The following is a 70,536-nucleotide window of genomic DNA, read 5'->3' as shown; positions in this document are numbered from 1 at the left end:
CTCTTTGAAAAATCCATCAAAATTCCTCATTTCTCCTCAATATCCCACAAAATTCCAGAAACATCCCTCAAAATCTTGACAACTTTCCACACAATCTAGGAAAAATCCATCAAGATGCCTTAAAATTCCACAGAAGTCCCACAAAATTCCAGAAACATCCCACAAAATCTTGACAACTTTCCACACAATCTAGGGAAAATCCCTAAAAATTCTTCATGTCTCCTCAAAATTCAACAAAAATCCCACAAAATTCCAGAAATATCCCAAAAAATTCTATGAATCTTCTCAAAACCCTACCAAATTCCAGAAATATGCAACAAAATCGTGTCAAGTTTACCCACAATCTCAGAAAAATCTCACAAAATTCTTCAAGTAAATTCAATATCCCACAAAATTCCAGAAACATCAAACAAAATTCTTGAAATCTTTTCAAAACCCTTCCAAATTCCGGAAACATCCCACAAAATCTTGACAACTTTCCACACAATATCGGAAAAATCCATCAAAATTCTTCAAGTCCCCTCAATATCACACAAAATTCCACAAAATCACACAAAATTCCAGAAACATCCCACAAAATTACAGAAATCTTCTCCAAACCCTTCCAAATTCCAGAAACATCCCACAAAATCTTGACAACTTTCCACATTATCTCGGAAAAATCCCTCAAAATTTTTCATGTCTCCTCAAAATCCCTCAAAATTCCACAAAATTACATGAAATTCCAGAATGATCCCACAAAATTCCCAAAATTTTCTCAAAACGCTACCAAATTCAAGAAACATCCCACAAAATCTTAACAACTTTCCCCACAATCTAGGAAAAATCCATCAAAATTCTTCATGTCTACTGACAATCCCACAAAATTCCACAAAAATCCCTCAAAATTCCGGAAACATTGCACAAAATTCCCAAAATCTTCTCAAAACCCTACCAAATTCCAGAAACATTGCACAAAATTCCCCAAATCTTCTCAAAACCCTACCAAATTCCAGAAACATCCCACAAAATTCGAGAAATCTTCTCAAAACCCTACCAAATTCCAGAAACGTCCCCAAAAAAATCTCGACAACTTTCCACACTCTCTTTGAAAAATCCATCAAAATTCCTCATTTCTCCTCAATATCCCACAAAATTCCAGAAACATCCCTCAAAATCTTGACAACTTTCCACACAATCTAGGAAAAATCCATCAAGATGCCTTAAAATTCCACAAAGATCCCACAAAATTCCAGAAACATCCCACAAAATCTTGACAATTTTCCACACAATCTAGGGAAAATCCCTAAAAATTCTTCATGTCTCCTCAAAATTCAACAAAAATCCCACAAAATTCCAGAAATATCCCAAAAAATTCTATGAATCTTCTCAAAACCCTACCAAATTCCAGAAATATGCAACAAAATCGTGTCAAGTTTACCCACAATCTCAGAAAAATCCATCAAAATACTTCAAGTAAATTCAATATCCCACAAAATTCCAGAAACATCAAACAAAATTCTTGAAATCTTTTCAAAACCCTAACAAATTCCAGAAACATCCCACAAAATCTTGACAACTTTCCACACAATATCGGAAAAATCCATCAAAATTCTTCAAGTCCCCTCAATATCACACAAAATTCCACAAAATCACACAAAATTCCAGAAACATCCCACAAAATTACAGAAATCTTCTCCAAACCCTTCCAAATTCCAGAAACATCCCACAAAATCTTGACAACTTTCCACATTATCTCGGAAAAATCCCTCAAAATTTTTCATGTCTCCTCAAAATCCCACAAAATTCCACAAAATTACATGAAATTCCAGAAAGATCCCACAAAATTCCCAAAATTTTCTCAAAACGCTACCAAATTCAAGAAACATCCCACAAAATCTTAACAACTTTCCCCACAATCTAGGAAAAATCCATCAAAATTCTTCATGTCTACTGACAATCCCACAAAATTCCACAAAAATCCCTCAAAATTCCAGAAACATTGCACAAAATTCCCAAAATCTTCTCAAAACCCTACCAAATTCCAGAAACATCCCACAAAATTCCCCAAATCTTCTCAAAACCCTACCAAATTCCAGAAACATTGCACAAAATTCCCCAAATCTTCTCAAAACCCTACCAAATTCCAGAAACATCCCACAAAATTCCTGAAATCTTCTCAAAACTTTTCGAAATTCCAGAAACATCCTACAAAATCTTGAGAACTTTCCACAAAATATCGGAAAAAACCCTCAAAATTCTTCATGTCTCCTCAATATCCCACAAAATTCCAAAAACCTTCTCAAAACTTTACCAAATTCCAGAAACATCCCCCAAAAAAATCTTGATAACTTTCCATACTCTCTTTGAAAAATCCATCAAAATTCCTCATTTCTCCTCAATATCCCACAAAATTCCAGAAACGTCCCACAAAATCTTGACAACTTTCCACACAATCTAGGAAAAATCTCACAAAATTCATTATGTCTACTCCATATCCAAAAAAAGTCCACAAAATTCCCGAAACATCCCACAAAATTCCCAAAATTTTCTCAAAACCCTTCGAAATTCCAGTAACATCTTGCAAAACCATGACAACTCTCCACACAGTCTAGGAAAAATCCATCAAAATTCTTCATGTCTCATCATTATCCCTCAAAACTCCACAAAATTCCCACAAAATTCCAGAAAAATCCCGCAAAATTCCTGAAATCATCTCAAAACCCTAACAAATTCCAGAAACATCCCACAAAATCTTGACAACTTTCCACATAATCTCAGAAAAATCCCTCAAAATTCTTCAGGTCGCCTCAAAATTCCTCAAAATTCCACAAAAATCCCTCCAAATTTCAGATACATCCCACAAAATCTTGACAACTTCCCCCACAAATTAAAAAAAATGCATTAAAATTCATCAAGTCATGTCAATATTTCACAAAATTCTACAGAAATCCCACCGAATTCCAGAAACATCCCACAAAATCTCCACAAATTGACACAAAAGAAGAAAAATCCCTCAAAATTGTTCAAGTCTCCTCAGTATCCCAGAACATTGCAAAGAAATGCCACTAAATTCCAGGAAAATCTTGCAAAATTATTAAAATTTTTTCAAATACCCACAAAAATCCCACAAAATTTCTCAAACATCCCACAAATTGCGATAAACCTTGTGAAAATGCAACAAAATTCCAGAAACATCACACAAAATTCCCCAAATCTTCTCAAAACCCTAACAAATTCCAGAAACATCCCTCAAAATTCCCCAAATCTTCTCAAAACCCTACCAAATTCCAGAAACATCCCACAAAATTCGAGAAATCTTCTCAAAACTTTTCGAAATTCCAGAAACATCCTACAATATCTTGAGAACTTTCCACAAAATATCGGAAAAAACCCTCAAAATTCTTCATGTCTCCTCAATATCCCACAAAATTCCAAAAACCTTCTCAAAACTTTACCAAATTCCAGAAACATCCCCAAAAAAAATCTTGATAACTTTCCATACTCTCTTTGAAAAATCCATCAAAATTCCTCATTTCTCCTCAATATCCCACAAAATTCCAGAAACGTCCCACAAAATCTTGACAACTTTCCACACAATCTAGGAAAAATCTCACAAAATTCATTATGTCTGCTCCATATCCAAAAAAAGTCCACAAAATTCCCGAAACATCCCACAAAATTCCCAAAATTTTCTCAAAACCCTTCGAAATTCCAGTAACATCCCGCAAAACCATGACAACTTTCCACACAGTCTAGGAAAAATCAATCAAAATTCTTCATGTCTCATCATTATCCCTCAAAACTCCACAAAATTCCCACAAAATTCCAGAAAAATCCCGCAAAATTCCTGAAATCATCTCAAAACCCTAACAAATTCCAGAAACATCCCACAAAATCTTGACAACTTTCCACATAATCTCAGAAAAATCCCTCAAAATTCTTCAGGTCGCCTCAAAATTCCTCAAAATTCCACAAAAATCCCTCCAAATTTCAGATACATCCCACAAAATCTTGACAACTTCCCCCACAAAATAAAAAAAATGCATCAAAATTCATCAAGTCATGTCAATATTTCACAAAATTCTACAGAAATCCCACCGAATTCCAGAAACATCCCACAAAATCTCCACAAATTGACACAAAATAAGAAAAATCCCTCAAAATTGTTCAAGTCTCCTCAGTATCCCAGAACATTGCAAAGAAATGCCACTAAATTCCAGGAAAATCTTGCAAAATTATTAAAATTTTTTCAAATACCCACAAAAATCCCACAAAATTTCTCAAACATCCCACAAATTGCGATAAACCTTGTGAAAATGCAACAAAATTCCAGAAACATCACACAAAATTCCCAAAATCTTCTCAAAACCCTAACAAATTCCAGAAACATCCCTCAAAATTCCCAAAATCTTCTCAAAACTCTTCGAAATTCCAGTAACATCCTACAAATTCTTGACAATTTTCCACACAATCTCAGAAAAATCCATCAAAATTCTTAATGTCTCCTCAAAATCCCTCAAAATTCCACAGAGTTCCCACAAAATTCCAGAAACATCCCACAAAATTCTATGAATCGTCTCAACGCCCTACCAAATTCTAGAAACATCCCACAAAATCTCTACAACTTTCCACACAATCTAGGGAAAATCTCACAAAATTCATTATGTCTACTCCATATCCAAAAAAATTCCTCAAAATTCCCGAAACCTCCCACATAATTCACAAAATCCTCTGGAAACCCTAACAAATTCCAGAAACATCCCACAACATCTCGACAACTTTCCACACAATCTAGTAAAAATCCGTCAAAATTCTTCATGTCTCCTCAATATCCCACAAAATTCCTAAAATATCCCCCTAAATTCTCAAAATCTTCTCAAAACCCTACCAAATTCGAGAACCATCAAACAAAATCTTGACAACTTTCCACACAATCTAGGAAAAATCTCACAAAATTCTTCATGTCTTCTCAAAATTCCCAAATAATTCCAGAAATATCCGACAAAATTCCCGAAATCTTCTCAAAACCCTACCAGCTTCCAGAAACATCCCACAAAATCTTGACAACTTTCCACACAATCTTGTAAAAATCCATCAAAATTCTTCATGTCTCCACAATATCTAAAAAAATTCCAAAAACACCCCATAAAATCCCCGAAATCTTCTCAAACCCCTACCAAATTCCAGAAACATCCCACAAAATTCCCCAAATCTTCTCAAAACCCTACCAAATTTTAGAAACATCCCACAAAATTCTCTAAATCTTCTCAAAACCCTTCGAAGTTCCCATAATAGCGCACAAAATCTTGAGAACTTTCCACACAATCTAGGAAAAATCCATCAAAATTCTTCTTGTCTCCTCAAAATCCCACAAAATCCACAAAAATCACACAAAATTCCCAAAATCTTCTCAAAACCCTACCAAACTCCAGAAACATCCAACAAAATTCCAAAACTCTTCTCAAAACCCTTTGAAATTCTAGTAACATCCCACAAAATCTCTATAACTGTCCTCACAATCTCGGAAAAATCCCTCAAAATTCTTCATGTCTCCTCAATATCTCAAAAAATTCCAGAAACATCCCACAAAATCCCCGAAATCTTCTGAAAATCTTTCCAAATTCCAGAAACATCCCACAAAATTCTCTAAATCTTCTCTAAACTCTACCAAATTCCAGAAACATCTAACAAAATCTTGAGAACTTTTCACACTCTCTTGGAAATATCCCTCAAAATTCTTCATGTGTCCTCAATATCCCTCAAAATTCCCAAAAATTCCCACAAAATTCTTGAAACTTCCCACAAAACTCCCGAAATCTTCTCAAAACCCTATCAAATTCCAAAAACATACCACAAAATCTTGACAACATTCCACACAATCTAGCAAAAATCCATCATAATTCATGTCTCCTCAATATCCCAAAAAATTCTAGAAAATTCCCACAAAATTCCCAAAATCTTCTCAGAATCCTAACAAATTCCAAAAACATTCCACAAAATTTGGACATCTTTCCACACAATTTAGGAAAAATCCCTCAAAATTCTTCATATCTCTTCAATATACCCAAAGAATATTCCACAAAATTCCCGCAAAATTCCTGAAATATCCCATAAAACTCGCGAAATCTTCTCAAAACTCTTCGAAATTTCAGTAACATCCCACAAAATCTTGACAACTTTCCACACAATCTACGAAAAATCCGTCAAAACTCTTCATGTCTCCTTAAAAATCCCTCAAAATTCTAAAAAAACCCAAAGAAATTCTGGAAAAATCCCTTAAATATTCCCAAAATCTTCTCAAAACCCTACCAAATTCCAAAACATCCCACAAAATCTTGACAATTTTCCACACAGTCTAGGAAAAAGCCATCAAAATTCTTCATGTCTCCTCAAAATCCCACAAAATTCCACAAAATCACACGAAATTCCAGAAACGTCCCACAAAATTACAGAAATCTTCTCCAAACCCTTCCAAATTCCAGAAACATCCCGCAAAATCTTGACAACTTTCCACACAATCTCAGAAAAATCCATCAAGACTCCAATTTCACAGGCCTATTTAACATTTGATCCATCAAAATCAGTCCTTTGCTTTGTATTTTGGGAACTTGTTCATCTTGGGGAATTTGCCATCTTCTCAGGGTATTGAAGGTCCATCAAATGCTGCAGGTTTCATTCTTCCTTTAATACGGTCTATGTGCTGGAGTTTGACTCTTAAGCAGAGCTAATTGTTTATTTTGCAGCCTAGCAGTTCTACTGTGCGGCTGTGGGCAGGTGAATTCACTTGAGAACGATGGGTAAATCAGCTCCTGGGAAGCTGTGCACTGCCTGGCCCCGATGCTTCAGCATGCTTGAGGTCAGCTTGGCTGTCTCCGACTGTCTAATAATAATGCAGAATAATGGAATTAAGTATTCATTTTAATTGCTGATCAATAAGATTTGTTTTCAGCTAAGTCTGCGTGCTAATTTCTAAACCACTACAGTCTGTTTCATCAATGACCTTCCTGATTTTTGCTTTCTAGTTTCTGCCGATCTCATTTTCTCGCCTGTCCCTGGGAGAGGAAGGGATGATGGCTGGAGGTTTGGCAGTCAGCGAGGGCCTGACCACCACTACAGTTCTGGACACTCAGCCTTGGAGATGTGATCAGGAATCTGCTCTTAGTTCCCAGTTTTGTATTGCAAAGACTGACCATGCTGCCAGCACTGTGTTTTATGAGTGAATTTCCATTTGGTCAAACTCCAAAGCAGCCTTAATTTTAAGGTGGAATTCATTGTGGATGAGGCTGTGAAGAATATGGTGTTTATACTCCCATCCTACCGGCAGTACAGTAGAACAACTCCTAACTGATTTGGTAATAAAGACCTAGTTTTTCTTCACTAAACCTGCCCTAGCAAAATTCATAAGCTGGTGATAGCTATCTCTGGCGTGGAAAATCTTTATTGAGTTTATTGACAATTTAATATATGTTGTCAAGCTTTGTTGTTTAGTTTCTGTTTATCCAGAGACACCTGGGGCTACTTTTGCTTCCTAAGGGATTAAACTAGCAAGCACTTAGAATTAGATTTTGGGAAGATGGGTGCAGGAGACTTGGTAATTCACTTCAGGAAAACATAATAATGATGAACATTTCAGATGGAAATGATAGTACTTGACATACTATGTGAAATGCTTTTAAGTTATTTTTTAGTTTTTCTTTAATTTTTAATCCTGGATAAATTAAATGAGGCTTTTGGGGAAAGCATGAGCTGGAATTTATATTGTATTTATATTGCCCCGCCGTCACCGAGGACAGGGCTGTCCAAAGAAGTTGATGCAGCTGCTGAGGCAGAACCGTGACCTGATGCGGCTGCACCTTCGTTACTGCTCTCAGCCGAGGCCAAGAACCAAGTCAGCGGCAAAAGTGGGCATTGGGAGGAGACTCCGCATCTCCCCTCAGTTCTGACCTCCAGAGCGTCAAATCAGCTCTTTGACTCACAGCTCACCACAGACCTCGAAACAGGAGGCAAAGATCTACACCAGTTGGCCTTTCATAACTTCTCACCCATCTATTACCTTTCTGTGGCTAGCTTCAGAAAATGGGGGGAAGCCATTCCAAAGAACACGACCAAGGAAATCACACAGCACTCGGGACTTTTTCCAGGCATCAAATTTTTAATGGATGATGTGAAGTAACACAGAAGCAATTCCTGTCCACAGAAAAAAAATTTCAAATGTTTTTGTCTCAAAGACAATCACTGGATGTTGAAAATTTCTGCTGCTGAAAGTTACATTAGGTCCTCAACGCTGAACAATCAATATCCCCACAATCTAAACTGTGAAATTACCACCTCGGCAAGGAGAAAATTTTCAGGATTTGCAACTCATCTCAAAACCTCAGTAGAACTGAACCAGCAGAATTTCCCTGAGATGCCATTGTGTTCTGGAACCCCTCAAATACTCACTAAAACAGACTTTACTTTCAGTAGGACAGCTGTTGATGAAAATCTGCGGTAAAACCTATGGGAAGTGGCCATGTGCACGCATCTTCCTTCCCACAGCAGGCACAATCAAATCCTCCTTTGAATGGCCTCAAAGTTGAGCAGCACTCATTGGCACAGCCTCTTCTCCCACAGACAGGCCAGTGAGCAACACGGCAGCGCCAGCCAGATGGGCAAGGACAAGAGAGAGCAGATGCCAACAAGGCTTTGAAGCTGTGCCAAGGGAGGTTTACGCTGGGCGTTGGCAAGAACTTGTGCCCAGAAAGGGCCATTAGATCCTGCAATGGCCTGACAGGGGGCTGCTGGAGTCATCCTTGTGGCAGGTGGGCAAGGCAAGCCAGGCCGCAGCGCTCGGGCCCCGCTCTGCTGGCCATGCTTGCCGCCATGGCTCACAGGTTGGACTCAACATTCTCTCAGGGCTCTCTGAGGCCAGGGCGTTCTGTGCTTCTGTGACATCACAGCCTCTGGCGACGGCACGGTGCCTGGCAACTGTCGCCAGCTGTTGCTGCGCCCCAGAGCCCAGGCAGACCTGCTTGCAGAGAGACGCCCAGAGCCTCTGTGCTGCCGGCAGAGCTCTATGGCTGCTCACGGCTCTTCCTCGCTGCTGCAGCTTTACGTGCTGCTGCTCTTGGCCCATCCCCTCGACCCTTCCAGCAAACTTGAGCAGAGCACGGATGCCTCTCCTATGCTTCCGGAGGATTTCTACCCGGAGGAGACGGACCCTGAGCAGATCCTGTGGGTGTCCTGGGCAGTCCTGCTGGTTGGCGTGCTCATCATAGGCATGGCCATGGGATGGGCCCTTGAGAGAAGATTTCAGAGATGCTGGGGAGAGGTGAGGCGGGGCTGGGGGGGTCAGGGAGGCGGGATGGGGCAGACCTTGAGGGCCTCTTGGGCACCCTTTGGCCAATGCCCTGCGGCAGAAGGGGCCTGAGCTCCTGGCTGGGGAATCCGGCCCAGGGGCTGAGCCCCATGGACAGCACCAAGCAGAGGCGGCCAGAGCTCTGCCTCCTGCAGCCTCTTCCCCGGGGCAGCCCAGCCCAACTGAGCCCGAGTCTCTGTCTCCGAGGCCAAAGGCAGCCCCACTTTGTGGGTGCCGGCCCCGCTCTGCCCCTCTGCCTCTTCCATGGGGATCCCTGCGCTTTGCCTTGCAGCGGAATCTCCAGAGCCCTTCAGGCTGCACAGAGCCCCGCCGCCATCGAAGACACGGCTGTCCAAAGAAGTTGATGCAGCTGCTGAGGCACAACCGTGACTTGATGCGGTTGTGCCTTCGCTCTCAGCCGAGACCAACAACCAAGACGGCGGCAAAAGTGGGCATTGGCAGGAGACTCCGCACCTCCCCGCAGCTCTGACCTCCAGTGCGGCACTCTGTCTTTAGAACATTACGGGGAATGTGTGACCAGTGCCCAGCCCAGGCACTGCGACGTTCCCCATCTTAGAAGTTAGCCACACCCCTATTGTTAGTTGTAGGATTCCCCACCACGTTTCCCCCAAGAAGTTGACCTTTCCCTTAGTGTTCAGTTCTAAACAGTTGAAGTATTGAAGTATTTTAGGCTTAAGATTCTTACCCCATAGTCTTCAAGTAACGTTGTAGTGTAGATTTTAGAAGTAGTCAAGTGAATAAAGTTCACGTTTTCTACATGTTGCTGTGTCATTTTCTTGATGTTGCACCTGAGACCTGGGGACTCCTTGAGAGATGGGTTTGCATGGCAGCTCCAGACTGCCTGCAATGGAGAGCCCGAGTGCCCCAGCAGGGTTTGCAAGAGTATGGAGGGCAGCGGGAAAGAAGAAGATGGTGGAAAATGTGGAGGGAGCTGGATAAATAAATGCTTGCCATTGCCTTAGCAGAAAAAAACCCCATCAAAAACAACCCACCCTCAAAACAAAGCAATGAAAATAGTTTGCCTCTGAATGAAAAGAACTTCAATTAACTATATGATGTCTGCTTTTGGTTCAGCATTCATCAATCTGAATTTGAATATGCATAGGGTAATTCAAGGTAACTGAAGCTTAAAGATCATGTCTATTTACTTGTGCATAGCCTATACTGAAGCACATTAGAAAGCCGTGTTTTGCTTCAAATCTGCGCAGTATTAACTTCATTCCCTCTTATACTCACTGGGTAATTAAATACATGAAGAAACTGATTTTTTTTTTTTTTTATTAAGAATGCATTATAAATTAGGAAGGCATGGCTTTAGCAGAGTCTGCTGATACCAACATTACTCAGCTAAGTTGAAAGTATTAACACAAGAACTTGATGACAGAAGCAATGTTCATCAGAGCCTCAACAATAAAGTTGCAGTTCCAAGTTTTTCAGATGTCCTACACTTGCTAAGGCATCTCCAGAAAGAAGAGTCACCAGAAAATAGCAGAGGAAATTTGAAACCCATTTCTCTTTTGTTTTTTTTTTTTCCTGAACTTTCTTGTGGGCAACAGAAAACTCCTAATATGTGGAATGAAACGTAGTTTTTTTGCCAGAGTCATGAGTCATCCCCTCAGTTCCAACCTGATCCAATGGTCACTTGAATCTTGGAAAGGGTCAAATCAGCAATATGAAATTTCAATTGTATTCATGAAAGTAGCTTTTTTTTCTCCATTCCCCTCCCTCTCCCAAATATATCAACACCAAGTGAGAAAGGCTCGATTTGAAAGATAATTATTACAGAATTAAACATGGACGTAGCTAGTTTGCTACAAGTTCCAGCAGATAGAGAAACGAGAGCAGAATCAGAGGTTATCAAACTCAATATAAAATCCAGCTCATGCTTTCCCTAAAAGCCTCGTTTAATTTATCCAGGATTAAAAATTAAAGAAAAATGAAAAAATCATATAAAAGCATTTCACATAGTATGTCAAATACTATCATTTCCATCTGAAATGTTCATCATTATTATGTTTTCCCATAGTAAATTACAAGGTCTCCTGCACCCATCTTCCCAATATCTGATTCTAAGTGCTTGCTAGTTTAATCCCTTAGGAAGCAAAAGTAGCCCCAGGTGTCTCTGGACAAACAGAAACTAAACAACAAAGCTTGACAACGTATATTAAATTGTCAATAAACTCAATAAAGATTTTCCACGCCAGAGATAGCTATCACCAGCTTATGAATTTTGCTAGGGCAGGTTTAGTGAAGAAAAACTAGGTCTTTATTACCAAATCAGTTAGGAGTTGTTCTACTGTACTGCCGGTAGGATGGGAGTATAAACACCATATTCTTCACAGCCTCATCCACAAAGAATTCCACCTTAAAATTAAGGCTGCTTTGGAGTTTGACCAAATGGAAATTCACTCATAAAACACAGTGCTGGCAGCATGGTCAGTCTTTGCAATACAAAACTGGGAACTAAGAGCAGATTCCTGATCACATCTCCAAGGCTGAGTGTCCAGAACTGTAGTGGTGGCCAGGCCCTCGCTGACTGCCAAACCTCCAGCCATCATCCCTTCCTCTCCCAGGGACAGGCGAGAAAATGAGATCGGCAGAAACTAGAAAGCTTAAGCTAAAATCAAGAAGGTCATTGATGAAACAGACTGTAGTGGTTTAGAAACTAGCACGCAGACTTAGCTGAAAACAAATCTTATTGATCAGCAATTAAAATGAATACTTAATTCCATTATTCTGCATTAGTATTAGACAGTCGGAGACAGCCAAGCTGACCTCAAGCATGCTGAAGCATCGGGGCCAGGCAGTACACATCTTCCCAGGAACTGATTTACCCATCGTTCTCAAGTGAATTGACCTGCCCAGAGCCCCACAGTAGAACTGCTAGGCTGTAAAATAAACAATTAGCTCTGCTTAAGAGTCAAACTCCAGCACATAGACCGTATTAAAAGAAGAATGAAACCTGCAGCATTTGATGGACCTTCAATACCCTGAGAAGATGGCAAATTCCCCAAGATGAACAAGTTCCCAAAATACAAAGCAAAGGACGGATTTTGATGGATAAAATGTTAAATAGGCCTGTGAAGCTGGAGTTGTTAGGTTGCACATGAAAGAAGGGAAAAAAACCACACCCCAACCCTCAAATGCAATTTTAGATCCCTCTTGGAAAATTTGCTTTAAAAAGAGAGGAATAGATACAATCTTCCCCTCACCTGGAGATTTTAATGAATTCAAGCCATTTCAAATCTGTCAAGAAAGCCCTACCACAGTCCCCATCAAACAACATTTTCTTTCATTTTTTTCTTCTCATTACTACTTCAGAGCAGTCTAAACAACAGCAAATAAGGAAATTCAAGTTGCAATTCAAACACTGAGCTCTGGAGTCCTACATTGCCTTCAAACACCTGTATGAAACACTAACTTCATGCTTAATGCTCTCCAATACATAGAAGCCATTTATTTGCATATCCTTTGGATGCTAAAGCTGTAACTTGCATTTCTATCAGCAGATGGGCCTGATTCTCACCTTCCCCTGATACACATGAGCAGTGTGGGCCCTAACTTTCTGGGCAGCTCACACTTCCTTGATTCAAACTCTTGACTTTGCTCTGTGTAACACGGCCCTTCCTGAATCCAGCCTAAGGTACGAAGCAGCCACACACCTTCTGAAGTTTCCATTATTGATATCTGCCTCTCCCCATTAGAATGCTTTGCAAAAACAATTAAGATCCAATGTTGCCCGTGTCTGCTGCAAGGAGGGGCTCTCTGGCTTTTTTACTCCTATTTTTAGAACATTCTCTTTCTAAGGTCATGACAGCTGGGTACAAATCCAGAGCAACACCTTGAAGCATTAACAAACAGAAGCAACAGAAAACAGAAGCTGCTGCATTTCCTGCGGCCATTGGAGGGTGCAATTGCAAGTGTGAAAATATTGCAGTTCTGTCATTCAGTAAGAAGTACATGTTCCGAAGGAAATCCATGCAAAGCAGATTATACAGCATAGATTTGTTATCCATTTTAAATTGTTACTGGAAGCCAAAGAAAGATTTCTTTGGGAGCCTCACAGGTTTGTCTTCACCATTTATAATGGAACAGTTACTCTGCTTTAAATTTAAGTGGTTTTTTTCCCCAACAGTTTCATCTACCTCCTCACCAAGCTGATACAGAATAGAGGAGCACAGATAGTGGAACAGATTTGGAATTCCATAAATGGACTTCTCATGTGGCTAGAACTGATATTTCCAGCTCTGTGGGCTTAGAGCATCCATCCAATGTCCTGCCAGTCCAGCACTTCCTGATGGTATTTGCAGCCACTGGCTCCACAGAAGTTAGATCAATGCGCTTCTCCTTGGATGTCATGTGGCTGCTGCAAGTGCAACAATGGAGCCACCAATTTCTAGTTGGAAGGTCAGGATTACAAATTTAAAACCTTACTGTTACAAGATGTAAAGGCTCTCCAATCCTGCTGTAAAGAAGAGCTTTTAAGACACTTAACTCTTCCAACTTCAGCTTGCTTCCAAGTTTATGGTATTAGCTTTTTTAGATAATAAAGGATTGTCTGTAGATTACTGTGGATTAAAATTATAACTGCAGACCTGAGTATTAGTCTCAAGTTTGATGGCATGAGGAAGTTGATGGTCTTCTTATCCATCCCTGGAATCACCCTGATGCACTGTCTCAGCTATCGCCCAGAGGTATTTATTTTTTTCAACATGGATTATCTATTTTATGAAGTTTGGAACAGGGAGAATGGCTGCCTTCCATACAAATCAAACAGGTTGGATTTTCAAGTGATTCGAATTGTATCAAAGTCTTCAGACCCAAATAGGTGTAGCCTCTGTGAAATACAGAAGCCCTTATGAAAGGCTCACTCAGAAGGTGTCAATAGAATAAATAAGAAATTCATCATAAAAAAATGAAGAAGGAAAAAGCCTTCATTCCCTAACTCTGCAGAATCCCACCCGAGTAAAATCTCACTCAGTTTACAATGAAAGGAAAATAGTTTAGTGGTGGTGGCAGGGACAAGGCGAGGATATACGGTGCCAGGGAGGATTCTACACTTAGAGATGCTGAGTATCCAGCCAAGAGACAGAAATTCATAGCAGAATAAGCTTCTACAAACTGAAAATATGCTTGGCTCAGGTAGATTTCAGGCCACAACTTTGATTCTCCAGAGGCAAAAGTAAAGAACAGTTCAGTCCTTTTTCCTCCCCAACTCATTCCTAGGTCCGCTCCTGCACAGTTTGTAAAAGAAAAAAAGAGTCTCATTCAGAACAAGGACGTAGGACCTTTTCCCCCTGTTGCAATTAATGTGAAAAAAAAATAAAGAAAAATACCTGCTCTGCATCTTGTGTTTATCTGCCATTTTAAACCACATTCTGAGCTCATCTCTTCTCAGAGGTACGTCCTTTCTAAATTTTACTTTTATTTTTTGGGTCCAAAAAGTATTACTACAAGTAAACTTCCCCTTGAACAGCCTGCCAGAGAAGAAGAAACAGCAGTGTTTGCTATCTGCCACCAAATTTTACATCCTGTCCTATAATCTTATTTTCATAAGCTCAAAGTCATTGGGGAAGGCAGAGAGAGATCTACATTTGTGCATCCTAGCAGGATGCTGTGCTGGAAAATATCTCTACCGAGTGTTCTTGGGTTAGTGGATCCAAATGACTTGATAGTACTGAGGGTCTGCACTCATTTGTACTAAATGGATGTAGGGACATTGCCATTGGAAATACAAATTTACAAAGGGACTGCCCCATAGGCTTGTAGGAGTAGTTTTAGTTTAGGGGCATTATCCGATGATATGACTGACGATATCATATGGTCTCTGTGTTACCAACACAGCCCTACAGCCTTGGAATAAAGTTTCTAACAATAAAATATTTGGCATGCAATATGGAATGGTGGCCAAAAAGAAAATTAATGTCATCAAAGTTAAGGACCCTAGCAACATTTTAAGAGAAGTCTTATGAAGATGAAATTCTCTATTTCAGCTCATTATGTGTTGATCTATTTTATATATTAGTAAGGGCCTGTCTGCACAAACCAGTCTTTGAAATACGTCGTGATATTAAAGGCTAAAGTCCTTGAAACCTTCCTGCAGGAGAGAGAGTAAAGCAAAACAATATCCGTGTGTACAGGACAAAAAATGTAAACCTGCGTGCATTAGCCAATAGTAGCTTGCTTAGCCCGCAGACCCTGTAAAACCCCATATAAGTGTGCAAAAGGTAGAAATAAAAGGCGTTCACGTTTACTTCTGTGAAGGCTGGTGAATAGCTGGTGGTCTCGCAATAATTTTGTGGCATTTTGAGAAAATTTTAATAATTTTGTGGGATTTTCCTTGAATTTTATAGGATTTTTTTGGAATGTTGTGGAATTTTATAAGATTTTGTGGAATTTTGAGAACACTTGAGTAATTTTGAAAGATTTTTCATATATTGTGTGGAAATTTGTACAGATTTTGTGGGATATTTCTAGAATTTGGAAGGGTTTTGAGAAGATTTCAGGAATTTTTTTCTTGAAATTTTTGGATTATTGTGGAATTTTTTGGAATATTGAGGAGACATGAAGAATTTTGATGGATTTTTCCTAGATTGTGTGGGAAGTTTTCTTTTTTTTGTAAGATGTCTTAGGAATGTCGTAGGGTTTTCATAAGGTTTTGGGGATTTTGTGGGATGTTTCTGGAATTTTGTTGGATTTTGAGGAGACATGAATAATTTTGATGAATTTTTTCAAGATTGTGTGGAAAGTTGTCAAGATTTTGTGGGATGTTTCGGAAATTTGGTAGGGTTTTGAGAGGTTTTTGGGAATTTTGTGGGATGTTTCTGGTATTTGGTAGGGTTTTGATAAGGTTTTGGGGATTTTTGTGGGATGTTTCTGGAATTTTGTGGGATTTTTGTGGAATTTTGTGGGATTTTGAAGAGACATGAAGAATTTTGAGGGATAATTCCCTGATTGTGTGGAAAGTTGTCAAGATTTTGTGGGATGTTTCTGGAATTTGTTAGGGTTTTGAGATGATTTTGGGGATTTTGTGGGATGTTTCTGGAATTTGGTAGGGTTTTGAGAAGATTTCGGGAATTTTGTGGGATGTTTCTGGAATTTTGTGGGATTTTTTGTGTAATTCTGTGGGATTTTGAGAAAATTTTAATAATTTTGCAAGATTTTTCTGGAATTTTGTGGCATTTCTTTGTAATGTTCTGGGATGTTGAGGACACTTGAACAATTTTGAGGGACTTTTCTTAGTTTGTGTGGAAATTTGTGGGGATTTTGTAGGATGTTTCTGGAATTTTGTGGCATTTTTTTGGAAATTTGAGGGATTTTGAAGAGACATGAAGAATTTTGATGGATTTTTCCTAGATTGTGTGGATAGTTGTCAAGATTTTGTGAGATGTTTCTGGAATTTGGCAGGGTTTTGAGAAGATTTCGAGAATTTTGTGGGATCTTTCTGGAATTTCATGTGATTTTGTGGAATTTTGAAGGATTTTGAGGAGACATGAAGAATTTTGTGAGATTTTTCCTAGATTGTGTGGAAAGTTGTCAAGATTTTGTGGGATGTCTCTGTAATTTGGAAGGGTTTTGAGAAAATTTTGGGAATTTTGTGGGATGTTTCCTGAAATTTTTGGGATGCTTTTGGACTTTTGAGGGATATTGAGTTGACTTGAAGTAGTTTGAGATATTTTTCTGAGATTGTGTGGAAAGTTGTGAAGATTTTGTGGGATGTTTCTGGGATTTGGTAGGTGTAAGAGATGGTCTGAAGATTCCCTCATCTGTCTCACAACCGTCTCAAGGACCGAGACTGAGACCCTGAATATCACAAGGGACTTGGTTTGGGGCTTTGGGCCTAGCTGAGATGGATGTTTGCTCAGTGATTGTTTGCAGGAGGTTGCACGGTACACTGCCCTCGTTCCTGCTGGTGAACAGAGGCTTGGTAACCTGCGCAACGAGTTCTCCAGGACTCATGGCTCTCGTTCCTGCTGGTGAGCAGAGGCTTGTGCGTGGTACCCTGTGCAATGGGTTTTCCACGACACCTTGCCCTCGTTCCTGCTGGTGAGCAAAGACTTGCAAGACATGGATCGCTCTGTACCCTACACCTGCTCCCCGCGCAATGGAATTCATCACAATGATCATCAATCTCCTCTGGCTTTGGCCCTGCGCCCCTCGCTTTGCAGAAGACCATAAAATTATACCCCAAACTTACCTTCCTTTGAGATCTCCCCAACGGACAGAAGACTCTGCATCGTTGGACGGCTGAGTGGACTTTGACGTTGGTAGCTCTAATCCCCTTACTCTCTTTTCCTTATGCTTTGCTTTCTCCTTTCTCTCCCTCTATCGCATATTAGTGCTGATGAGCACTCCATAAAGTGTGTTTTGCTGTTTAAGTCCTTGCTTTGCTGATAATCTTTTGTACTCTAAGACCGACTAAAAGAACCACATCACGAATCCCACCTTGCGGATCGTGACAGGGAGCTGCATCCAGATTATTTCATGTGAATCCCCTGAGTTGTCCAGCTGCCTCTGTGCCCCGTCCTCGGGAGTTTGTGGCCCAGGCACGACGTGCAAGAGCTGTGGCACACCATGGGTAAATGAAATTAAGTGGTAAGGCTGACATGCCAAAGCAGCATTTTCTAGGCACAGTTCCTAGGAAACTTCACAGGGAATTGCATACAATATTTGTGGCATTAGAAAGTGTTATAATTCACTGCTCTTATATGACCACCAGCTGCTAGCTCAAACCTACTACAATTTCTGCTCTAGAACAACCAAGCTGAAAGGTAGAATTAAACTCCTTGTGATGGTAATCCCCTTTTTCATATATTTGCACAATATCTAGTGCAGTGGGGCACTAATAACAATAGGAAGTTTTAGCTTTTAATTTTAACCTTCAGTCTGTCTGGGTTAGCATTTGCCTTTAAGGTGACTTAACATTTTGCATGTAATTACAGTCTCTGGATCTTTGAAAAGAGCTGTTTCTCTTGAGTTTTCTGAGTGGAATAAAATACATTTATTAGCCTGTAACCTTTTTTAAATCCCTCTCCCATATGGTATTCATGTGGCATCACATATAACAATGTAGGATAATAACCTGCATAAGATGGGCTATCATGAATATTGATGAACAGGGTAATGAAGATCTCTGTGTATGGTGCATGACTACATATGGGCAACCTATTGATGCAATTTCTTAAGATTAAATCAAAATAATAGACGATAAACATAAGAGTTCTACCGGCTTATCTGATATTTCAATCCATTTCATGTTTGGGGAGAACTGAAATATTAATAAGCAGAAAGATCTGTTATTCAAATTAATTCTAGCAGGAAAGAAAACAATTTCGCCCTTTTTTTCTTTACCTGTTGACTTGTGGGACGGATGACAAGCTGATATGTTTCCCTGGAGGCTAACATCTCATGTTCCAGAATACAGGCTTTCATTAAAAAATGATGACTTGTGAGGAGATGTTCATATTCATGTGAACACAGTGCAGGTGCTCATCTTCTCTAGTGCCTACAGAGAGCCTGAAACAACCAGTGTGACAAACAAAGCACAGCTGAAACAGCCGACAGCAACTCCAGCATCAGTGATGAGGATTTATTCGTGTTCTTGTTGGGTTTGATCTGCCAGCACTATAAAAACTCTGGGGTCACTGATGGATAGATGCTCTGAATCCTCCATCAAGGCCGGTCCAGCACCGTGATGAGCAATGTGTGATGGTCACTCAAGCTCCATCTCCAGGTTAACCACACTTTTTGCCCTCACTGCTCACAGGACGCGTCTGCTTCACTCTGGTGATTTAAGGGCTTCTTCTAATTTCCATCCTAACTTTCTGCACCAATTTTACCCAATTGTTATTATGCCAAAAATCTCTTTTTCTTAAATAGTTGTGAGCTACCACTGCATATTAATGTCTCCCCCTTGAGTGCTGCAGCTATATCAGCTCTCAACCTTCACCTCGGCTATCATGCTGTGTATTCACCTGATCATGGGGACAGCTCTTCTCTCCACCTCTTCCGCTTGGAATCACTTTCCCCAAACTTTAACCAGCCTTCCAAGTGAGGGTGTACCTCAGCCATATGAACAAGCATCAACACTTCCATACATCCACCTCTTCTTTTCCTGTCTGAAAACTGCTTGCAGTATTTTCCAGACAACTCACTTTGGTTGCTGACAGACAATCCCTAACTTTGACTGGTCCCTACGTCCTTTCTCACCTCAGTGATTGCCAGCTGATGAGCTCTCAGTTTGGAGCAGACAGTGCTATCATTGATCCTGCAGCGTTACCTTGCATGCTGAGTAGCCTCCCTCTGCAAACTCCTCTGGTTCTTGCTCTTTGTTTGTTGCCACAGGGAAGCGGGGCTGTGCTTTAGGTGCTGCGTGTTCAGGAGCACACAAGGCAGGGGGGATTTTTTATACAGGAGAAAGTGAAGGGTGTGAGGAAGTTGAAGGCAGTGCTAAAGCATTCGGGTTTTTTTTTAAAAAAAAAAATCATCTAAATTACCCATTTTCTCCAGAGTTACTTCTGCCAAGGGAAAGGAAAGATGAAACTGTGATGATTTTTCCAGCTGACTGTGAATGACATTCTGCTTTGGGAAGTGCTTGGATTACTGCTTACCTGAAGTGCTGGATATGGCAGCATGTTTTCCCTCTTTGCAATGTACAAGACTATTTTAGAACTTCTCTTTTGTTATTGGTGTGGAAAACAAATGGATTTTAGGGTAATAATACAGATTCTTAACTCTATTTTATTACATATTCTAAAATCAATTTTTAACAGAAGTTTTAATTATACATTACTTTCTTTAAAAGGGCAGAGGTACTTCAGATTGTTGATTGTGCTTGCAGAGACTTGGTTTCTTTTTCATTTTCATTTTCTATCCCCATTATCCCTTTCCTGTAACCAATTTCAGTATTGCTAAGGAGCTTTCACTCAAATTGACAAACATTCGTAAAAACTCACTAAAATTAATACATTCTGAATCAATGCTGCTATTTTTTTTTTTTTTGTATATTTATTAACTTGGAACCTCTGACCCTGATATAATGGGAAGGAAGAGTCTTTTCTCTCTTTTCATAAGCAAATTTCTTGGTAAATTGCAGCAGAAAATGCTCAGTCCTCCTCATTAATGGATCTGTCTTACACTTCACATGGCATGACTTGAGCAGTAAAGGGTGGGTTTGCAGCTTACACCACACACACCTAATGAATTCCTGAGCTGCTTGAATTGCAGAGCTGCCCATTTGATCATCGTGCAAAGATGACAGTGGTCTCGATACCCTGATTAACGTGGAACAAAATATATTTATAACAATAGTTTATTCTAAGCCTGGAGATAAAACTGCCTTTCTGCTGCCAAGCAGTCAGCACCCACGGCATGCAATTAGCAACTTCTTCCACTGCTTTGAAAGACATCACTATCATGTATGCAGATAGTGGGATTTTTTAGGCTAAGTTATTGAAAATTAAATAGAAAGTTGTGAAAAGGAACAATAAATGGGTTTTCCATCTGAAAGCCAGTGGCTTTATAGGGAAAATCCGTAAGTGTGGCTGGTTTCCTGTATTGTTTGTTACAGAATAGTCATGACACACTTCACAAGTGAAGGGTATTGTAATCACAGTAACGGAAAAATGTAGCTCAGTTGTTAACTTGAACAGTGTTGGGGTTTTTTCGTTTCTGAGATAGCCTCTTAGCTGATTACATTTTTGACCACAAGCATTTCTTAAATGTTAGGCCACATTTTTCTCCTCATTATATAGATGAAACTTGTAAAGAAAACCTTTTCCAGTTTCACAAGTTTCTGATTAATCCAAAGAGCATTATAAATCTACAATAAGTTTGCCTTTTGACTAGCAGCATTTGTAATAGCTTTAAAAAAGTAATCATTAAATGACTAATAACAAGCAATTGCCTTGATGCTCCTTGTTTTCAAATACCTATCTCAATTTAATGTCTTCCTGCAAGAAATTGTCAACAAAAATAATACAAATAAAAATGAGTGTTTGGTTAAAAGATGTCTCTAAACTTTGAAGTGGCAGGACTGGAAGAAGTATTTCTTTATTAATGGAAAAGTGTTGCTATTACAAGTAACGCTCCAAACGATGACGACCCTTCTGACGTGTAGTGTAATCAGTCTGTACATGGTATGAGCAATCTGTGCTGGGAGTTGGAGTAATGATCACCGTACCAAAAATAACCAAAATTTTGCACAGGTTTCAGCAGGACCAGGCGTTCATTTGCAGATGTAGAGCCATGCAGGGCTTAGAACCATTTCTTGCAGCAATTGCCTGAAAGTGCTAAGACCCTGAGACAGAGTGGGATTCAGTTCATTTGAGGAAGAGAGATTGCTGATGGTGCAGAAGGATGTGGAACAGGTGAAGACTTGAGCTGGAAGCAAAACATGAATGGGAAAGGGAGCATTTGTGTGTAGAGGCCGGCAGTGAGAAAGGCAGAAAGCTGAGTCCTTAGTTCACGGTGGAGTCTAGCAGTTGTCTAGATGTGCCTCTGGTTTGCCTGCACTTCAGTAGGTTTTCCTCCTCCCTAATTTCTTGTCTGGATTTACTACTCATTTTCCAATTTTTTTGGTCAAGTACTGTGTGCCAGGCAGAAATGCTGGCCAGAAGCGCAGTCAGCGGTGTCCTAAGATGTATTGCTCAAAGAACGGCTAAGACATCACTCCCAGTTCACACTGCATTGACAGCTCAAGAGCAAAGAGCCTGAAAAGTAGAACCAAGGATGATGAAAGCTGTTCATATTCCTGCCAGAAGCGCATGGCGCTGTAGCTGGTGACGCTCTGTGCCACAGCCCTCAGCTGTGAGGTGTCTAGGACATCTCAGTGAGCAACCAAGTGCTTCCGAGGACAAGCGCTCTCCCACACGTTTCTGTCCAGGCTGGCCAGCGATAGCTTAAAAACAGCTGCTCAGAGAGAAGGGTAGGAGAGAAACTGTGAGTTTGAGCTCACAGCTGAGAATTTTAGTCACTTGACTTCCACCCCATGCTTTCTAGCCTGTTCTAAGAAAAGTAGAGTCCCCAGAACAAGACTCTGTCAGGATATTCTCCCAGTGGAGAAGCTTATGTACAGTTAACGTTCTTATCCCCTTTGTAAACTTGTACCCCTTGTTTACTCCGATGGTTATTAGTAAGGTTAATTACTTACCAGTTTCTGAAGTGTTTTAAAGGTTCTTATGAGACATTCCTGTACCCTTTCCCTCACTTCCTTGCTATTATATAACAAAGCAGCTCCCATAGAAGCTGTGCCACACTAGAACAAAGAAACTCCCAGGAAGCTGTGCAACTGAGTAGTGTGCAAACTAAGGCATGCAAGGCACCAAAACAACGAGCTAAGAGAGGAATAAAAGGACAAGGAAACATATTCTAGCAAGCTATGATGAAAGATCATCTCCCTGCATCACCTATACCCCCTTAGAAACCATCTTCCTGCATCACCATGACCTAAAGAGGACAGGAATGGCCTGACACCCCTAGACAGTGAACCTGAACAAGAGGCCTCCTGGCTACTTTCCTGAGGACGGAAGCCCCAGCTCTGCAGTGTGTGCTGCAAAGCTGAATTGTGTCTCCTCCTTGGAGCTGACAGTGTGGGAATGGCTGTGGTGCAAGCAACCCCTTGGCCCCCCCCCCCACCCCAAGAGCCAAATCCTAAGAAAGGCATCAAACAGGAGTCTTGCCTCCTGGCCAATTTGTTTCAATTACCGTGTGCCGCACGGGCCGCGGCCGAGGGGGCCTGGACCCAGCCGGAGCTCCTCCCGGAGCCCAGCGGACTCCAGCTCAGCGGGGGCCGCAGGGGGGCACAGCTTAGGCTTGGCAAGGTGTGAGCAGCCGTGGTCCGGCCCAGCCTCAACCGGGGTCCCGCAGCCTCCCGTCCCCACCCGGTCACTGCCAAGGCTGGCCCGGCCCCACCAGGCCGAGCCTGTGTGACTCAGCCCTTCTGGGACACAGGGCCAGAAAGACTTCAGCCCTGAAGCAGCAGGCTTTGAGTTCAAGCCTTGGGAAGCGCTTGCCAAAGGCTTAATGGCAATTCATACGTTCATCAAGTCACCCCACTGAAAGTTATGTTTCTAGAATCTTCCCGTATCTCTCCCCAGATTGATTGCAATTCATCACAGTATTTTGCAGCTTTCTAACCCCAGCCTGTGTCTGGACCCATGCCCTCAGACTGCGCCCTCACACCTCCCCTAGATATTGTTCTGTCTGCCCCTAGTCCTGGTCTTTGCACTTTGTTCCTGTGCTGCACAGGCTTTATGGGCCTCATCCCTACTTGATTTTCCTATTCCAGTTGGTTTTGGGGACTCCACGGCACTCGCTCCTTTAATTTTCTCCTCGGTTGTCTGGGTGTCAGGGGACCCTGAAGTTTTAAGGATTGTTGCGGCCACTGTCAGCACGACTGTAAGGGCCGCAGTGCAGCGGGGCCTGGCCCGACCGGCAGCCGAATACCTCCTCAAAGGTGGAAGCAAGAGAGAGATTTCCCGGGCTTGCTTGTCTGCAAAATGTCAATCTCACAGAGGTGGATCCAGCTTTTTAAATGCTTTAATAGGTAGTCAGTTCCCACAGCCAGCCAGCTCTTGGATTTTGTTTGGCACAGAGGCAGCTCTCGCTTAGCAGCTCCTCTCAGTAACATCATTTCCATGGGGGGCTTCTTCCCTGCTCACCAAACAGCAATTCATGCAAAAGCAGCACAAACTGTTCTTCCTGTCCTCCTGTCTTTGCTAGAGAGTGCCTTTCAAAGGGATAATAATTGGGAGCGAGGGGGTTTACATTTTCCATTGCAAAGGAGCCTCCTGCCTCCCTTAGCAGGCCCCTGTCTTTCAAACAAAGACACACACGGTCTCCTTTTGCACCTTCACTTGGCCCCAGCCACTCCTGATCATTTGAAGGAGCGACTCAGAAAAGGGGCGGCAATCCCCCAAGGCCAGAGCTGCTCCCGGCTGCTCCTGGTGCCTTGGGCTTTTGAAGGGGTGCCGCGGTGGCCTTTGTGACACAGGCACGGGGTGCCGCGGTGGCCTTTGTGACACAGGCACGGGGTGCCGGGGTGGCCTTTGTGACACAGGCACGATGGGTCAGGGGCTGTGGTGACGCGGGACCTTGCGGTGCCCAAAGTCCATTGTGACATGGCAGAGCCCCTCCCCAGCTGGGGAGTATATAAAGGGCTTGCGGGGCCCGGGTCTGTCCCAGGACAGTGGCTGTGTCCAGGTACCTGTGTGCGCCAGAGGACTGCAGGCATGCAGGAGGAGAAGGCAAAGCCCAAGTCCCAGCCCCACAGGCCCTGGCCCGGCTCACAGAGAGCCCAAGCCTTGAGGGAGCAGCAGGAGGAGGCTGAGAGGGCAAGCAGAGGGAGGAGAGGAGCCGTGGAGCCCTGCGCTGAGGAAGAGGCAGAGGTCTGCCAAGGAGAAATGAACAAGTTCCAGCAAGGGACTCCAGGGGAAGCCTGCACTCAGCCACAGCTGTGCCCAGGAGAAGCCCATAGCTGCCAGGAGCTCTCTGAGTGGGAAGAAGGCCTTGAGCAAGAGCTGGTCCAAGTATGGGGGAGCTCCTGGCATTTCTGGGACTGGGATGAGGGCAAGGAGCAAGAGCCCTCCCCAGTTGTCTCCGAGTGGGACGAGTGCAGGGAGCAGGAGCTGTGGCAGGCAGACAGCGATCACTGTCAGGAATTTTCAGATTGGGAAGAATCTCCTGAGCAGCGGCTGTCCCCAGGAGAAGGCACGAGCTGCCGGGCACTCTTGGACTGGGAAGCTTGCCACAAGCAAGAGCTGTCCCTGGATGGCCAGGAGGTGACTGGAGGCAAAGCAAAGAGAAAATCCTCCAGGTCCAGCTGGGATGATGACACTGATGGAGAACTGGCTCAGGACAGCAGGGAATACTGTGACATCCTGTGCAGCCAGCTCAAGCCCTGGCAGCGGGAGGACGATGACTGGGATGAGGTGAGCGTCCTGGAGCTGCACGAGGAAGGAGAAGAGGCCAGGCAGCAGAGACTGGCAGATTTAGCCCAAGAGGGAAGCCTGCTGCCTGTCCCTCGAGAAGCTTGGGTGGAGAGCCAGGAACCCGAGCTGTGCCCACAAGAGCAACTCTGTGCCGGGCCTGGCCCTCTGGCAGCCCAAGCCACAGTGGAAGATGTCTCTTCTCCTGGGCAGCCACTTCCCCACAGGAAAGGCCGCTCGCTCTTGAGGCGGGGGCTGCGGGCGCTGCGGGGGCTGTTCCGCTGCCCCTGCCTGGCGGCACAGCCACAGGATTAGCGCCCGCTGGCAGCAGCACCAGGCTGCAGATGGCGGCTGCCCCGCAGCCTGCCCGGTGCCCCGAGGTAGCCGCACGGGCTGCCCCGGCCTGCGCTGGCCCTGCGGCCGCTCTGCGGCACCCCCGGGGCGGCTCCCCGAGGGCACACGGCAGCCCAAAGCGGCACCCAAAGGGGGACCCTCACTGCCGGGGCTCAGCGCCGCATCCCGGCCCATCATCCGGCCAGGAAGGCACCTGGAAAGTCATCGGCTCCCAGCGGCAGCCTGGCACTGCCAGTGGCACCCCTGCACCGGGTCCCCAAGGGCCACAGCCACACGGCTCTTGGCCCTTTGCAGGGACACTGGCTCCAGCTCCTCCCTGCTGGACTCCAAGGCCATTTCCTCTCCTTCGGAAAGGACTTTGCTGATCCTGTGGCACTTTGGCCATGAGGAATGGACACAGGCAGGAGGTGTTGCTCCCAGGACATGACGGCGGCCTGCTGGACTGCAACACACACAATTCTAACAAAAGAAAAGAAAGTTGTATTTAGGAAGTAGTAGTAGGAAAGAAAAAAACCCAGCCCCCGCCCCCCCCCCCCCCCCACTAAAACCTGCATAAGACCCTCCAGAAACCAAAAAATGATAAAGAATAAGAATAGGAATATTAGGAACAAGAGGTGGAAGCTGAAGTAGATCAAGACATAGTAGTACTTAAAACATGGAAAATTAAGAATAAGAATAAAATGTTGGAGTCTGGAATACAGAGTGTGTGCCCTTGTTTCTGATACTTAGTTATAAGATCCAGTTATAAGTTCCCCCAGGCAGGGCAGGTCCCTGGGTGCTGCCCCTGGCCCAGATAGTTTTCAGATGGGAAACACTATCAGAAGTAAGGTTTTAGAAGACAAAATGTCTTCCCTGCTGACAGCACCGTAAGGAATAGCTGCAGGGCAGTTTTAAAAACAGAGGTTGTCTTGACCTCTCTACAGCCTTGCATGGTTCTCAGCATGATAGATCAGGGGAAAAAATATTATAGTGGGTCGGACACATCACATTGCAACAGAGATGCAACAGCACCCCTGATTTTTCCATGGTTCTGGATGACAAGAACTAGGATACTGTTACTGCTGAAGATGAATAGATCATGCGGACACAGGTGGAGGTGTGCTGAAAAGAAGAGCAGAGTTTATAGTTTATTTCCTCCCAGGATTTATAGGCTTCTGACCACAGCCAGGGATTGGATGGTCAGGATAACATTTTTCTCACTGCACTGGCCATGAGAGATGCCCATCACAAGACGTGTAACAGAAAGAATGTACACATATCTATGTTTACAGCTACTCTCCTGGGAAAGTCCTTAGAAAACCATGTCAGCAAGCTCAGAAGCTGAGTTTTCAGGGCTACATCTCCCCCTTTTTGGTTTAACAAAAAGAAAAGAAAAAAGAAAAATGAACAAAGAAACTAGCAACATTATAAACAATCAAAAAGATAAATAATAGGAAAATACAATACTCCATACAATCAGAAGGCTGTAATTTCAGGGTGATAGCTCACCCTTTCATTATTACAAAAAAAAACTTTTTTTTTTTTTTGAAAAAAAAGCAGAAAACCAACAAAACTCAAAAATAAATGAAACAATTGTCCAACATCAACACCTGCTTGTGGATGGCTCTCAATTTGGTCACAGAGGCAGAATCCATGGCCAGATTGAAAGGCGCCTGGGAAAACTTATGAAATGCTCTGACAGCAGCCTGTAATTCCATCAATTGGGCTGATCTAAACTCATGACTCTCCAAAAAAATAAAACAAAAACCACCAACCTAAAAACAAAACAGCGACATCAATGGAAAGATTAATCTAATAAACTTGAGGAGCAGAAACTGCTTGCAGAACCTCCTCCAGCATCTACAGTGCCTCTGGGGTCAGTGTCAGAGGTGACTTTAAATCAGAGTCCCCCTTTAATAGACCAAACAAGGGAGACAGTTTAGTCGTGGTCAGTCCCATATGAGGACACAACCATGTAAAACTCCATTAATATTTGGACATCATTCATGCAGTGTCTGCACTGAATGCAAAAAAAAAGAATTGCACCTCCAGATGCGGGACTGTTCGTCCCAAAAATTATTTTGACCCTCAAATAATTTCAAGGAGGTTGTTTCTGGAGTCACTTGCAGCTCCATATCATTGGCAAATGCCAGCCAATTTTGCAGGCCTTATGGCAAAATCTCCATTGATATCTCTGTGTGGGCTCAGCATTAATGATAGCTGGCACCAGAAAGGCAAATTTGGGTCTGTTCTTTGTTTTGCAAAGGAATTGCAAAGAACAATCCTTCAGATCCACAATGAGGACTAGCCAATCAGCAGGAAGCATGGCAGGTGAAGGCATGCTAGCCTGCAACATCCCCATGCTTTCCATCATAGCATGAACTTTCTGGAGGTCTTGCAATAACTTCCATTTCCCAGACTTGTTCTTGACACAGAAAACAGGAATGTGCCAGGGACTGGTTGAAACTCCAGATCACTGTGATCCAACTGTTCTTGCATCAAGTCACGGAGGGTGACTAGTCTATCATGGGAAAGGACAACAGAATCTGCTGAACAAAGAGTCAGTCTCAAGTTCTTCTTTGCATAGAATCTGTCAGCATCGGCTCCAAGGGTCACTCTGGGGCCCATCAGCAAACCTGACAATCGTGATGTCCATGCCAGTGTCAAAAACCCGCAGAAGCTAATCTCTGACAGCACCTCACCAAGGATGGACAGGAGATGGATGGTGTAGACCCATTCAGGATGATCCCTGGCTGTCAGAACAGCAGTCCAGTGACCCAGGGAGGTCCAGGGAACCCGAAGCCACCATCTCCCCGCAGCTGGTTCTCAGCTCTGCGAACATAAAACTCAAAAGGCACAAGGTGAGCAAATCCAGGTCCTGCAGGGATAGGAACAGGAGGGGTGAGTGTGGAACCCATGGCAGAAATGCACCCCAGGAATTCCGAATCAACATCCCCTGGGTGAGCAATAGTGCCTTGAGCATGAACACAGTATTCATCCACGCCACAAGAAGAGCACTCATGCCTTCACCCACCGGACCAAAGCATTCGGAAACACATGGAATGCCTGATACGCTCAGCTGCACAGTCATCTGACAAGAGGACAAGGTCCACAGGCCAGCTGAAGAAGCTCCAGCAGCCTGGGACCCCTGGCCCGTCAAGGCCACTGACTTCGCCCCTGCGGCAGCACCACCCGAGCCAGTGGTAACTAGCGCAGGACATTGGTCTGCCGCGGCCGCAGGAGGTGGCGGGGGAGGGCCGGCTCCAGCCACAGGCTCGGGTGATGCCCGGGAACCCGAGGCGGGGGGGGCTGGAGGCAGTTCAGCACAGCCCGCCTCCAGCGCCGGGAAGGACCGAGGTGCCGGTAGAGGCACAGCCTGTGAAGCCGCAGCACCGTCCTGCTCTGCTGCAAGGGGACAATCCAGGCTCGCAGGATGGGAATCCGGAAGCATGGGGCTGGCAGAACACGGCCTGGCATCGGCACCACTCGCAGAACCCGCCCCCACCCCCCACGAATCCGGCGCGGGGCGGGCAGCGCTCAGAACTGCCCCTAACAGCGTTTCTTCGGGGCGAAAGGTCCAAGAAGCGGTGCCAGCTGCTCCTCTGCTGGAAAAGCGTGCGCGGCCACCGGCGTGGAGCCCGGGCCCTGCCCGTCCCCCACCGCGGGGCAGGGCATGGCCCAGCCGCAGCAGGGACACGGGACCGGCCCTGAGGCATCCCCCAGGGTGGGTGCCGCCCCCCGTTCAAGCACCCCCCCATCGGTCTGTGCCAGGAGGGCACACGGAGGAGGCGAGTCCGCCCCGGGCTTCCACCGCCGGGGCATGGGCCGAGGCGGCGTTACACCCCCTGGGTCCGCAGCGCTCCCAACGGCCTGCTGGCAGGGATCCAACCCCGCCCCGGGCCTACACCGCCGGGGCGCCGGTCGAGGCGGGGTCACACCCACCGGTCCCGCGGCGGCCCCGTTCAACCCGTCGCACCTTCGCCAGATCCCGAGCAGCCGGAGCAGCCGGGGCTCATAACCGACCAGCAGAGCCTCAATCAGGGAATCGCCTAAAGGGTCCCAAGCTGACTGTGAAAAAATCGCTTCAACCACAGGGAAAAACCCCTCAATTCTCCCATACTCACACAATCGCTGAAAGTCAGCATATGAAACATCAATCCCTCTCTGATCAGACACCGCATGCCATATTTCCAGAACCAGGCCTTCGCTGAGAGAAAGCCCAAAACCATCCATAGCCACAGGCTAGACAGTACCCTGTAACACACGTGCAAGACACGTCGGGGTTCCCCAGATGTTACCGCTGAAGATGAATAGATCACACGGACACAGGTTGAGGTGTGGTGAAAGAAAGTGCAGAATTTATTTTTCCTCCCAGGATTTATAGGCTTCTGACCATGGCCAGGGATTGGATGGTCAGGATAACACTTTCTCACTGCACTGGCCATGAGAGATGCCCATCACAAGACGTGTAACAGAAAGAATGTACACATATCTATGTTTACAGTTACTCTCCTGGGAAAGTCCTTAGAAAACTATGTCAGCAAGCTCAGAAGCTGAGTTTTCAGGGCGACAGTCTATCTCAAGGCCATTTTCATCTTGGGACATCACTTATCTTCCAGACTACATCCTGTACCTCAATTTTAACATGTAACATCTGTAAAGCGCTGCATCTGCCTTGTAACACTGATTCTTTTGATTGATTCGAATAATAACTTCAATAACAGTTACTATTTAGTTAGGACAAATCAATTCCTTTTACTGCAATCCCGCATTTCTCTTTTTGACCACATTGATTCATGCTTTTAAAAAAAAACAACTTGAATCTTAGTATTTTTTCTATATTCTCAATAATCTCATTTTTTGCATTCACTTTATTTCCATTTCTAATTTCTTTAACATTTCTTGTGCTGCATCAAGTTTTTTCCACTCTCTCTCAAATTTGGTTAACATTTTTTTGAGCTATTATAGTTACTTTCTGTTCAGTATTCCTTGAATTACTGAATGGATTATGGAATCATACAAGGTAGAAACAATAATCTTAAGGTAAAACACAATATCAAAAATTTTAACTTTTTCCACTATGTACTTTATAAAGGTTATCTCACCTTTGAAATGAATATTGTAGCTCACAGAACTGGGAGCAGGAGTCTCCTGTGGCCCACGGTGTGTCCATTCAGCCATTGTTAGATCGTCCAGTTGGAGCTCAGCCCGGTGCAGCCCAGGCACAGGCACCAGGCTGGTCCATTTCAGCATCCCAAAGTCTTTGTGGCTCCCTGTGCACCCATTGCTTCCTGAATCCATTCTTGAATTCCCAGTTACTGCTGTGCAGGACATGAGAACACAGGAATAGCTTGTTTGGCTCATTCTTGTGTTTGCTGCTCCTGCCTAAAGGAATCATCAGGACTATATGCTGATGTCATGGCATAGCCCAACAGCAAAGACTTCTTCTGTAGTGTCTAAAACTCAAACCTTGTGTGACTGTTCAGACACTCTAAAATCCAGGGTGAAGATGACAGCTTTGGTATGGAAGAATCCTAGAAATTTTGACATGTGATTTTTCTAGTCAAGGATTTGAATGCCAATGTGGAAACTACAAAAATCTTCAAACTGGTTTTCATTGGCAACCCCTTTGAAATGGCATCAGCACACCTACAGGGGACAGGGTATGACAGCGGGGACAGTACTTGGCAATTCATGGCTTCAAGTGTGGGAGATAAATATTTTGCCCGGGTTCAACCTGAAGTTCAAGTTTTCCCAGGATTTTGATTGATTGGTCATTGCAGGTCAATTTAATAAATGCAAAAGGATGGAAAAGCACAATTTCTGGAGATTGTGCACTAGGGAGAAAATAGGAAGAAAACCTTGAAAACAGTCGGCAGGCTTTGGAAAAATTCTAAAAAGATGTGGGCTTTGGCTGCCCTCTGGCACAGAAGCCCCCCAGGGGTACAGGTCTCTGGGGCAGGAGACGAGTGCCAGCACTGCCAGGGCTCGGGTGGGGTGGCAGGTCTGCCTTGGCGGGGACTCTGCCACACCTGCTGATTTCAGTGCTGGCCGGGCCCCAGGGCTCAGAGCAGCATTCGTGCCCTGGCCCACACGTTCCTTGTCTGTGTCACACCTGCAGGTTTAGAATGGCCACCAGCTGGGACGTGTCCCAAGGAGGCCGTGCCAGCTTCTGTGCAAGGCCCCGTGCCCTTCCTGCTGCGGCTGCGTCGGCAGCCCTGGGGGCTCCTTCTGCTGCCCTGAGCCTGCAGAGCAGGGCAGCGTTGGCTGATGGTTTGAGGCATTCCTAAAGATCCTGTTGGGCTGTCTTAGACCCTTTGGGCAAGAGATTCCTCCCAACCTGGGCCATTTTTGGGGGGATGGGGGCAGGGGGAACCAGGGCAGCTGGCAGGGTGCGTGAGGGCCCTTTGTGACATATGGTCACCATGGGATGGAAAGGGACAGGGTGTCAGAGGGCCCTTTGTGACATGTGGTGGCATAGGAGCTGGCGGTGACAGGACCACGCCACAGTGCTCGGTGCACGCGACGGGACAGGACGCGTCAGAGCGGTGCTGTGAGGAGCCCCCGCACAGCACACTCGTTTGTGTCGGACCCGGAGCTTTTCCGAAGCGTTATTCCAACAGGTGACCTCGAGGCCAGACCACAGGGCTTGCTGACCTGTGGCCTTGCCGAGGCTTCTTTCTTAAGGTTCTGTCAAGGGCAGACCGTGGGACTTGGTGACCCGGGGCTTTTCCGAGGTGTCGCCCATCCCTGCAAGTCACTGCCCTTGAGACCAGACCTCAAATCTTGACGAGGAGCCTCCTGTCCTTGTGGCAGGAGCCCTCAAGACACAAGTGCACGACTTGCTGTCCTGCCGTCTTGCCAGGACTTGAGTCTTGCAGGTGCCTTCCAGGCACGACTGCAGCACTTGCTGACCTGTGGCCTTGCCGAGGCTTCTCAAGGTTCTCTCAAGGCAGACCGTGGGATTTGGTGACCCGGAGCTTTTCTGAGGTGTCGCCCATCCCTGCAGTCACTGCCCTTGAGACCAGACCTCAAACCTTGACGAGGAGCCTCCTGTCCTTGTGGCAGGAGCCCTCAAGACACAAGTGCAGGACTCGCTGTCCTGCCGTCTTGCCCGGACTTGAGTCTTGCAGGTGCCTTCCAGGCACGACTGCAGGACTTGCTGACTCGGAGCTTTTCCGAGCCATCTCTCCTGCAAGTAGCTATAAATCCAGTCCCTGCCATGGAGCAGCGACCCCCAAGAGTGCCCAAGTTGGCCTGGGTTGAGGAGGAGGAGGAAGGAGAAGGCCCTGGAGCTGTCCTGGCACAGGAGACTGAAGAGGTGCAGGAGTTCCAGGCACCACGGGAGGGTGAGTTGCAGAGCTCGGCCTTAGGGCTAGCGCCTGTTGCCAGCTTGGCCCCATCCCATTGCATGCCATGCCATCCCCTGGTGCTGTTCCTATGGAAAGGATGGGAGAGTGTTGAAGATGATATGGAGCAGCGACCCCCAAGAGTGCCCAAGCTGGCCTGGGTGCAGGAGGAGGAGGAGGAGGAAGAGGAAGAAGGCCCTGGAGCTGCCCCAGCACCAGAGACCGAAGAGGTGCAGCAGTTCCGGCCGCTGGAGGAGGGTGAGTGGCAGAGCTGGGCCACAGGGCTGGTGCCTGCGGCCATCTTGGCCCCATCCCATCCCATTGCATCCCATCTCATCCCATCCCACCCTGTCCTGTGGAGACACACCCATGGACAGCATAAAAGAGGGGCTGGGGCTGCCCCCCCAGCAGTGGCCGTGCTCCATCCCCTGGGGCATCCGCGGGGCTGTCCCTGCCTGGGGATCGCAGGGCTGGGCTGCGTTCTCCGGCCTCTCCCGCAGCCCCTCAGCTCTGGCTGCTCTTTGCCAGATGCAGCCATGGCCCAGACACAAGAGCAGGACCTTGGCGGTGGCCTCTTCCGCAGAACAGCGCAGGTACCTGCAGCCATCCCCAACTGGGCTGGGCCTGCTGGCACTGCTCAGCCCAGCAGCACGCCTGGAGCACTCCATGGAACATCCCCGATGTTTCTGTCTCCTGCCCTTCTCCTACAGCTGGTTTGCAGCTTCATCAAGAGAATTCGGGAAGAAGGGACCAGCGCCATGGCCACTGGGCTCAGACCTTATTCATACATCTTCAACACCAAGGCCACTGCTGCCCTGCTGGATATGCTTGTAGAGGAGGGTTTTTACAGTCAAAAGCAAGTAAGCAGCCTGTGGCCAGGGTTTGATCCTCCAGGGATCGCTTGGCCTCCCAAGCCACGCTTGCTGATCACTCGAAGCCTTTGAGGCCATTGCAGCGTGCTGAGAAGGGAAGCACTTCTCTGGGGAAGCTGGGGACATTCCTGACTCCCTGTGGCAGCTTTCCAAGTCTCCCCTTGTGCTTTCTCCAGGTGCCTGCCATGGTGAGGTACATCCACCAGTGGCTCATGGCCAATCAGTTCTCTGAGCACAGGCTGAACAGGACCCTGCTGGATCTGAGCGAGGCACAGCCCGCTGACGTGGTCATTGCTCTCCTGCGTGTGGCCCCAACGTGTGACAGGTACGGGGCCCACGTGCCCAGAGGGCTCAGGGCTCCTCAGCCCATCAGCCTGCACAGCCTGGCCCAGGTGTCTGACCAACAGAGACTTCCAGGGTCCTGTCTACCTGGGACCTTTCCCAGCCCTGCTACATCGGTCCCCGAGCCTGCTGCCATGCCATGGCCCTCAGGGCCCTGTCCCCACAGGGCTGGGCTGCCTGGCTGCTGCTGCTGGCGAGGGGCAGCAGGCAGAGGCAGAGCTGGCAGCAAGCTCAGCTCCCCCCCACTGCTGCCCAGGCCACGGGGATGTGTCTGAGACCCCCGTGAGACAGAGCTGTCGCCCCGCAGAGCTGCTATGACCATGTGGAAGACCATCTTGTGCTCGCCCAGGACAGCGGAGCGGGCATACCGGATAGTCCTCGATGTGCTGGGGAACTGGCCAGAGCACAGCACGCGCACCTCTGATGGAGACAACACGGGTGTCTTTGCCCTGGCTGTGAGTTTCTGCAACTGGCCTTTGCTCAGCCCCTGGCAAGCCACCTCTTCAGCAGCTCAGTTTCCTCCTTCCCCAACTGCATCTCCCTGCCTCAGGCACTGGGCTGAAACCTGGCCTAGGGGCAGCTTCAGGGGCACCAGGCGTGGAGCTCCCCAGGGGTTTCCCCTGACCGCTCCCTGCCACACTCAGGCCCTGCCACCCGCACACCTCGGCACAGAGCGCTGTCTCAGGGTTCTCTGTCCTCTGCAGGCAACTGTGCTGATGTGGAAGATCCTTCAGATGCCCTGCGTCCCACATGTAGTGACGGTGCATTTCCCCCGCCTCTTTGTGCATCTGCTCTTCCAAGTGTTCTTCAGCACTTTGGAGATGCCAGAGGATCTCAATGCCTTCTGGAAGGGATGCCAGGAGCAACACGGCCTTGCCATCAGCCCCAACAGGTGCTCTATCCCACTCCTCCTGTCCTTGCCATGTCTCCACGGCACGAGCCAGTGCTCCCAGCGTGACCTGGGCTTTGCTGTGCACACAGCTTTGCAGTGCAGGCCCTGAAGTCCCTGCTGTGCCAAATGCATCGTGAGGAAGTGGTGGTGGAAATGGAACACAAGCGTGGCTGGGACAAGCTGCTCTCTGCTGACACCCACCACTATGCCGTGGGTCTGCTGGCCAGGTGAGACCCCCTTCTCCCCACTGCCTCTGGCATTTGTGCCCCGTGCTGAGGTTGCCCAACACAGTCCCCACTGTCGTGGGCCAGAGGGCCTCGTCACCGAGGGACGGCTAGGGAGACTGGAAAAGGCTGGGAAAGGAGGGTGCCCACAAGGAGTCACCTCCCCAAGGGCCCAGGTCCCCTATCCTTGCAGGATGGTGCTCAAAGATCTGAATTCTGTCAATCAGTCCTGGGAGATATTTGTCCTCCCAGCTCACAGTCTGGGCTACTTTTTCACCCTGGCAGGGAGATGTCGTCTGCCTCTATCCCCTTGTGTTCCCGCATCGTTCCCTACCTGCTCCAGCTGCTCAGCACACAGGAGGCACGCTGGGATCTGCCTGCCCTGGCATTCCTTGTGGAGGTGAGCCTGATGGCCAAAAGTGCCTCCCTGCAGAGCTGCCTGCCACCTCTCTGCCCTCTCATAGCTGCAGCTGCCTGGGACGGTGCCCATGCCTTGTGCTGCTGCCTGGGCCCTGTTTCCTGTCTTGTTTCTGGGCTCCTGCCGGCTGCCTCCCCTGTCACTGCCCTGTGCCTTTCAGATCCTGGACTACCTGGACTTGAGCGAACGCAGCGCTAACAGAGTCCTGGAAATCTTCTCAAGGCACCTGCGGAGCGAGAGCAGGGACAAGCGTCACCTGGCGCTCAGGGCCCTTTTCAAGTTGATTGACGATCCCTCGATGGTGAGAAGTGGGCAGTGGCTGAAGCTGCGCCGGGAAACGCAGTCCCTTGGGCTCGGCGGGGCTTCGGGCCCCGAGGCAGCTGCTGCCAGCTCTCCTGCCTCCTGCTTCTTCCTGAGTGCTTTGGGACAGGCCTTTGGCCTCTTGGCCCTGTGGCAGCAGGGTGGCGTTTCACAGACTTGTCTTCCACACAGGCTGAAAAAATGCGGAGCCTGACTGAAAGTCTTGTAGATTTCCTGTGGGATGCAGATGGAGAGATAGTCAGGATGACAGTCATGGTGCTCAGCTTTATCGTCTTGGACAAGGACATGCTGATACCCAGCCCCATTGCCCTGCAGCTGGCTGAGGCGCTCCTGCCACTCTTTGACCACGTAAGGCTCTGTGCCCCCAGCCGAGGCCACTGGCTGCTGCCCAGACACTTGGTGCCCGGGGGATTCTCAGGCCTGCGCCCTGCTGAGCCCCATGCAGACAGGGCTGAGGTCTTTTTTCCTTCCTTCCTTTCATATAGGATAATAGCCAGGTGCAGCTGGTGTCCATATTATTCTTCCGATCATTGATGACTCTTCTAACAGAAAAGGAAAAAAAGGCCCTGAAGTCACACGTGCACCACAGCCTGCTGCCTCTCTTCTTCCACTGCCATGACGAGAACCAGCAGGTGGCAGAGGTGAGGATTCCTGGGCTGCTGCTGTCACCCGGGGAGGGGGCTCGGCCGCCTCCTGCCCTGGCACCTTGCCGGCTGCAGCCTCCTCCTGGCCTTGGCACACGAATGCGGGCGGGTCCTGTGTCCTGACTTGTGGGGCCATCTGCGGGTCTCTGCTGCTCTCCAGGCTTCTTGGGCAACGCTGCTTTGTGCGGCCGAGTTCCTGAAGAGGAGAGATCTTGAAAGACCTGTGAAAAAGAAGAAGCTGTGGATGATCACCGAGTGCCTGGTAAGGACGGCTTGGAAGGCCCAGCCTCAGCCTGGAGAAGCCCCCTGTCCCCAGCGCTCGGTGTGTGGGGCTGGCAGCTGCGCCCCTGCCCAGTGCCGCCCCCGGGGGCCGCACGGCTTCTTCTTCAGGCTCCTGTGGTCCCGAGCCTGGTTCCGATGGAGCCCCGATCCACTGGGGCTGCAGGGCAGGGCGGCACCGCGGCTCCCTGGGCAGCAGCCGGCCCTCTGCCCCTTGCAGAGCTCGGCGCCAGCGGCTGCTGGCCGGGCCTCAGGGTTGGCCGGGCAGGCAGCGCCTGGCCGAGGGGCAGAGCCCGCGCCAACCCCTCCCTCCTGCCGCTCTCTCCAGCTGGCACAGGACAGGAACCGAGCGGCGGAGGACCTGCGTCGGGCCCTGCCGTACCTGCAGAGCCCACAGGAGCCCCTGCGAGCGGCGGCCATCAGGTTCATCGGTGAGCCACGAGCCCGGGCTCCCTCCCCGCCCCGCCACAGCTCGGCCCCGGCCCCGACTGCTGCCCCGGCAGCGGCACCCGGGCCCCACGCCCTGGAGCCCCGCCTGCCCTCGGGGCTGCTGCTGCCGGCCTCTGGCAGCCGTGCCCTTGGGCTGAGTCAGGATGCGGCACGGGCCCGGGCTGAGCCCTGCCGGGGCGGGAGGGCGTGTGAGCACAGGGCTGGCAGCGCCGCTGGCAGGGAGCTGTGCCGCTGGGGCCCTGACAGGCTCTGTGTTCCCAGGGATGGCCGGGCGGCTCCTGAGGCGGCAGAAAGAAGACCTGCAGCTAATTTACAAATGTGAGTGAGGGCAGCGGGCTGTCAGCGGGGCTGCTGGGTGGAGCTGCAAGTCCTGGACTGTCTGCGAAGGTCTCTGCTCAATGTGCGGATGAGGGGCGGCGTGGGTGGATCACTCCGAGGTTTCACGTGGGGCATTCGTGGCCAGCAGCTTCGGGCTGATCCCCTTGGTCCCTGCTCCCTGCTGGCCATGGCAAGAGCCGGCTGGGATGGCCCTGGCCGGGGGCTCTCCGTGGGCCTCCCAGGTCTGGGAATCTGACCGTGGCTCTGTTCATCTCTCTTCCAGCCCTTAAGAACGTGGTTTGTGACACCAGCCCTGCCATCGGAAACCTGGCAATTCAAACATTTTACATCACCCAGGCAGTAGAGACGGCTCGATATTCCATCTTGGAGAACCTGCAAGTTGAGCTGCGCAGGGCATGGAGGACACGGCCTCGTCTGTTGGGCCTCAGCTGGCTGCGCTGCTGGAGCTCTGCTGGCAACTGACCCGGCAGGCTCTGTCTGCTGGGGCCACCTGAACCAGCAGAGATTTTTTTTTGTTTCTTAAATATTGTTCTTTTCTTCTTTTCATTTTCTTTTAGGATATAAATATAGTATATATTATAATAGGCAGTCACTTCCCAAGACCTTTATCTTGCTGCCCATGGTGTACAGGGCATAGAGGAAGTGGGGAAAATGTGATTCCACTTGGGGAATCACAGCTCAGCAAGCTGCCCAGGCATGCAGTGGTGCAGGGAAAATGGCCAGAAACCCTTGGCCTTTGGTGGTTCTGCTGAAGGCACAAACGCTGTCTCAGCCAGGAAGCGCCGCCATCTGTGTCCTCGTGCCCGTGTGGTGCTGGCTGGGTTGCTGAGGGCTCCCAGGTGCCTCTTGATCCTGCTCCTCTGGAGCTCCTGTGGGGCTGTGGCGCTGCTGCTGGTCCACGCTGGGGGAGACTCTGAGGGAACAGGGCACTGGGAGGCTGTAAATGGATGAGGGTCTGTGGAGGCCCAGGCGGGACAAAAGCGTGGGAAGGCGTGAGGGGCATGTGTGGAGGCTGGAGGCTCCAAAGGGGACAGGAGGCCCCTGAAAGGCTGGACCGGTGGGAAGACCTGAGGAATTGGGTGTCAGAGGGCATAAGCAGCCCCCGGGCAGCCACCTTTTTCCTGACAGCCGGCCGACCTGGCACTTCCCCAGAATGTCTCCCAGGCCTGCAGCAGAAGCCCTCGAGGCTGGGACAACACCCCTCCAGGAGGGTGCGGACAGCCCAAGGTGTGCCCAGGCTGGGCTGGCTGGGGACATGCAGGGCAGGGGGGTGCTGCCAGGCCACGGCCACTGGGTGCCTGCGATAAGGGGCAGTGGGCAGAGGCAGGGCTGGCCGCCAGCCCGGGCCCTCGCGGCTGCCCAGGACACGGTGCTGTGACTGAGGCTCCCCTGACACAGAGCTCGGGGTCCGCAGAGCTGCTGCCACCAAGGGGAGGGTGGTGATGTCTCCTCCAGCAGGGCTGCCCAGTCGCTGCTGCTGAAGCGACTCAGGAGCCCACAGAAACAGCAGCAGAGTGTGCACAGGAACAGCAGCAGAGTGTGCACAGGAACAGCAGCAGCCCCAACGTCGGCACCTGCAAAGTGAGGCGTCCGCAGCAGCCGGGTGCCAAACCAGGGGAGGCTGTGGGCACAGTTGCCTTTGGTTTGGCAGAAGGCTTCAGCAGAATTGGCCACAATGGCTTTCTCTTCATTTGCCAGCCTCACAGCAACGCTTGACAGCTTCAGCTGCAGCCTGTGCCCCTGACTGACTTGGATGGCCGTGCTTGAGGGCGGGCTCGCCTTCCACACTCAGGTGTCCCAAGGCAGCGGCATCAGCGCCATCGTGAGAGAGAGAGTAAGAGACTCTGATGGGACATGAGCCCTGTGCTGCAGCTGCCCTCCATCTCTTCTGTCCAGGCACCTTAAAGACACATGAAACAAAATCCTGGACTTGCTTGGAACAAAGGAGTAAGCAGCATGCACTGAAAAAAAGCAGGGACTTACATGGCTTAGTTTTCCACTCCACTTGGAGAATCACAGAATCTCAGAACATTTTGTGTTGCAAAGTATCATAAACATCATCCACTTCCAACCACCCTGCCATGGGCACAGGTGGTGTGCAGACACAACTGTCACTAGAATTGGAAGAACACTTCTCCATGTTGACCTTTTCCTCTCCTGGATTTCAAGCAAAGATGAAAAAATCATCTGGTGAATCACAAATGAATATTGTAGCTCACAGAACTGGGAGCAGGAGTCTCCTGTGGCCCACGGTGTGTCCATTCAGCCATTGTTAGATCGTCCAGTTGGAGCTCAGCCCGGTGCAGCCCAGGCACAGGCACCAGGCTGGTCCATTTCAGCATCCCAAAGTCTTTGTGGCTCCCTGTGCACCCATTGCTTCCTGAATCCATTCTTGAATTCCCAGTTACTGCTGTGCAGGACATGAGAACACAGGAATAGCTTGTTTGGCTCATTCTTGTGTTTGCTGCTCCTGCCTAAAGGAATCATCAGGACTATATGCTGATGTCATGGTATAGCCCAACAGCAAAGACTTCTTCTGTAGTGTCTAAAACTCAAACCTTGTGTGACTGTTCAGACACTCTAAAATCCAGGGTGAAGATGACAGCTTTGGTATGGAAGAATCCTAGAAATTTTGACATGTGATTTTTCTAGTCAAGGATTTGAATGCCAATGTGGAAACTACAAAAATCTTCAAACTGGTTTTCATTGGCAACCCCTTTGAAATGGCATCAGCACACCTACAGGGGACAGGGTATGACAGCGGGGACAGTACTTGGCAATTCATGGCTTCAAGTGTGGGAGATAAATATTTTGCCCGGGTTCAACCTGAAGTTCAAGTTTTCCCAGGATTTTGATTGATTGGTCATTGCAGGTCAATTTAATAAATGCAAAAGGATGGAAAAGCACAATTTCTGGAGATTGTGCACTAGGGAGAAAATAGGAAGAAAACCTTGAAAACAGTCGGCAGGCTTTGGAAAAATTCTAAAAAGATGTGGGCTTTGGCTGCCCTCTGGCACAGAAGCCCCCCAGGGGTACAGGTCTCTGGGGCAGGAGACGAGTGCCAGCACTGCCAGGGCTCGGGTGGGGTGGCAGGTCTGCCTTGGCGGGGACTCTGCCACACCTGCTGATTTCAGTGCTGGCCGGGCCCCAGGGCTCAGAGCAGCATTCGTGCCCTGGCCCACACGTTCCTTGTCTGTGTCACACCTGCAGGTTTAGAATGGCCACCAGCTGGGACGTGTCCCAAGGAGGCCGTGCCAGCTTCTGTGCAAGGCCCCGTGCCCTTCCTGCTGCGGCTGCGTCGGCAGCCCTGGGGGCTCCTTCTGCTGCCCTGAGCCTGCAGAGCAGGGCAGCGTTGGCTGATGGTTTGAGGCATTCCTAAAGATCCTGTTGGGCTGTCTTAGACCCTTTGGGCAAGAGATTCCTCCCAACCTGGGCCATTTTTGGGGGGATGGGGGCAGGGGGAACCAGGGCAGCTGGCAGGGTGCGTGAGGGCCCTTTGTGACATATGGTCACCATGGGATGGAAAGGGACAGGGTGTCAGAGGGCCCTTTGTGACATGTGGTGGCATAGGAGCTGGCGGTGACAGGACCACGCCACAGTGCTCGGTGCACGCGACGGGACAGGACGCGTCAGAGCGGTGCTGTGAGGAGCCCCCGCACAGCACACTCGTTTGTGTCGGACCCGGAGCTTTTCCGAAGCGTTATTCCAACAGGTGACCTCGAGGCCAGACCACAGGGCTTGCTGACCTGTGGCCTTGCCGAGGCTTCTTTCTTAAGGTTCTGTCAAGGGCAGACCGTGGGACTTGGTGACCCGGGGCTTTTCCGAGGTGTCGCCCATCCCTGCAGTCACTGCCCTTGAGACCAGACCTCAAACCTTGACGAGGAGCCTCCTGTCCTTGTGGCAGGAGCCCTCAAGACACAAGTGCACGACTTGCTGTCCTGCCGTCTTGCCAGGACTTGAGTCTTGCAGGTGCCTTCCAGGCACGACTGCAGCACTTGCTGACCTGTGGCCTTGCCGAGGCTTCTCAAGGTTCTCTCAAGGCAGACCGTGGGATTTGGTGACCCAGAGCTTTTCCGAGGTGTCGCCCATCCCTGCAGTCACTGCCCTTGAGACCAGACCTCAAACCTTGACGAGGAGCCTCCTGTCCTTGTGGCAGGAGCCCTCAAGACACAAGTGCACGACTTGCTGTCCTGCCGTCTTGCCAGGACTTGAGTCTTGCAGGTGCCTTCCAGGCACGACTGCAGCACTTGCTGACCTGTGGCCTTGCCGAGGCTTCTCAAGGTTCTCTCAAGGCAGACTGTTGGGAAGGTAGAATTAGAAAGAAATTATAAATGTGACTTTGTAGCCAGGAAGGCTAAGGAAGAAATACAAATGATAGCACGGTTTGAATAATTCAAAGAAACCAACCGGGCTGGTATGCCAGAACACATTCTTTCCTGCAATAAAACCAAGCTGAGACCCCTCATCCCAGCCTTATAAGGAAAGGTCTGAAGGACCCTGAGATAACTAAAAATATGCAAAAATAGCGATTTCTATAGGTTGTACACAAATGTTACTATATTAGTATACTTAGAAAGATTGGTTAGTTAAGGAATAGAATATTCAAAGGTATAGGTTATATAAGTAGTAGTATAGAAGAGCTCGGTCTCTTTTTTCTCTGGCCCTCCTCTCTTTTTTCCGGGCTCTCCTCTCTCTTTTTTGCTCTTTTTTGCTCTTTTTTTGCTCTTTTTTTGCTCTTTTTGCTCTTTTTGCGCTCTCTTTTTTTCTCTTGCTTGCTCTTTTTCCGTCTCTTGCTCTCTCTATATCTCTCTACCCCACGCCCTGAAATAAACTTCTAACACTTAACTCGATTATAGAGGTCTTTGCCGTGTCTCTGACCGTCCCCAGAAAGCGTCTCCTACAGATTGGCGAGCCAGGCAGGAGCAGATCGTTTTCTTCAGCTGTAAGAGACCCTCATGGACGGTAACTAACACTTATATGTCGTGCCTGCCTTCCCAGTACCGTGAGCAAGGACCACGCTGCTTAGCAGCGAGTTGGGCCGAAGCTCTTTAAAGTTGCAAGGGGAGTTCCTGAGTCCAGAGACGCTGAGGATCGGTGTCTTTTGGAGCTCTGGGAGACTCAGCCCCGGGAGTGGAGCACAGCGAGGTGCCTGGCACCGCTTGGTGCTGTGCTGGAAAGGGGTTCTGAGCTCGCTGCAGTGTTGCAAAGCAGCAGCTAGAAGCGGAGCTTGGTGAAGGAACCCGAAAAGCAGCGTCTGGAGCCGCAGCAGGGGAGCCTGGCCAGCCCCCACGAGAAGCTGGGATTGGATACGCTGTTTTCTCCGGTACTGAGGTTAGTGTGCACAAGTTTTAATCATGGGACAATCTTACTCTATTCACGACAGAGACCTCTATAAGCGACTAAAACATTTATTACGCTCTGAGTCCAATAATTTACCGAAACAAGAGCTAAAAGATCTTTTAGAATGGACTCTACTTAACTTCCCCAATGCTGACCGTTCAGCTGTATTTACTAGAGATTTTTGGGACACGGTCGGTATTAAACTCTTTAATAATATCTCACACCGCGATATGACAGCCGCGCAGCTGGTCCCAGCGTGCAGGGCCCTGGTAGAACTCTTTCATAATAAGCAACAACCATCAGTGGCTGTCGCGTCGGATCTGGTCCCTACTACGCGTTTGTCCCTGGCCACGGAGACCCGAAACGTGGCCAGGCCCGTTCCGGCCCCCCGAAACTCAGCGACTCCGGCATCCGCAGTTCCGCGCGTCCCTTCCCCACCCCCCCCAGCCCCCGTGATTTCGCAATCTGTTCCGGTGATCCCATCCCCCTCGGCGGACCCTGCGGCCCCCGCCCCTACTCCCCCTCCCCCTCCCGATACTGTTCCCGCCCCCAGTGTGGCAAGCGGCGAGCTCCCCGCTCCCTCCAGAAACCCCGTCTCCGCTGTCACAACCCCCGCGCTGCCCACCCCCGGCTCTGCCCTCGCGGTGCACCCCGCCCCTCCCGCTCCCGTCACCGGTGCGACCCCGCCCCTTGACTCCGCCCCTGCGCCTCCGCCCAGCGATGTCATCGTGGCTCCTCCCCCCGTCGGTGCTGTCGCCTCAACTCCACCACCCCTCCTCCCCACCGGAGAATCTCCCGCTCCCCCCCCGCTGCACCCTGCAGCCGTCATTGCGGCTACTGCCTATATTCTATCTGCGTTACAAAATCACACTTCAGCCTCTTCCTTAACTCTTCCACTACCTCCTGTCACCGCGGAGTCAGCCCCGCCGGCAGCAGCGGGTCACACCCCGGCCCCTGAGCCGACACAGACCACTGCTGCCTCGAACATCTCGTTGTTTCATTTTTCTCCGCCTCCCGTTTTACCGCGACCCGCAGACGTTCCAGCCTCCGCTGCCCGGTCCACCCCGGCCGCCTCAGCTCCTTCTGCTGTTTCTCTCTGGCCACGCGGTCCCGAGCCGCAGCAGGTCCCGGTTCTGTCTGCCACGAGGGCCGCCACCACCGACCCTGGACCGGAACTTACACAAACGCAGTGTCAGCCACAGGTTTCCACACGGTCACAAAACACCGCGCTACTCCCGCCAGCGTCTGGTCCTGTGTATCCCCCCGATCCTCTACCAGACCCGGCTGTAATATCACCAAGAACTGCCGCTTCGCTGTCAGATGCCCCCGCGTATTATAACTGCGAACAACCGAAACCTGCTTCCCTGCCCCCGGCCGTGCCACAGCTCCCAGAGGCTTATCCACAAGTCCAGCACCCCGTTCTGCCCCCTGACCGTCCCCTATCGCAGCTACTGTCAGCCGACACTACAACTACAAGGCCGCCGCTACACCTGGCTACACAAAAGGTACAAAAAGAAAGGGGAATTTCTAACACAGTATCTGCATTAATAAATACAGGAGAGACAGTGAACTATTCTATGCATGCAACAGCTAATCCCCTGACTTTACCACTTCAAAGTGAGATTGTAAAATCCGAAGCTCCACTACACATAAATTCCCAAGAATGTTATGATGATAGCCAACTTACAAACTGGCTGGAAGTTAAAAGACAAATTTGCAAAGAAGAAAACATAAACCCCCTAGCAATGCCGGTGTTATTTAGTCAGCAGGCGGGCGGTCCAAGAACATGGACAGCTATTCCACCCCAGGAGATAAAAGAACTGCGAAAAGCGATAAAGGACAGTGGCATTTGCTCTCCATATTTTAAACAACTACTAAAAAGTACACTAGAAGAGCATACTCTCACGCCCAATGACTGCAAAAATCTTGCTAGCATCACCCTTACAGATTCGCAATTTATGCTATGGGAATTGAAATGGAAGAGACTACTCAGAAATGTATTAGACAATTATAGACGTAGTAATGATCCAGATTTGCGTGCTCTCACCCTGTCAAAGCTCACAGGTGAACCTCCAGATGACCGAAATGAAAAAGCTTATAACCTTATTAGCCAAGAAGCCTCTGAGCCATTCACAACATTTGTAGATCGTGTAATTCAAGCTGCTGAACGCCAGTGTGGTGATGATATAGCCCGTCCAATTATGATACGGGACATTATCGAAAATAATGCTAATGCCGAATGTAAGAAGGTGATCAAAGCCCTGGGAAAAGAAAAGCCAACAGTGCCAGAAATGATAGACGCTTGTAACAAAATAGGAAGTCCACAACATGTAGCAGCAATTCAAGCAACTGAATTAGGGAGAACCTTAGGAGAGAAGCTGGAAAAAGCTCTTTTAGCACAAACATCACAAGCTGCAGTAATCACAGCTCAAGCAGAGACACGAGATCAAAAGCTCACTGAAACCCTACTGCACATCGAAGTCTGCTGAAACCTCCACACCAGCCAGTGACCCTGCAAAAAAGAGCCAAGAAGCAGATGCCCAAGCCTGATCTACGCAGAATCTTCAAGAAGAAAGTGATCTACCAGAAGCAGCTCAAGAAAAAAAAATAGAGTTCTGTCGTTTACCCAAGTGCATGTTGTTTTTATCTTTTTGTTTTAATCTGTATAGTGATAATTGTAGTTTTAATAGCTATACCTTGTATACTCCAATGCATGCAGAAACTAATGAGTAGAACTGTATCTAATATCTTAGTTATTCATAGACAAAACGGGGGAGATGTTGGGAAGGTAGAATTAGAAAGAAATTATAAATGTGACTTTGTAGCCAGGAAGGCTAAGGAAGAAATACAAATGATAGCACGGTTTGAATAATTCAAAGAAACCAACCGGGCTGGTATGCCAGAATACATTCTTTCCTGCAATAAAACCAAGCTGAGACCCCTCATCCCAGCCTTATAAGGAAAGGTCTGAAGGACCCTGAGATAACTAAAAATATGCAAAAATAGCGATTTCTATAGGTTGTACACAAATGTTACTATATTAGTATACTTAGAAAGATTGGTTAGTTAAGGAATAGAATATTCAAAGGTATAAGTTATATAAGTAGTAGTATAGAAGAGCTCGGTCTCTTTTTTCTCTGGCCCTCCTCTCTTTTTTCCGGGCTCTCCTCTCTCTTTTTTGCTCTTTTTTTGCTCTTTTTTTGCTCTTTTTTTGCTCTTTTTGCTCTTTTTGCGCTCTCTTTTTTTCTCTTGCTTGCTCTTTTTCCGTCTCTTGCTCTCTCTATATCTCTCTACCCCACGCCCTGAAATAAACTTCTAACACTTAACTCGATTATAGAGGTCTTTGCCGTGTCTCTGACCGTCCCCAGAAAGCGTCTCCTACAGCAGACCGTGGGATTTGGTGACCCGGAGCTTTTCCGAGGTGTCGCCCATCCCTGCAGTCACTGCCCTTGAGACCAGACCTCAAACCTTGACGAGGAGCCTCCTGTCCTTGTGGCAGGAGCCCTCAAGACACAAGTGCAGGACTCGCTGTCCTGCCGTCTTGCCCGGACTTGAGTCTTGCAGGTGCCTTCCAGGCACGACTGCAGGACTTGCTGACTCGGAGCTTTTCCGAGCCATCTCTCCTGCAAGTAGCTATAAATCCAGTCCCTGCCATGGAGCAGCGACCCCCAAGAGTGCCCAAGTTGGCCTGGGTTGAGGAGGAGGAGGAAGGAGAAGGCCCTGGAGCTGTCCTGGCACAGGAGACTGAAGAGGTGCAGGAGTTCCAGGCACCACGGGAGGGTGAGTTGCAGAGCTCGGCCTTAGGGCTAGCGCCTGTTGCCAGCTTGGCCCCATCCCATTGCATGCCATGCCATCCCCTGGTGCTGTTCCTATGGAAAGGATGGGAGAGTGTTGAAGATGATATGGAGCAGCGACCCCCAAGAGTGCCCAAGCTGGCCTGGGTGCAGGAGGAGGAGGAGGAGGAAGAGGAAGAAGGCCCTGGAGCTGCCCCAGCACCAGAGACCGAAGAGGTGCAGCAGTTCCGGCCGCTGGAGGAGGGTGAGTGGCAGAGCTGGGCCACAGGGCTGGTGCCTGCGGCCATCTTGGCCCCATCCCATCCCATTGCATCCCATCTCATCCCATCCCACCCTGTCCTGTGGAGACACACCCATGGACAGCATAAAAGAGGGGCTGGGGCTGCCCCCCCAGCAGTGGCCGTGCTCCATCCCCTGGGGCATCCGCGGGGCTGTCCCTGCCTGGGGATCGCAGGGCTGGGCTGCGTTCTCCGGCCTCTCCCGCAGCCCCTCAGCTCTGGCTGCTCTTTGCCAGATGCAGCCATGGCCCAGACACAAGAGCAGGACCTTGGCGGTGGCCTCTTCCGCAGAACAGCGCAGGTACCTGCAGCCATCCCCAACTGGGCTGGGCCTGCTGGCACTGCTCAGCCCAGCAGCACGCCTGGAGCACTCCATGGAACATCCCCGATGTTTCTGTCTCCTGCCCTTCTCCTACAGCTGGTTTGCAGCTTCATCAAGAGAATTCGGGAAGAAGGGACCAGCGCCATGGCCACTGGGCTCAGACCTTATTCATACATCTTCAACACCAAGGCCACTGCTGCCCTGCTGGATATGCTTGTAGAGGAGGGTTTTTACAGTCAAAAGCAAGTAAGCAGCCTGTGGCCAGGGTTTGATCCTCCAGGGATCGCTTGGCCTCCCAAGCCACGCTTGCTGATCACTCGAAGCCTTTGAGGCCATTGCAGCGTGCTGAGAAGGGAAGCACTTCTCTGGGGAAGCTGGGGACATTCCTGACTCCCTGTGGCAGCTTTCCAAGTCTCCCCTTGTGCTTTCTCCAGGTGCCTGCCATGGTGAGGTACATCCACCAGTGGCTCATGGCCAATCAGTTCTCTGAGCACAGGCTGAACAGGACCCTGCTGGATCTGAGCGAGGCACAGCCCGCTGACGTGGTCATTGCTCTCCTGCGTGTGGCCCCAACGTGTGACAGGTACGGGGCCCACGTGCCCAGAGGGCTCAGGGCTCCTCAGCCCATCAGCCTGCACAGCCTGGCCCAGGTGTCTGACCAACAGAGACTTCCAGGGTCCTGTCTACCTGGGACCTTTCCCAGCCCTGCTACATCGGTCCCCGAGCCTGCTGCCATGCCATGGCCCTCAGGGCCCTGTCCCCACAGGGCCGGGCTGCCTGGCTGCTGCTGCTGGCGAGGGGCAGCAGGCAGAGGCAGAGCTGGCAGCAAGCTCAGCTCCCCCCCACTGCTGCCCAGGCCACGGGGATGTGTCTGAGACCCCCGTGAGACAGAGCTGTCGCCCCGCAGAGCTGCTATGACCATGTGGAAGACCATCTTGTGCTCGCCCAGGACAGCGGAGCGGGCATACCGGATAGTCCTCGATGTGCTGGGGAACTGGCCAGAGCACAGCACGCGCACCTCTGATGGAGACAACACGGGTGTCTTTGCCCTGGCTGTGAGTTTCTGCAACTGGCCTTTGCTCAGCCCCTGGCAAGCCACCTCTTCAGCAGCTCAGTTTCCTCCTTCCCCAACTGCATCTCCCTGCCTCAGGCACTGGGCTGAAACCTGGCCTAGGGGCAGCTTCAGGGGCACCAGGCGTGGAGCTCCCCAGGGGTTTCCCCTGACCGCTCCCTGCCACACTCAGGCCCTGCCACCCGCACACCTCGGCACAGAGCGCTGTCTCAGGGTTCTCTGTCCTCTGCAGGCAACTGTGCTGATGTGGAAGATCCTTCAGATGCCCTGCGTCCCACATGTAGTGACGGTGCATTTCCCCCGCCTCTTTGTGCATCTGCTCTTCCAAGTGTTCTTCAGCACTTTGGAGATGCCAGAGGATCTCAATGCCTTCTGGAAGGGATGCCAGGAGCAACACGGCCTTGCCATCAGCCCCAACAGGTGCTCTATCCCACTCCTCCTGTCCCTGCCATGTCTCCACGGCACGAGCCAGTGCTCCCAGCGTGACCTGGGCTTTGCTGTGCACACAGCTTTGCAGTGCAGGCCCTGAAGTCCCTGCTGTGCCAAATGCATCGTGAGGAAGTGGTGGTGGAAATGGAACACAAGCGTGGCTGGGACAAGCTGCTCTCTGCTGACACCCACCACTATGCCGTGGGTCTGCTGGCCAGGTGAGACCCCCTTCTCCCCACTGCCTCTGGCATTTGTGCCCCGTGCTGAGGTTGCCCAACACAGTCCCCACTGTCGTGGGCCAGAGGGCCTCGTCACCGAGGGACGGCTAGGGAGACTGGAAAAGGCTGGGAAAGGAGGGTGCCCACAAGGAGTCACCTCCCCAAGGGCCCAGGTCCCCTATCCTTGCAGGATGGTGCTCAAAGATCTGAACTCTGTCAATCAGTCCTGGGAGATGTTTGTCCTCCCAGCTCACAGTCTGGGCTACTTTTTCACCCTGGCAGGGAGATGTCGTCTGCCTCTATCCCCTTGTGTTCCCGCATCGTTCCCTACCTGCTCCAGCTGCTCAGCACACAGGAGGCACGCTGGGATCTGCCTGCCCTGGCATTCCTTGTGGAGGTGAGCCTGATGGCCAAAAGTGCCTCCCTGCAGAGCTGCCTGCCACCTCTCTGCCCTCTCATAGCTGCAGCTGCCTGGGACGGTGCCCATGCCTTGTGCTGCTGCCCGGGCCCTGTTTCCTGTCTTGTTTCTGGGCTCCTGCCGGCTGCCTCCCCTGTCACTGCCCTGTGCCTTTCAGATCCTGGACTACCTGGACTTGAGCGAACGCAGCGCTAACAGAGTCCTGGAAATCTTCTCAAGGCACCTGCGGAGCGAGAGCAGGGACAAGCGTCACCTGGCGCTCAGGGCCCTTTTCAAGTTGATTGACGATCCCTCGATGGTGAGAAGTGGGCAGTGGCTGAAGCTGCGCCGGGAAACGCAGTCCCTTGGGCTCGGCTGGGCTTCGGGCCCCGAGGCAGCTGCTGCCAGCTCTCCTGCCTCCTGCTTCTTCCTGAGTGCTTTGGGACAGGCCTTTGGCCTCTTGGCCCTGTGGCAGCAGGGTGGCGTTTCACAGACTTGTCTTCCACACAGGCTGAAAAAATGCGGAGCCTGACTGAAAGTCTTGTAGATTTCCTGTGGGATGCAGATGGAGAGATAGTCAGGATGACAGTCATGGTGCTCAGCTTTATCGTCTTGGACAAGGACATGCTGATACCCAGCCCCATTGCCCTGCAGCTGGCTGAGGCGCTCCTGCCACTCTTTGACCACGTAAGGCTCTGTGCCCCCAGCCGAGGCCACTGGCTGCTGCCCAGACACTTGGTGCCCTGGGGATTCTCAGGCCTGCGCCCTGCTGAGCCCCATGCAGACAGGGCTGAGGTCTTTTTTCCTTCCTTCCTTTCATATAGAATAATAGCCAGGTGCAGCTGGTGTCCATATTATTCTTCCGATCATTGATGACTCTTCTAACAGAAAAGGAAAAAAAGGCCCTGAAGTCACACGTGCACCACAGCCTGCTGCCTCTCTTCTTCCACTGCCATGACGAGAACCAGCAGGTGGCAGAGGTGAGGATACCTGGGCTGCTGCTGTCACCCGGGGAGGGGGCTCGGCCGCCTCCTGCCCTGGCACCTTGCCGGCTGCAGCCTCCTCCTGGCCTTGGCACACGAATGCGGGCGGGTCCTGTGTCCTGACTTGTGGGGCCATCTGCGGGTCTCTGCTGCTCTCCAGGCTTCTTGGGCAACGCTGCTTTGTGCGGCCGAGTTCCTGAAGAGGAGAGATCTTGAAAGACCTGTGAAAAAGAAGAAGCTGTGGATGATCACCGAGTGCCTGGTAAGGACGGCTTGGAAGGCCCAGCCTCAGCCTGGAGAAGCCCCCTGTCCCCAGCGCTCGGTGTGTGGGGCTGGCAGCTGCGCCCCTGCCCAGTGCCGCCCCCGGGGGCCGCACGGCTTCTTCTTCAGGCTCCTGTGGTCCCGAGCCTGGTTCCGATGGAGCCCCGATCCACTGGGGCTGCAGGGCAGGGCAGCACCGCGGCTCCCTGGGCAGCAGCCGGCCCTCTGCCCCTTGCAGAGCTCGGCGCCAGCGGCTGCTGGCCGGGCCTCAGGGTTGGCCGGGCAGGCAGCGCCTGGCCGAGGGGCAGAGCCCGCGCCAACCCCTCCCTCCTGCCGCTCTCTCCAGCTGGCACAGGACAGGAACCGAGCGGCGGAGGACCTGCGTCGGGCCCTGCCGTACCTGCAGAGCCCACAGGAGCCCCTGCGAGCGGCGGCCATCAGGTTCATCGGTGAGCCACGAGCCCGGGCTCCCTCCCCGCCCCGCCACAGCTCGGCCCCGGCCCCGACTGCTGCCCCGGCAGCGGCACCCGGGCCCGGTGCCCTGGAGCCCCGCCTGCCCTCGGGGCTGCTGCTGCCGGCCTCTGGCAGCCGTGCCCTTGGGCTGAGTCAGGATGCGGCACGGGCCCGGGCTGAGCCCTGCCGGGGCGGGAGGGCGTGTGGCCACAGGGCTGGCAGCGCCGCTGGCAGGGAGCTGTGCCGCTGGGGCCCTGACAGGCTCTGTGTTCCCAGGGATGGCCGGGCGGCTCCTGAGGCGGCAGAAAGAAGACCTGCAGCTAATTTACAAATGTGAGTGAGGGCAGCGGGCTGTCAGCGGGGCTGCTGGGTGGAGCTGCAAGTCCTGGACTGTCTGCGAAGGTCTCTGCTCAATGTGCGGATGAGGGGCGGCGTGGGTGGATCACTCCGAGGTTTCACGCGGGGCATTCGTGGCCAGCAGCTTCGGGCTGATCCCCTTGGTCCCTGCTCCCTGCTGGCCATGGCAAGAGCCGGCTGGGATGGCCCTGGCCGGGGGCTCTCCGTGGGCCTCCGCAGGTCTGGGAATCTGACCGTGGTTCTGTTCATCTCTCTTCCAGCCCTTAAGAACGTGGTTTGTGACACCAGCCCTGCCATCGGAAACCTGGCAATTCAAACATTTTACATCACCCAGGCAGTAGAGACGGCTCGATATTCCATCTTGGAGAACCTGCAAGTTCAGCTGCGCAGGGCATGGAGGACACGGCCTCGTCTGTTGGGCCTCAGCTGGCTGCGCTGCTGGAGCTCTGCTGGCAACTGACCCGGCAGGCTCTGTCTGCTGGGGCCACCTGAACCAGCAGAGATTTTTTTTTGTTTCTTAAATATTGTTCTTTTCTTCTTTTCATTTTCTTTTAGGATATAAATATAGTATATATTATAATAGGCAGTCACTTCCCAAGACCTTTATCTTGCTGCCCATGGTGTACAGGGCATAGAGGAAGCGGGGAAAATGTGATTCCACTTGGGGAATCACAGCTCAGCAAGCTGCCCAGGCATGCAGTGGTGCAGGGAAAATGGCCAGAAACCCTTGGCCTTTGGTGGTTCTGCTGAAGGCACAAACGCTGTCTCAGCCAGGAAGCGCCGCCATCTGTGTCCTCGTGCCCGTGTGGTGCTGGCTGGGTTGCTGAGGGCTCCCACGTGCCTCTTGATCCTGCTCCTCTGGAGCTCCTGAGGGGCTGTGGCGCTGCTGCTGGTCCACGCTGGGGGAGACTCTGAGGGAACAGGGCACTGGGAGGCTGTAAATGGATGAGGGTCTGTGGAGGCCCAGGCGGGACAAAAGCGTGGGAAGGCGTGAGGGGCATGTGTGGAGGCTGGAGGCTCCAAAGGGGACAGGAGGCCCCTGAAAGGCTGGACCGGTGGGAAGACCTGAGGAATTGGGTGTCAGAGGGCATAAGCAGCCCCCGGGCAGCCACCTTTTTCCTGACAGCCGGCCGACCTGGCACTTCCCCAGAATGTCTCCCAGGCCTGCAGCAGAAGCCCTCGAGGCTGGGACAACACCCCTCCAGGAGGGTGCGGACAGCCCAAGGTGTGCCCAGGCTGGGCTGGCTGGGGACATGCAGGGCAGGGGGGTGCTGCCAGGCCACGGCCACTGGGTGCCTGCAATAAGGGGCAGTGGGCAGAGGCAGGGCTGGCCGCCAGCCCGGGCCCTCGCGGCTGCCCAGGACACGGTGCTGTGACTGAGGCTCCCCTGACACAGAGCTCGGGGTCCGCAGAGCTGCTGCCACCAAGGGGAGGGTGGTGATGTCTCCTCCAGCAGGGCTGCCCAGTCGCTGCTGCTGAAGCGACTCAGGAGCCCACAGAAACAGCAGCAGAGTGTGCACAGGAACAGCAGCAGAGTGTGCACAGGAACAGCAGCAGAGTGTGCACAGGAACAGCAGCAGCCCCAACGTCGGCACCTGCACAGTGAGGCGTCTGCAGCAGCCGGGTGCCAAACCGGGGGAGGCTGTGGGCACAGTTGCCTTTGATTTGGCAAAAGGCTTCAGCAGAATTGACCACAATGGCTTTCTCTTCACTTGCCAGCCTCACAGCAACGTTTGGCAGCTTCAGCTGCAGCCTGTGCCCCTGACTGACTTGGATGGCCGTGCTTGAGGGCGGGCTTGCCTTCCACATGTCATGTGTTGTTGTAGTGCGTCTAAAAATCTTGGTATCTCCCAAGAGTAAAACTCACCTCTGTTTTGTGTAATGTTAGTTCCTACCTGAGAACCTTCTCCCTTCCCCCTTCCTATTGGCTGTGACCTCTCTGTATCCCCCGATCACCCGCACCCCTTTGTATAAGAGATAAGACCCAGGGCATTTCTGTCTCTTTCTTGCCCCGGATGGACGACAGACAATAAATCTGCAATTTGGATTATTCCAGCAAGTTTGGGCCTCCTGTGTCTAGATACTTTGAGTCCGTGTTGTATCCACTTATCCCTCCGGCCCCTGTTCCCCAGGGAGAAGGGGCAGGGAGAGAGAGAGTTACACCCCTTGCTCCTGCAGAGGGGCAGGGAGAGGGGTGTCCCGGCCCTGCCTCCCGATGGGGGGGTGCCAGCCTACCGAGCCTGGCGTGGCAGGGTGCGGGCCCCCGCCTGGCTCCTGCAGGGGAGGAGCTGGGTCTCTCCACAGGCTTGGTGAGGGAATGGAGCCCCCAGAGCCTGGCGTGGGGGGTTGCAGGCAGAGAAACCCAGGGAATACCAGCCCTGGAGAAGATGAATGTATGCTAACAGCGGCTCCTGTAGTATACAATAGCAGCTGATATTCAAGTCAGTTATGTTAATATTAACCAGCTGCCATCTGATAGTTTCTTACAGTTTGTAGATCGACTGAGACTACAGATACAGAGACAAGTTAAAGAACCAGTGGCCCAGACAGAACTGCTTCAAGAAATGGCCCAAAGAAATGCCAACGACGCTTGTCGTAGAGTAATTCTGAGTCTACCTATTAACCCTCCACCCACCATAGCAGATATGATTGAAGCCATGTGCCCAGAAAGCAGACTTGTACAGTGTACACGGCAAGAAACCAGGCAACCCAAGGACAGTGGCAGCAGTGACAGCAGGAATGAATAAGCCACAGATGTCACCAGAACAGCTGCAGCACATTGTCTGTTTCCAGTGCAAGAGGCCAGGACATTTTGCAAGGAACTGTCCTCAAACCCAGCAACAAGGGAAACACTAGAAAGAAGCTCTAGCCAGTCAACCAAGAAACTAAAGTCTCAGCGCTTTTCTGTCAAGCGCAGAGACATAAAAATGACAGACCTGAAGCAGAAAAAAGACTCTATTTTAATGGGAAAAGGGGAGGAAAGGGAGCGGGCTGAGAGGCTGCAGAAATATAATTGTGAGGAACGTTTGCCTAATAAGGTCTGGCAACCGCAAAAGTGATTCAGTAAGTGATTTGTAACTTGTCATGAGGTGACTTTACCTTTAAGGTGGTTTTAAGAGCTAAGGAAGTTGAAGTTGCTGGTGGCTGATGAGAGTCTTTTCTCCTGACCAATTATCGGTCATTACTGGGAATTGACAGCAGTTTTGAGCATTGAAAAGGGAGATCAACTTGTGAACCCTACCTTAAGATGTAAAGTCAGAGCACTCTTGGGCTCTTTGTTTCCTGGCTGTGAAAGGTAACAGAGCTCCAGGCCTCCCGTTCTCTGCCCGGTCATGTGGCCGGGCGGGGGCTGGGCTGGACCCAGCGGCTCTCGGCCGGGAGATGGGGGCTTGCGGGGGGCTTTCCCCGGGCTCTGGCCAAGCCAAGCCGATCTCTGGCTCGGCTGCAGGTTTTGCTGTGACTAAATTTACTAGAGACTGCCGAGTGAAGAAAGAAAGAGGCTCTGAACCTGCGGCGGGCTAAGGCGGCGACTACACTTTCCAGAACAGCCATGAGGAATCTTCTATCAATGACAGCTCCAGCTCCTGCACTGACAGAAGTCACAGAACCATCTACAAAGCCTGGGCAAGATTTTAACCCTTTCATTACCCAGATGAGACTTGCAGATTAATCTTTTTATCCAGAGAGGGAAAAAGAGATTGATCAACATGAAAAGAGACTTTATAAACTACCAGTGACAGAAAAGAAAAGAAGCTTCAGAAAAGGTAGAGAATAAGGAGATGCTTTAATTAAGATGAAATATTTTTCTGTTCAAGCTATGGAGATGGACAATAAAGTCCTGAAAGAACTCCTTTAATTCATGATAGAGTATGTAGGGGGGAATAAAGTGTTCAAAGTGTAAATTTTGAGTAAAAAGTAGAGTAATTGTGGTACAGTGAAGTGCTGGAGGATTTGAAGCCTTGAGAGGCAATGAGAAAACTGTTTTCTAGTGAAGCTTACAGAGACAGATGAAGAAGACTTTTGCTTTTGAATAACTCATCCTTAAAATACCATCCCTAGACTCATGGCCCATACACACTTCAGAGTGATGTGAAATGGGAGGAGTGAGCTCTGATAACAGCAGTTCTGGGCAGCTGACATCAGGGCAATAGAAAACTATAACAGAAGTAGTTTTCTAGTGAGAAACTCCATAAATTAACAGAAAGAGACTTCTGTTTCTCTACAAAGACTGGTGAAAAAACTGTAGCAGGAATTGGGACTGTTCTAACCATCCAAGTTCCAAAGTTTTTGTCTCTGTGGTCATGTGAACAAGGGAATAGTGGGTAGTGGGGGATAAAAAAGGTTTTTCTGGAAGTTTATTCTGTTGTTCTTATTATTGTAGTTTGTGAATAAACGTTCTTTATTCCTTTTAAGTTTTATGCCTGTTTTGCTCTTGTTCTAATCCATATCTCACAGCAAGAAATAAGTAATTTTCTTAGTTACTGGTTTAAAACCACGACATAACTTCTAAAGCTTTTTGCTTCAGATCTGATCGTTGGACTGTCATTGGAGTAGACTTGCAGGATAATCCACAAGACCTGTCTGGACTGGATAGTAGGTATTTTGCTATTGGAGACACAGCACATTCACCAATAGAGATTGAGGTGGCTCCCATGACAATTAAGGGAGACCTAACACACCTCACTCTCTTATCTAGGTGCCCTCAACCACCTTTCTATGTAGACAAAGGGCAGGTAATAGCCCAGGTGATCCCTGTTCCAACAGAAATCCCAGTAGATGACAAAGCACCAGGAGTCTACTGGGCAGAAGTAGTGGGTGAAGACAAACCCATTATGGGATGGAACTTAACACATAAATCAGAACATCTCCATGTAGAAGGGTTAATTGATACTGGGGCAGATGTGACTATCATACCTGAAAAGGTGTGGCCCTCACATTGGGAACTGTAACCCATGGCAGGAAAAATACAGGGTGTTGGAGGAATGAAACTGGCTAAAATTGCTAAAGGTATCGTCCAGATTGAAGGTCCGGAGGGTAGGTTAGCCAGTGTCCGACCTTTTGTTATTGACTACAAGTGCCCGCTGTGGGGAAGAGACACCATGTCCCAGTGGGGAGTGAAATTATCAATTCCTGAGACACCTCTGGATTTTTGATGGAGGCCACTGTAGAGTGTCCGGTCCAAAAGTTATCTTGGTGTCCTGGTTTAGGGCAGATTTGGGAGAAAACCTCCAGTGGGGCTCCCCCAGGGAAGCAAACCCACGTGGCCCTTTTCTCCCACCCTCCAACCGGTTCGGGAAGAGATTTCTCTGAGTGAAGTGGAAAAAACCTGTTTATTTCACATCCACAGCACTACCCGGCACAAGAATGAACAATATCAAATTACAAAACCTCTTGCCGTTCAGAAGAGATGACAAACTTCAGAGGGTCTCTTTGCTGTGGGTGTTTGCTCTGTTATCAGTCTCTCTGGTGTTGGAAAATGCCGCTGCCCAGGCTGGGCTCCCGGTAGTCCACGGGTGCAAGCTCCCGGTGCTCCCTCGAGTCCCCAGTTCAGAGCAGGTTCGATTCGTTTCAGAAAAGGGGAAAGAAAACAGTCCAGGAAGGCCTCTCTGCTCTGGCTAGCTGGAAAGCCAAAGTGATCTGTGTCTTGTTGTCTGTCTGTGTGGAAGTCAAAACTCCCGATGCGGGGGGAGCAAGTACAGTCTCTGATAACAGACTCGGTGCTTCTTTTCCACTCACTTTTACTCTTAGATGAAATTTTAAGAATACAGAACCTGTGTCTGGGTTAGGTGGATGAATGGGGATACAATTTAACCTCCTAATCAACCCAAGACACTTGGGTAGATAATAATCCAGTTTGAGTGAACCAGTGGCCTCTCAGCAGACAGAAACTTGGGGCGCTAAAAAAGTTAGTAGAACAATAATTGGCCAAATGACACATAGTAGAAACAACCAGCCCTTGGAATTCCCCGGTGTTTGTAATAAAAAAGCCAGGGAAGGATAAATGGCACCTCCTTCAGGATTTGAGAGAAAGAAACAAAAAAATAGAGGACATGGGGTCTCTTTAACCAGGTATGCCATCCCCAACTATGTTACCACAAAATTGGCTCCTAGCAGTACTGGATATTAAAGACTGGTTTTTTCAAATTCCCCTGGGCCCAGCTGATGCGCCAAGGTTTGCCTTTTCCATTCCCACAATTAACCGAGAAGCCCCAATGAAAGGGTACCACTGGACAGTTATTACCTCAGGGGATGAAAGCAAGCCCCTTCATCTGCCAGTGGTATGTGGGGTCTTTGCCGTCCTCAGTGCATGCTGAAAAGAGAGATGCCATCATTTTGCATTACATGGACGATGTTTTGGTATGCTGTCCCAAACACAACATGCTGCAAGACACCCTTGACCTAGTGGTTAAAGTTTTAACCTCTGCTGGATTCCAATTGCAGGAAGACAAAGTTCAAAGGATGCCACCTTGGAAATACCTGGGCCTGGAAATTACCGCAAGGATGGTTGCTGCACAAAAATTGGAAATTATTGGGAATCCTAAAACTCTAGCAGATCTCCATTCCCTATGCGGGTCACTAAACTGGGTCAGACCCTGGCTAGGTCTCACCAATGAGGACCTGGGCCCCCTGCTCAATTTATTGAAAGGGGAGAGAGAGCTGCTGTCTCCCAGGGAGCTGACTCCAGAAGCAAAAATTGTGATTGAAAAGGCACAAAAGGCCTTGACAGAAAGAGAGGCACATCGCTTCAAACCTGAGCTGCCTTTCAAATTTATTGTCCTGGGGAAATTGCCACACCTACCTGGGTTAATATTCCAGTGGGCCGAGGGGCAGAGAGATCCACTCTTAATAACAGAATGGGTTTTCCTCTCCCATCAATGACCCAAAACTATCACCAAGCCACAAGAGCTGATGGCTCAGCTGATTCAGTTGGCCAGGGTAAGGCTGCATGAACTGGCAGGTTGTGACTTTATGTGTATTCACCTCCCAGTCAGGCTCTCTGGAGAAGGCAAAAACCCCCCTGAGAGACTGACCAAAGAGATGTTTGAGCATCTGCTGCAGAGCAATGCTACCCTCCAGTTTGCTCTGGACAGCTCTAGTGGGCAAATTTCAGTTCATGCGCCAGCACACAAATTGTTTCATGAGGAATTCCACCTCATTCCTTGTGAGAAAAGGAGCCAAAGGCCACTCAAAGCTCTCACAGTGTTCACTGATGCATCTGGGACATCTCACAAGTCGGTGATGACTTGGAGAAATCCACAGACTCAGCTTTGGGAAGCTGATGTTGAGTTTGTAGAGGGGTCACCCCAGATAGCTGAACTGGCTGCGGCCATAAGAGCCTTTGAGAAGTTTTCAGAACCGATTAATTTGGTTACTGACTCAGCCTACGTAGCAGGAGTGGTGTCCAGAGCGGAGCAGGCAGTTCTCAAGGACATTGAGAACGAACATCTCTTTAGATTGCTTTCAAAACTGATTTATTTGGTTTCAAATCGAGAACAACCTTTCTATGTGATGCATATAAAGTTGCATACCCCATTGCCAGGTGAAATCGCTGAGGGAAACCGGGAGGCTGATTCCCTTGCTGCCCCAGCTGAAAAGGCACGTCTCCCAGATGTGTTCCAACAGGCAAAGATAAGTCACCAGCGATACCATCAAAATGTGCCAGGACTGATTCATCAGCTCCAGCTGACACGGGGTCAGGCTAAAGCCATCGTGGCTACCTGTCCCAGTTGTCAGCTCCAGGCAGTGCCATCATTAGGCCTGGGGGTTAATCCCCGAGGAATTGAAAGCTGTGAAGTGTGGCCAACAGATATCACTGACATCCCCAGTTTTGGTCACCTTAAGTATGTACACGTGAGCATTGATACATACTCAGGAGCAGTGTATGCCTCTGCTCATGCAGGAGAAAAATCTGTACATGCCAAACAACACTTAGTACAGGCCTTTTCTGTATTGGGAATCCCTAAAGAAATTAAAACAGATAATGGCCCAGCGTATCAATCCAAGGAGTTCCTGGAATTTGTCCAGCAGTGGGGAGTGGAACATAAAACTGGCATCCCCCACTCCTCCACAGGTCAAGCTGTGATTGAGTGTGCACACCAGACGCTCAAACAAGTCCTAGCCAGGTAAGGTAGCGAGGCAGTGTGGATGTCTCCACAACAAAAACCCTGTAAAACTCTGTTTGCCATTAATTTCCTAAACTGCTCATTTGAAAACATGAAGCCTCCTGTGACTCGGCATTTTAACAGTGATGATCAGTTTTAATTGTCACAGCGTCCACCAGTTTTAATCAGGGACCCTGAAACTTGGCAAACCAAGGGCCCCTATGAACTTGTCACCTGGGGGCGTGGTTACACGTGTGTCTCCACCCCTGCCGGCCCCTGATGGATTCCTCAGAAACGGGTAAAACCTTTTGTTCCAAAGAATCCAGCCCCAGCAATAAGAGATGAGAAGCAAGTGGCTGTTGCTTCCAAGAGAAGACGCCACCGAAGAGAGCAAGAAGAAACCTTTTTAGCCTCTGACCTGCATGCTTTGGCAGTAAATATGTTTCCAAAAATGTCTGTTTCCTTGTTTTTAGAAATAACCTACCTCTCACTCAAATCCATGATGAGCCTTAACCCTGCTGTCATCCTGCTCGCACTGAGCAGCCTGACAGCGGCCTGGATCGTCACACAGCCACGCCAGAACATCTGGGTGACCCTGGCACAAACACTTCATCAAGAAAACATATGTCTATCTACTTGAGCAGCGAAAAATCCTATGTCTACCTGCCTGGTAGGAATTCCATTGCAGCATGATGAATTTACACATCGCTTTAATACACTGACTCCTGAAGCAGGTAATGAATTTCCACAGCACTCAAATAGAAGCAGAGTTTAAAAACCCCGTCAAAGAGTGGCTGCCACATTTTCCTAAGGCAAGCCAGGAACCCCAGGAGTTAGAGCTACTGGGTTCCTCTCCAGCATTACACTGTGTACACTTTAGGGTCAGTCTTCCAATAAATAAAGAAACCTTCCACAATATAGTACAATATTGAGAAGAATTCACAGCAAAAAGGTGGTGTCACGTCCTAAGCTACATCAAAAGTGCACTCCTCAGCTCATACACATCCCAAAAGCCTCCCCAAAGGACTGTTCCTCATTTGTGGGGATAGCGCATGGGCAGGAATTCCACCCTGTCTCCTCGGAGGGCTGTGTACCAGAGGACGTCTATCACTGTTAGCACCCAATCAAACATTAATTGGCGAATGGACCAATAAAAATAATTTGACGAGGAAAATTCAGAAGAGAAGTGCTACAAATTTAGATGAGAATTGTGATTCGGAGATTTTTCATTGGTCCAAATCAAAAAGAATTGCTGCATCCATTTTCCTTCTTTGGGTGGCTGCAGCCAAGGCCCTAGGTGAATTGGGACACCTAGAATGCTGGGTGGTAAAACAAGCCAATTTAACATCTAGCGCCATAAGTGCCCTCCTAGAAGATGAGGAAGTTAGCAGGCAGGCAACACTCCAAAATGGTGCAGCGATAGACTTTCTCCTATTGCTCCACGGGCACGAGTGCCAGGAGTTGGAGGGTCTCTGCTGCATGAATCTGACATCGAAAGCTCCTAACATCCATGCCACACTCCAAGAGATGAAAAGCATGATTGGACAAGTCAAGCAAGAAGCAGATGACTGGTTTAATGGACTGTTTAAAAACTGGGGACTCTCGGGGTGGTGGGCTTCAGTAGTGAAAACTATTCTGTCACTGCTAGTCATTATTTTGCTAACGGAGTTTGGAGTTTTAAGCAGGATACTATACAAAAGCATAATTAAGCTGATCTCAGCTACCTCAGATGTCAACCATATAGAGCTGGCAGACCAGAGTAACCCTCACCAGCCTGCAAATGGTACTTGGTGGGCCACTTCAGGTCAGTAAGTCATATAAGCTCATTTCATGAATTATATAGAACAAAATAGGGGGAGATGTGCTAGTGCACAATCCTGGGTGTGCTTTAGTTTCTGTGTAAACCCTCCCTGCAGCTGTGACGTGTTTTTCCCTTCCCCTCCCTGTCCCTGAAATGTTATCCCATTGCTTGGTGTTATATGTCTCCCCGCCCCTCTCCCAAGGTTTGAAAGTACCCGGGAAATATTTCCTCCCTCTCTTCTTTTCCTCCTGGATCCCAGCCTGAATAAACATCTGACGTTATGCCGGAGGGAAAAGCAGCTGTTTGGTCTTTATCTTGGTCATGAAGAGCCTCCCTGCCCTCCCCTCGACAGAGCTAGCCAGGATTAATCAGGAGGGACAAAGTGGGGCTACTTCACACCTGGCTCCCCCAAGTGTCCTCCAGACCCGCAAGTTCTTTCTAAATTCCCTCCCCAGACCCAAAACTGCCCTAAATGTTCCTCAGAAAAGTTTCCATGGGCCCCAAAGTGGCCCCTTTTACCCTGTCTGAGAAAATGACAAAAGTTAGGATCAGAAGACTAAAAATAGGACTAATTAGCATAAAGAGGGAGAAAGAGTGGTCAATTAATTAATGAAGGGAATTATGGTTGTTATGGATTATATTAATAAAAAAATCAAGATCCTTGTTCAATAAAAATAATTGGATTTATTTTAGCAAGCGGCAGCAAGCAAAACAGCGCTGGGCGGCCGGGGAATCACCGCTCCACCAATGGCTAGCGCCTCCCTCCCCAAACTTCAGAGCCCTTACAGTGTCTTCAGTTCCGGTTTCTGCGTCATCCGGGTTGATTCTGCTTCTGCGCGGCTTGTTGCTAGGTGGTCGTGTTTTGCTTTTCGGTGGTCGTGGGGAGGAAGATGCTCCTCTTCGTCACAGCATCGCCCTTGATCTGCAAGCCAAGCTCCATTTTTGGCTAAAATATTGGATACACAAGTTATGCTTCAAGCTCCATATCTGGCTAAGGTAATGAGTATACAAGTTATGCTCAACAACAGGATGTCCTTGGAGTTTCTGCCGGTTCTGCTTGGAACTTTTCAATTGCCAATATCTTGCTTAACCCTTTATTTTCTTGTTTTTACGAGCAAACTCCTTACATACTCATCACACCACCTGCTATTATAACTCAGTCCCCAGCCCCTCTGTTACCTCTGTCCACCCCGCAGCGGGCAGGGAGGCTGGGGAGGTAGTTTTAGCTTGCCAGACGAGGCCCTAAAAACGAGGCTCTTTCCCTATGCTGAGATGGCAGTTGCAGCTTTATTTCTTGGGATCCTTCAGGGTGAGATGGCAGAAGGGAAAGAGGAAGAGGTATGGACAGGCACTCCTTTTTCAGGACAGGGGAAGGGGCTGTGGGAATTTACACAAACAATAAGGGAACCTGGGGAGAACAAGATAAGGGAAAGAACTTACAAATCTACATTTTTAGGGGTACATTCTTTGGGTCATACCATTTTTCCTAACTGCATTACAACAAAAAGCCCAACAAAATTCTCTCAAATACATAAGAAATTCCAGAAACAACCCAAAAAATTCCTGAAATCTTCCCAAAACCCTACCAAATTCCAAAAACATCAAAAAATATCTTGACAAATTTCCACACAATCAAGGAAAAATTCATCAAAATTCTTCATATCTCCCCAAAATCCCTCAAAATCCACAAAAATCCCACAAAATTCAAGAAACATCCCACAAAATTCCCCCAAAATTCTCAAAACCCTAAAAAATTCCTGAAGCATCCCAAAAAACCTTGACTACTTTCCCCACAATCTAGGAAAAATCCCTCAAAATTCCTCAAGACAACTCAATATGCCTTAAAATTCCAGAAAAATCCTATGAAATTATAGAAACATCCCACAAAATATCAAGAATTTTCTGCACAATCTAAGAAAAATCCCTCTAAATTCCAGAAACATCCCAAATAATTACTGAAATTTTCTCAAAACCCGACCAAATTCCAGAAACATCCCACAAAATCTTGACAACGTTGAACAAAATCTAGGAAATATCCATCAAAATTCTTCATGTCTCCTCATAATCCCACAAAATTCTACAAAAATCACAGAAAATTCCAGAAACATCCCACAAAATTCCCAAAATCATCTCAAAACACTACCAAATTCCAGAAACTACCCAAAAAATTGTGGCAACTTTCCACACAATCTCAGAAAAATCCCTCAAATTCCAATGTGTCTCCTCAAAATTCCCAAATAATTCCAGATACATCGGACAAAATTCCTGAAATCTTCTCAAAACCCTACCAAATTCCTAAAACATCTCACAAGATCTTGACAACTTTCCACACCATCTCAGAAAAATCCCACAATATTCTTCAAGTCAACTCATTGTCCCTCAAAATTCCAGAAACATTCTACAAAATCTTGAACAACTTTCCACACAATCTAGGAAAAAACCCACAAAATTCTTCATGTATCCTCAAAATCCTTCAAAATTCTACAAAAATCCCACAAAATTGCAGAAACATCCAACAAAATTTAAAAAATTGTCACAAAACCCTACAGAATTCCAGAAACATCCCACAAAATCTTGAAAACGATCCATACAATCTAGGAAAAATCCATCAAAATTCTTCAACTTAACTCAATATCCCACAAAATTCCTGAAACATCCCTCAAAATTCCCAAAGTCATCTCAAAACCCTCCCAAATTCAAGAAACATCCAACAAAATTCCCAAAATCTTCTCAAAATCCTACCAAATTCCAAAAACATACCACAAAATATCAACAACTTTCCACACAATCTAGGAAAAATCCATCAAAATTCTTCAAGCCAACTCAATATCGCACAAAATTCCAGAAACAACCCACAAAATTCCCCAAATCATATCAAAATCCAACAGAATTCCTGAAACATTCCACAAAATCTTGACAACTTTCCACACAATCTAGGGAAAATCCATCAAAATTTTTCATGTCTCCTCAAAATTCCCAAATAATTCCAGAAACATCCAACAAAATTCCCAAAATCTTCTCAAAACCCCACCAATATCTAGAAACCTCCTAGCAAATCTTGACAACATTCAACAGAATCTAGGAAAAATCTACCAAAATTCTTCAAGTCAACTCAGTGTCCCTCAAAATTCCCGAAACATCCTATGAAATCTTGACAACTTTCCACACAATCTGGGAAGAATCCATCAAAATTCTTGAAGTCAAGTCAATATCCCACAAAATTCCCAAAACATCCTACAAAATTCCCGAAATCTTCTCAAAACCCTTCAAAATTCCAGAAGCATCCTACAAAATCTTCACAACTCCCCACACAATCGAGGAAAAATCCATCAAAATTCTTCATGTCTCCTTAAAATTCCCAAATAATTCCAAAAACATCCCACAAAATTCCCAAAATCTTCTCAAAACACAACCAAATTCCAAAAACACCCCCAAAAATCTTCACAACTTTGAACAAAATCTAAGAATAATCCATCAAAATTCTTCATGTGTCCTCAATCCCACAAAATTCTACAAAAATCCCTCAAAATTCCCGAAACATCCTAAAAAATTCACAAAATCTTCTCAAAACACTAAAAAATTCCTGAAATAACACACAAAATCTTGACAACTTTCCACACAATCTAGGATAAATCTCGCAAAATTCTTCATGTCTTCTCAAAATTCCCAAATAATTCCAGAAATATCCGACAAAATTCCCGAAATCTTCTCAAAACCCTAACAAATTCCAGAAACATTGCACAAAATCTTGACAACTTTCCACGCAATCCAGGAAAAATCCCGCAAAATTCTCCATATCTCCACAATATCTAAAAAAATTCCTAAAACACCCCATAAAATCCCCAAAATCTTCTCAAACCCCTTCCAAATTCCAGAAACATCCCACAAAGTTCCACAAATCTTCTCAAAACCCTACCAAATTTTAGAAACATCCCACAAAATTCTCTAAATCTTCTCAAAACCCTTCGAAATTCCCGTAATAGCCCACAAAATCTTGAGAACTTTCCTCACAATCTAGGAAAAATCCATCAAAATTCTTCCTGTCTCCTCAAAATCCCACAAAATTCCAAAAAAATCACACAAAATTCCCCAAATCTTCTCAAAACCCTAAAAAATTACAAAAATATACAATAAAATTTGGACACCTTTCCACACAATTTAGGAAAAATCCCTGAAAATTCTTCATATTTCCTCAATATCCCCAAAGAATATTCCACAAAATTCCCACAAAATTCCTGAAATATCCCACAAATTTCGCGAAATCTTCTCAAAAGCCTTCGAAATTTCAGTACCATCCCACAAAATCTTGACAAATTTCCACACAATCTACGAACAATCCGTCAAAACTCTTCATGTCTCCACAAAAATCGTTAAAAATTTTAAAAAAACCCAAAGAAATTCTGGAAAAATCCCTCAAAAATTCCCAGAATCTTCCCAAAACCCTAACAAATTCCAGAAACATCCCACAAAATCTTGACAACTTTCCACACAATCCAGGAAAAATCCCGCAAAATTCTCCATGTCTTGTCAAAATACCTGAAAATTCCACAAAAATCCCTCAAAATTCCAGAAACATCCCACAAAATTCTATGAATCTTCTCAAAACCCTACCAAATTCCAGAAATGTGCAACAAAATCCTGTCAAGTTTACCCACAATCTCAGAAAAATTTCACAAAATTCTTCAAGTAAATTCAATATCCCACAAAATTCCGGAAACATCCCACAAAATTACAGAAATCTTCTCCAAACCCTTCCAAATTCCAGAAACATCCCACAAAATCTTGACAACTTTCCACATAATCTTGGAAAAATCCATCAAAATTCTTCAACTCCCCTCAATATCACACAAAATTCCACAAAATCACACAAAATTCCAGAAACATCCCAAAAAATTCCCAAAATTTTCTCAAAACCCTTCCAAATTCCAGTAACATCTCACAAAAATCTTGAGAACTTTCCACAAAATGTCGGAAAAAACCCTCAAAATTTTTCATGTCTCCTCAAAATCCCTCAAAATTCCACAAAATTACATGAAATTCTAGAAAGATCCCACAAAATTCCCAAAATTTTCTCAAAACGCTACCAAATTCAAGAAACATCCCACAAAATCTTAACAACTTTCCCCACAATCTAGGAAAAATCCATCAAAATTCTTCATGTCTACTGACAATCCCACAAAATTCCACAAAAATCCCTCAAAATTCCAGAAACATTGCACAAAATTCCCCAAATCTTCTCAAAACCCTACCAAATTCCAGAAACATCCCACAAAATTCCTGAAATCTTCTCAAAACTTTTTGAAATTCCAGAAACATCCTACAAAATCTTCACAACTTTCCACAAAATATCGGAAAAAACCCTCAAAATTCTTCATGTCTCCTCAATATCCCACAAAATTCCAAAAACCTTCTCAAAACCCTACCAAATTCCAGAAACATCCCCAAAATAATCTCGATAACTTTCCATACTCTCTTTGAAAAATCCATCAAAATTCCTCATTTCTCCTCAATATCCCACAAAATTCCAGAAACATCCCTCAAAATCTTGACAACTTTCCACACAATCTAGGAAAAATCCATCAAGATGCCTTAAAATTCCACAAAGATCCCACAAAATTCCAGAAACATCCCACAAAATCTTGACAATTTTCCACACAGTCTAGGAAAAATCCATCAAAATTCTTCATGTCTCCTCAAAATCCCTCAAAATTCCACAAAGATCCCACAAAATTCCAGAAACATCCCACAAAATTCTATGAATCTTCTCAAAACCCTACCATATTAAATAAACATCCCACAAAATCTCTACAACTTTCCACACAATCTAGGAAAAATCTCACAAAATTCATTATGTCTACTCCATATCCAAAAAAATTCCACAAAATTCCCGAAACATCCCACAAAATTCCCAAAATTTTCTCAAAACCCTTCGAAATTCCAGTAACATCCCGCAAAACCTTGACAACTTTCCACGCAATCTAGGAAAAATCAATCAAAATTCTTCATGTCTCATCATTATCCCTCAAAACTCCACTAAATTCCCACAAATTTCCAGAAAAATCCCACAAAATTCCTGAAATCTTCTCAAAACCCTAACGAATTCCAGAAACATCCCACAAAATCTTAACAACTTTCCACACAATCCAGGAAAAATCCATCAAAATTCTCCATGTCTTGTCAAAATACCTCAAAATTCCACAAAAATCCAACATAATTCCAGAAACAACCCAAAAAATTCCTGAAATCTTCTCAAAACCCTACCATATTCTAGAAACATCCCACAAAATCCTGAGAACTTTCCACACAATCTAAGAAAAATCCAGCAAAATTCTTCATGTCTAGTCAATATCCCCCAAAATTTTACAAAATTCCCAAAAAATTCCCAAAATCTTCTCAAAACCCTAACAAATTCCAGAAACATCCCACAAAATCTTGACAACTTTCCACATTATCTCGGAAAAATCCCTCAAAATTTTTCATGTCTCCTCAAAATCCCACAAAATTCCACAAAATTACATGAAATTCCAGAAAGATCCCACAAAATTCCCAAAATTTTCTCAAAATGCTACCAAATTCAAGAAACATCCCACAAAATCTTAACAACTTTCCCCACAATCTAGGAAAAATCCATCAAAATTCTTCATGTCTACTGACAATCCCACAAAATTCCACAAAAATCCCTCAAAATTCCAGAAACATTGCACAAACTTCCCAAAATCTTCTGAAAACATTACCAAATTCCAGAAACATCCCACAAAATTCCCCAAATCTTCTCAAAACCCTACCAAATTCCAGAAACATTGCACAAAATTCCCCAAATCTTCTCAAAACCCTACCAAATTCCAGAAACATCCCACAAAATTCCTGAAATCTTCTCAAAACTTTTCGAAATTCCAGAAACATCCTACAAAATCTTGAGAACTTTCCACAAAATATCGGAAAAAACCCTCAAAATTCTTCATGTCTCCTCAATATCCCACAAAATTTCAAAAACCTTCTCAAAACCCTACCAAATTCCAGAAACATCCCCCAAAAAAATCTTGATAACTTTCCATACTCTCTTTGAAAAATCCTTCAAAATTCCTCATTTCTCCTCAATATCCCACAAAATTCCAGAAACGTCCCACAAAATCTTGACAACTTTCCACACAATCTAGGAAAAATCCATCAAGATGCCTTAAAATTCCACAAAGATCCCACAAAATTCCAGAAACATCCCACAAAATCTTGACAATTTTCCACACAGTCTAGGAAAAATCCATCAAAATTCTTCATGTCTCCTCAAAATCCCTCAAAATTCCACAAAGATCCCACAAAATTCCAGAAACATCCCACAAAATTCTATGAATCGTCTCAAAACCCTACCATATTAAATAAACATCCCACAAAATCTCTACAACTTTCCACACAATCTAGGAAAAATCTCACAAAATTCCTTATGTCTACTCCATATCCAAAAAAATTCCACAAAATTCCCGAAACATCCCACAAAATTCCCAAAATCTTCTCAAAACCCTTCGAAATTCCAGTAACATCCCGCAAAACCTTGACAACTTTCCACGCAATCTAGGAAAAATCAATCAAAATTCTTCATGTCTCATCATTATCCCTCAAAACTCCAGAAAATTCCCACAAAATTCCAGAAAAATCCCGCAAAATTCCTGAAATTTTCTCAAAACCCTAACAAATTCCAGAAACATCCCACAAAATCTTGACAACTTTCCACATAATCTCAGAAAAATCCCTCAAAATTCTTCAGGTCGCCTCAAAATTCATCAAAATTCCACAAAAATCCCTCCAAATTTCAGATACATCCCACAAAATCTTGACAACTTCCCCCACAAATTAAAAAAAATGCATCAAAATTCATCAAGTCATGTCAATATTTCACAAAATTCTACAGAAATCCCACCGAATTCCAGAAACATCCCACAAAATCTCCACAAATTGACACAAAAGAAGAAAAATCCCTCAAAATTGTTCAAGTCTCCTCAGTATCCCAGAACATTGCAAAGAAATGCCACTAAATTTCAGGAAAATCTTGCAAAATTATTAAAATTTTTTCAAATACCCACAAAAATCCCACAAAATTTCTCAAACATCCCACAGATTGTGATAAACCTTGTGAAAATGCAACAAAATTCCAGAAACATCACACAAAATTCCCAAAATCTTCTCAAAACCCTAACAAATTCCAGAAACATCCCTCAAAATTCCCAAAATCTTCTCAAAACTCTTCGAAATTCCAGTAACATCCTACAAAATCTTGACAATTTTCCACACAATCTCAGAAAAATCCATCAAAATTCTTCATGTCTCATCAAAATCCCTCAAAATTCCACAAAGATCCCACAAAATTCCAGAAACATCCCACAAAATTCTATGAATCGTCTCAAAACCCTACCATATTCTAGAAACATCCCACAAAATCTCTACAACTTTCCACACAATCTAGGAAAAATCTCACAAAATTCCTTATGTCTACTCCATATCCAAAAAAATTCCACAAAATTCCCGAAACCTCCCACATAATTCACAAAATCCTCTGGAAACCCTAACAAATTCCAGAAACATCCCACAAAATCTCGACAACTTTCCACACAATCTAGTAAAAATCCGTCAAAATTCTTCATGTCTCCTCAATATCCCACAAAATTCCTAAAATATCCCCCTAAATTCTCAAAATCTTCTCAAAACCCTACCAAATTCGAGAAACATCCCATAAAATCTTGACAACTTTCCACACAATCTAGGAAAAATCTCACAAAATTCTTCATGTCTTCTCAAAATTCCCAAATAATTCCAGAAATATCCGACAAAATTCCCAAAATCTTCTCAAAACCCTACCAGCTTCCAGAAACATCCCACAAAATCTTGACAACTTTCCACACAATCTTGTAAAAATCCATCAAAATTTTTCATGTCTCCACAATATCTAAAAAAATTCCAAAAACACCCCATAAAATCCCCGAAATCTTCTCAAACCCCTACCAAATTCCA

General features: G+C 47.6%; 2 protein-coding genes across 4 annotated transcripts; both read left to right on the top strand.

Moving 5' to 3' along the window:
- Positions 1-32,105: 32,105 nt before the first annotated feature.
- LOC147646780 (maestro heat-like repeat-containing protein family member 7) lies at positions 32,106-38,317 on the top strand. 2 transcript variants are annotated; one of them, XM_086872997.1, is made up of 16 exons: positions 32,106-32,948; positions 33,048-33,206; positions 33,477-33,541; positions 33,659-33,808; positions 33,997-34,145; positions 34,470-34,617; positions 34,867-35,054; positions 35,144-35,281; positions 35,564-35,678; positions 35,857-35,997; positions 36,189-36,365; positions 36,503-36,658; positions 36,822-36,923; positions 37,269-37,371; positions 37,652-37,708; positions 37,992-38,317. In XM_086872997.1, exons 1-16 carry the CDS (start codon positions 32,822-32,824, stop codon positions 38,189-38,191), a joined length of 2,175 nt encoding a protein of 724 aa, XP_086729123.1. In that variant the 5' UTR covers positions 32,106-32,821; the 3' UTR covers positions 38,192-38,317. The 2 variants fall into 2 exon arrangements, with proteins under 2 accessions (XP_086729123.1, XP_086729124.1); XM_086872998.1 differs by having other exon boundaries at positions 32,666-33,206.
- A 1,110-nt stretch (positions 38,318-39,427) lies between these two features.
- Positions 39,428-52,217, top strand: LOC147646779 (maestro heat-like repeat-containing protein family member 7). 2 transcript variants are annotated; one of them, XM_086872995.1, is made up of 17 exons: positions 39,428-41,555; positions 46,491-46,849; positions 46,949-47,107; positions 47,378-47,442; positions 47,560-47,709; positions 47,898-48,046; positions 48,371-48,518; positions 48,768-48,955; positions 49,045-49,182; positions 49,465-49,579; positions 49,758-49,898; positions 50,090-50,266; positions 50,404-50,559; positions 50,723-50,824; positions 51,170-51,272; positions 51,553-51,609; positions 51,894-52,217. In XM_086872995.1, the coding sequence occupies exons 2-17, from the start codon at positions 46,723-46,725 to the stop codon at positions 52,091-52,093; spliced, it is 2,175 nt and encodes a 724-aa protein (XP_086729121.1). In that variant the 5' UTR covers positions 39,428-41,555; positions 46,491-46,722; the 3' UTR covers positions 52,094-52,217. The 2 variants fall into 2 exon arrangements, with proteins under 2 accessions (XP_086729121.1, XP_086729122.1); XM_086872996.1 differs by lacking the exon at positions 39,428-41,555 and having other exon boundaries at positions 46,553-47,107.
- The last annotated feature ends 18,319 nt before the right edge of the window (positions 52,218-70,536 follow it).

The sequence above is a fragment of the Cyanistes caeruleus genome, unplaced genomic scaffold (genome assembly GCF_971803275.1).
Source record: "Cyanistes caeruleus unplaced genomic scaffold, bCyaCae1.hap1.1 HAP1_SCAFFOLD_80, whole genome shotgun sequence".
Classification (NCBI taxonomy): domain Eukaryota; kingdom Metazoa; phylum Chordata; class Aves; order Passeriformes; family Paridae; genus Cyanistes; species Cyanistes caeruleus.
Note: the sequence above shows the minus strand (reverse complement) of the source record. Positions and strands in the feature narration are given on the sequence as shown.

Coding starts and splice junctions, on each gene's coding strand:
- LOC147646780 (XM_086872998.1), top strand. CDS start 32,822: ATGGAGCAGCGACCCCCAAGAGTGCCCAAGTTGGCCTGGGTTGAGGAG. Junction 36,924..37,268: donor GGATGATCACCGAGTGCCTG/GTAAGGACGGCT, acceptor CGCTCTCTCCAG/CTGGCACAGGACAGGAACCG. Junction 37,709..37,991: donor CCTGCAGCTAATTTACAAAT/GTGAGTGAGGGC, acceptor TCTCTCTTCCAG/CCCTTAAGAACGTGGTTTGT.
- LOC147646779 (XM_086872996.1), top strand. CDS start 46,723: ATGGAGCAGCGACCCCCAAGAGTGCCCAAGTTGGCCTGGGTTGAGGAG. Junction 47,443..47,559: donor TCTTCCGCAGAACAGCGCAG/GTACCTGCAGCC, acceptor CTTCTCCTACAG/CTGGTTTGCAGCTTCATCAA. Junction 51,273..51,552: donor GGCGGCCATCAGGTTCATCG/GTGAGCCACGAG, acceptor CTGTGTTCCCAG/GGATGGCCGGGCGGCTCCTG.